The sequence below is a fragment of the Oreochromis aureus genome, linkage group 14, assembly GCF_013358895.1.
Source record: "Oreochromis aureus strain Israel breed Guangdong linkage group 14, ZZ_aureus, whole genome shotgun sequence".
In the NCBI taxonomy this organism is placed as follows: domain Eukaryota; kingdom Metazoa; phylum Chordata; class Actinopteri; order Cichliformes; family Cichlidae; genus Oreochromis; species Oreochromis aureus.
This window is the reverse complement of record NC_052955.1, coordinates 6853980-6922563: the sequence shown is the minus strand read 5'-3', so window position 1 is coordinate 6922563 and position 68584 is coordinate 6853980. Positions and strand designations below refer to the sequence as shown.

General features: G+C 40.3%; 8 protein-coding genes across 17 annotated transcripts in view; 4 read left to right on the top strand and 4 right to left on the bottom strand.

Moving 5' to 3' along the window:
- Nucleotides 1–2923, top strand: part of aplp2 (amyloid beta (A4) precursor-like protein 2) — a 51052-nt gene extending 48129 nt beyond the window's left edge. For all 3 annotated transcript variants that reach the window (XM_031760381.2, XM_031760380.2, XM_031760379.2), the window contains 2 exons: nt 329–484; nt 868–2923. In XM_031760381.2, the coding sequence (XP_031616241.2) occupies nt 329–484; nt 868–969 (258 nt within the window). In that variant the 3' untranslated portion in view covers nt 970–2923. The remainder of the gene's footprint in view (nt 1–328; nt 485–867) is intronic.
- A 704-nt stretch (nt 2924–3627) lies between these two features.
- st14a (ST14 transmembrane serine protease matriptase a) lies at nt 3628–15781 on the top strand. Its single transcript, XM_039598188.1, has 19 exons — nt 3628–4119; nt 6871–7027; nt 7659–7789; nt 7880–7950; nt 8077–8243; nt 8392–8427; nt 8910–9144; nt 10928–11067; nt 11172–11275; nt 11412–11521; nt 11604–11740; nt 11823–11927; nt 12059–12163; nt 12245–12370; nt 12502–12624; nt 12776–12956; nt 13868–14139; nt 14422–14558; nt 14948–15781. The coding sequence occupies exons 1-19, from the start codon at nt 4087–4089 to the stop codon at nt 15104–15106; spliced, it is 2529 nt and encodes an 842-aa protein (XP_039454122.1). The 5' UTR covers nt 3628–4086; the 3' UTR covers nt 15107–15781.
- A 1023-nt stretch (nt 15782–16804) lies between these two features.
- dhx34 (DEAH (Asp-Glu-Ala-His) box polypeptide 34) lies at nt 16805–29413 on the top strand. The gene is made up of 16 exons (XM_031760408.2): nt 16805–17805; nt 18940–19251; nt 19636–19890; nt 19972–20074; nt 20353–20570; nt 20675–20849; nt 21130–21323; nt 21420–21521; nt 21615–21878; nt 22119–22286; nt 22422–22527; nt 23281–23387; nt 23987–24256; nt 24475–24666; nt 25941–26085; nt 26232–29413. Exons 1-16 carry the CDS (start codon nt 17128–17130, stop codon nt 26372–26374), a joined length of 3432 nt encoding a protein of 1143 aa, XP_031616268.2. The 5' UTR covers nt 16805–17127; the 3' UTR covers nt 26375–29413.
- Nucleotides 29414–29587: 174 nt separating this feature from the next.
- On the bottom strand, nt 29588–34378 carry spred3 (sprouty related EVH1 domain containing 3). The gene is made up of 6 exons (XM_031760410.2): nt 34150–34378; nt 32095–32260; nt 31768–31936; nt 31626–31687; nt 31337–31495; nt 29588–30884 (listed from the first exon to the last, which is right to left on the bottom strand). Exons 1-6 carry the CDS (start codon nt 34158–34160, stop codon nt 29880–29882), a joined length of 1572 nt encoding a protein of 523 aa, XP_031616270.2. The 5' UTR covers nt 34161–34378; the 3' UTR covers nt 29588–29879.
- Nucleotides 34379–38644: 4266 nt separating this feature from the next.
- Nucleotides 38645–43623, bottom strand: psmd8 (proteasome 26S subunit, non-ATPase 8). The gene is made up of 8 exons (XM_031760394.2): nt 43511–43623; nt 43107–43218; nt 41694–41766; nt 41494–41596; nt 41231–41396; nt 40556–40656; nt 40000–40111; nt 38645–39453 (listed from the first exon to the last, which is right to left on the bottom strand). Exons 2-8 carry the CDS (start codon nt 43209–43211, stop codon nt 39316–39318), a joined length of 798 nt encoding a protein of 265 aa, XP_031616254.1. The 5' UTR covers nt 43212–43218; nt 43511–43623; the 3' UTR covers nt 38645–39315.
- nup88 (nucleoporin 88) lies at nt 43250–45924 on the top strand. The gene has a single exon (XM_031760393.2). It carries the CDS (start codon nt 43322–43324, stop codon nt 45479–45481), a length of 2160 nt encoding a protein of 719 aa, XP_031616253.2. The 5' UTR covers nt 43250–43321; the 3' UTR covers nt 45482–45924.
- Nucleotides 45925–47779: 1855 nt separating this feature from the next.
- On the bottom strand, nt 47780–54421 carry ehd2b (EH-domain containing 2b). Of its 3 annotated transcripts, XM_031760404.2 has the most exons (8): nt 54145–54421; nt 54011–54073; nt 52424–52893; nt 52118–52294; nt 50978–51093; nt 49498–49910; nt 49228–49392; nt 47780–49105 (listed from the first exon to the last, which is right to left on the bottom strand). In XM_031760404.2, the coding sequence occupies exons 3-8, from the start codon at nt 52642–52644 to the stop codon at nt 48557–48559; spliced, it is 1641 nt and encodes a 546-aa protein (XP_031616264.1). In that variant the 5' UTR covers nt 52645–52893; nt 54011–54073; nt 54145–54421; the 3' UTR covers nt 47780–48556. The 3 variants fall into 3 exon arrangements, with proteins under 3 accessions (XP_031616264.1, XP_031616263.1, XP_031616265.1); XM_031760403.2 differs by having other exon boundaries at nt 54011–54421; XM_031760405.2 differs by having other exon boundaries at nt 50996–51093; nt 54011–54421.
- A 549-nt stretch (nt 54422–54970) lies between these two features.
- Nucleotides 54971–68381, bottom strand: bicra (BRD4 interacting chromatin remodeling complex associated protein). Of its 6 annotated transcripts, none has more exons than XM_031760389.2 (15): nt 68306–68381; nt 65581–65626; nt 65432–65477; nt 64799–64864; nt 62467–64536; nt 62104–62283; nt 60199–60798; nt 59567–59753; nt 59374–59471; nt 59052–59186; nt 58898–58950; nt 58657–58805; nt 58474–58568; nt 58273–58378; nt 54971–58175 (listed from the first exon to the last, which is right to left on the bottom strand). In XM_031760389.2, exons 2-15 carry the CDS (start codon nt 65619–65621, stop codon nt 56350–56352), a joined length of 5652 nt encoding a protein of 1883 aa, XP_031616249.2. In that variant the 5' UTR covers nt 65622–65626; nt 68306–68381; the 3' UTR covers nt 54971–56349. The 6 variants fall into 6 exon arrangements, with proteins under 6 accessions (XP_031616249.2, XP_031616250.2, XP_039478766.1 ...); XM_031760390.2 differs by having other exon boundaries at nt 58273–58375; XM_039622832.1 differs by having other exon boundaries at nt 62113–62283.
- Nucleotides 68382–68584: the final 203 nt, after the last annotated feature.

Below are 68584 nucleotides of genomic sequence, written 5' to 3'. Positions count from 1 at the left end.
TGTGCAGCTTTGCACAGCATAGCAGATCTACTTTCAAATGACATGTTCATATTCATGTTTCCACTCATTATATGCATATCACAGAAGTAGCAGCTACCACAAGATTCCTCTGTACCCTAAACATAAAAAGGTCCAGGGGGAATCTTGTGTTCAGATGGCTAAATAGAACGAAGTAGGATGAGGTAGCTAGTACATACATGCAGTGTCTTCATTATTACAGAAAAACAACTTCACTGTTTCTTTTCATTGCTTCAGTGGTCTGCTGTGTTTGCATGTATTGTCTCCTGACTGCTCTCCCTGTCTTCCCCTGACTCATTCTCCCTGTTAGGAGTCCTACCGCCCTCTGGGAGAAGACTTCAGCTTCGGTAGCAGCGCACTGATTGGCTTGCTGGTGATCGCGGTGGCCATAGCAACTGTGATTGTGACCAGCCTGGTGCTTTTGAGGAAAAGGCAATATGGCACAATCAGTCACGGCATTGTGGAGGTAAGCCACCTGTTATTTGGAGGGCACATAACCACACAGCAGAGCTCTCTAATGAACTGTGGCTCTTATTATTTCAAGTATCAGCTAGCTATTAAATTATCAGGATGTATATGAATAAAGCTGGATATGGAAATGCAAATTAGATTATTGTCCCCCTGCAGCATTTATGTATGCCACAGCATGAAGAGTTATTATATGTTGTAGGCCCTTGTAGTGGTCTTATTTTTTTTAAAAGTGCATCTGTCTATCTATCTATCTATCTATCTATCTATCTATCTATCTATCTATCTATCTATCTATCTATCTATCTATCTATCTATCTATCTATCTATCTATCTATCTATCTATCTATCTATCTATCTATCTATCTATCTGTCTTGCAGGTTGACCCCATGCTGACGCCAGAGGAACGACACCTGAACAAGATGCAGAATCACGGCTATGAAAATCCCACCTACAAATACCTAGAGCAGATGCAAATCTAACCAGAGCCTACATGGGGCGCTGTAGAGTCTGATAAGAGGATGGCAACCGAGGGGGAACATACTACTGACCAACATGATGCTATTGTTAAAATCATTTGCATACATCCAAACTCCATTTACTGGTTTGTTCAAAACAATCCTTAAGTAATGCTACTACTTCTACTACTGCTACTATTGTACTATAGAGCTCTTTTTGATCATGTTTCTTTTCAAAAGGTGATGTATCTGCCAGTTTGCATAACGGAAATTGTGATTCTGCAGATTTATCTGTAATTATCATACAGCTATCTCAGATCAAGATGTATAACTTTTTTTTTTGGACATGTCTTTATTTTTTTTTGAAAGGCGAATCATATTAAATTTCATTATTTTTGAGCAGCCATCAATAAACCCGCTTACTAGACACTATGCTTTTTTTTCCCCATCATGCAAAGTGTCATTCATGCAGTTTCTGATGGTATTCTCAAAACTAATTGACGTTTTGTTCTTTTTCCTCTCGATAGATTGCTTGTATATGAAGGTTCTTTGTACCAATTAAAATGTTTAGTGAAACAACAACTGAGAAAAAAGTGAAATCATGAATTATTTACTTTCTGTTCTTTGTTATGATAACAAAATGCCGTATACATATACAACTGAAATATATATAAGAATAGATGTTTTTATTCCACCTTTTTTTCCCCAGGGGAGACGTTACGAGTTGGTTTAGGGTTCTTAGCTTTGTGGTCGTGAATGTTTGCAGGCACACAATAAGAAAGCTTCGGGGAAGGTGTGCACAGGCCCCCAGCTCAAATACATCTCACAAACCCTACTCCAAACCCCTTCACTAAGTGAATGTGATGATGTATTCCCTCCTACCCGCACAAATATTTTATCATTAGGGAAGTTCAGTAAATAAAAAGACTTGCTGACATGTGTTACATAGTTGAATGTATTATGGAAGCCATTTCCATGCTATGTATTTCACAGATGCCCTTTAGGTTTTAATTTCAGTGTAGTGTCACATAAACTGTGAGGTGTGCAGTGACATGCCACAAACAGACAATGTTTTGTTTTTAAAGGGGGTTTTTAAGTGTTGCACAGGTCATCTGAAGCAAAAACACAGTATAAGTGAGGCTACTCTGAATACAAATTTAGGAATGATGTGCATTAATGTTCTAGCTGGCTTTGCTGGTCTTAAAGTAAAGAACAGTATGAAAACTTATAGCAGTGCTAGTCCAGAGGCACAAATGAAACAATATGCTGTAGTATGGAACAAGAAATCTAGGAAATGACTCAGTCTACCTTTTTGTGAAAAAAAAAGTATGAATTTTGGCTGGTAATAAAATTTTTGATTGTTTTTATTGGGATGTGTAACAAATTTTGCAGTGTTGATTTTGGGATTTTGGCACTGGGACATGCTGGGCCGACCATGCATCAAAGCTACCTGAAAACAGTTTGGAGCTGGAGGGCTGTGCAGGCAGACAGAGACACACAGAAAGTTGAAGCTTGGAGAACTGGTTTCTGGAAGAAAGATTAAAGAAAAGCAACTTGTGTAATTTTACAGTTAGAGATCGACACAAACAAGTAAACTGAATCCTAGGATCCTCTTTTCTCTCTCTTTATCTTAGTATTGTCTTTGTATGCCTGTATAGTTGATGTTGCAATCATGGCTTTTTTCCAGAGGATTCCATGTGGTGTGCATTGTTCTTATATGAAAAATATATATATATATATTTGAGTTTTTTTCTTGTTTTCTATTTTTCTTTCTCTTCCTGTGACAGTATCTCTGTATGTGACTGTCTCACTATGCACCCAAACGGCTTCAATCTTGTAACTGCCTGCTTGATTGTGGAGGGGACTGGGAACTAATATATTATGCATATTAGTGATTTAAAACATTTTGATTGACACCAGTGGAAACAGATTTATGGTTACAAGGGGGATACACATCAATAAACTCACAACTTACATATGGGTGTGTTGTTTTTTGTTTCATAAATAGCTTCTTTTGTAGTGGGAGCAAAAGTTAATTGTTAAGAAGTGCTTTAATTAGACTTTCAAAGTAATCTACACATAAAAGCTCAAGGTAGAAATAATAATAACACTAATTTCTGTCTGATCGGCAGTCCAAAATGCAGTCATGCTTAGTTTAATGAAAACCAGAAAATATAAGCGTTTAAGAAAACGGAACGGCTTATTTATTTTTCATTGCACTAAAATAATCACTTCAACTAGTTCTCATTCATTTTCTGTATCAGACGGATTCATCAGCTTATATCAATCCGCCATGTTCTGCGGTTTGATACTCTGCTGGTTGAATGAAATACGTCTCGCGGACTTGTTTCTGTTTGGCGGCATAACAAAACCGTTTCACTATGAGAAAAAAAACGCAGGTGATTCAGAAGTGATTCATCACTGTTTCACGAATAAGCCCACGCAATCACATGACTGATACTAACTATAAGTCAAGCTTTAACATAATTATAAAACATCACAATTAAATCATTGTCCTATTTTAATTATGCTGAAATTTGTAGAAATCACAAATATAAGATCACAATAAAGCGCTTTTCCAAGAACTGGAAGCGCAGTTCACCTGAATGAATACCTGAACTCTAGCCCCACCTCCTAAACAGGTGTATCCTCTCCTTTACAGTGAAACCTAAAACAGCCACCATTAAAGAAAAGACAGTTCTCGCGCTATCTATATCTAATCTAATAGATTTCCCATTATTTTATTTCATATGTTTCGCCCGTGTCAAGTAAACAGGAAGTCGTTACAGGTGTGTGGGGTGGAGACAGAAACCTGAAACTGCCGGAAAAACTTTTTTTTTTTGTTTGGTCTGGTAGTCACCTGTTGTCACGCAGGTAGGCGACGCGTTCTCGTCAGGGCGACATTTGCGAACCCCTCGACTGAGAGGAGCCTTTTTTAAGGACAAAAACACATTTTTCTTTTGTTTTTTGTTTTTAGGGCGTTTTTATTTGTCGAATTAACACATTTAAAAACAAAGAAAAAGAAAAAAACAAGGCCTGCAGGTTCACCTCGGGAATCGGCTTTTAGAAGGAGTGGTAGGGCGAAGAGGAGGAGAAATTCAGACGTTTGAAGTCGTTTTCCATTTGATTAGTGACCCCAAGATGGAGAGTGGGACGCGATATACCCCAGCACCGGTAAGTCACTTGTTTCTTTTTGTTCAGTGATGGTGCCTTAGATTGCTTTCACTTATTTCCTGATACTCATGCATAGACGAAGTCAACCAAATTGCCGTAGAAACACAGTGAAAGACGTGTGGGTAGAAACATCTCCACTCAGCAAATTTTTCAGACTTAAAGTGTAAGGCTACTTGTGTTTGTATTATACACACACACACACACACACACACACACACACACACACACACACACACTTAATGTCAGTGTATTAAGCTATGCTATCTTGACTGACTCACTCAGCAAAAACTGGTTTGCCTACAGACAAACAAGTAGTGAGTGGAAAAGAACTTCAATACTCAGAAACAGTTTTCAGTTTCATGTACTGACGAGAGCAGTTGATTGAGCAACCCACACTCCCTTTTCAGCTTTTCACCTTTTTAAATCACCAAAATTAGTAATTAATAGCTAAAGAGTATTTAATGAGCATCTAGACATCGATTAATGGACACACTGAGACAATCAGTGCCACATAGCCACACAGTTATTTGTGCATCTGTTTATTGAGACTCAATAACAAGTTACTCAGTGTTTGTGTAAATTGTATTCTAATATAGTAACATGCATGTACTATACTTCTAAAATCTTACAAATGTAATCAGTATATCATAATATCGTATCATAATGACCAAAAACAAACCTTTACAAGGAAACTGATAAAAGCTGGTGGTGGTTAGCACCGCTCCCTAACAGCAATAAGATCCTGAGTTCGTCTGGTCAGAGCCTTTCTGTGTGAAGTTTGCATGTTCTCACTGGGTCTGTGTGGGTTTGTTCCAGGTACTCCGGCTTCCTCCCGCAATCCAAAGAATGGCACTTTGCGGGGTTAGGTTAATTAGTGATTCTAAATAGCCCATAGGGGTGAATCTGACAGTGTCTGTCTCTCAGGGCGTACCCCACCTCTCGCCTTATGGCAGCAGCTGGGATAGGGTCCAGCCCCCTGCAACCCATGAATTAAATAAGTGGAAGAGGATGGGTGGATGTATGGAAAACTCTAATAATTCTGCTTATGTGGCTGCATTCCCAAAGCTTATTAATTACACTCAACAAAATGAGCTATGGGATCTTCCAATCTGCAGAATGCCAGAAATTAATGTTTCAGAACCTGTCGACAAAAAGTAGTCAAAACTCTAGATAACCTTCTTTTCATCAAGTAACTTTGGAATATATTTTTGAGGGGTTTGGACATAAAAACATCCAGGAAGCTTCACAGTTCCCAGAGCAGCTGGCCCTCCCAAGGTTGCTGTCTGAATTCCTCCACCTTGTTTCAACTTGTTCACTCTAGTCAATCTCCTTTGTAGATTATTATCTATCCAAGAATACTCTACATCGTAACATTGTGTTGATAAATAAAACGTGTTATTGTGTGATTAGTCCCTTATAGTGTCAAGATTTTGCACACTGGAGCAGTTGTGAATGGTATTTGACTTCTACGTTGCTTTGCTGTACCGTGCATGTCATGGTTGTTGATAGAGGGGCTGGGAAATGACTAAGTGTATTGTTCTGATTGTATGTGTTAGTCTTCAAGTATATTTAGCAAATTTCTGTTAAAACCTGACATTTTAGATGTCGGGCCATTTAAAGAAATTTTCTTTAACAGTTTAACCTAACACTAAGACTTACATTTTGAGCTTCATGAAGAGTTTAAATACACTGTTTTTACATATATGAATGGATCTTAGTACTATATCTTTTGTTGCAACGGCAACCACAGTAGTAGTAGGCAGATGGGGCTCTATGAGATATATTCTTTCTTTTATTAACCTAGACCTTTTATGTTGCAACTTGATCAGTGAATCCACACATGAGAACAATGAAGTGGATATAGATTGCATAAACTCTTCAGTTAGAATTTAACATTATATTTAATTGTGACAAATATAAAGCTTGCTCTTTACAAATAACTATTCTGCCAAAGCAGCACATTTATATGCTTGAGTCATGACCTCATCAGTGGAGAATAATATATTATTTAATGATATAATGTATCCATTATATGTATCCATTATATAATTAATTAATCAGGTTTAAACAGGCAGAAAGAAAGCCTTTCCAGTGGTTTATAAAGCAAAAAAAACAAAACAAAAGCATGTCGTAGTCTTTTATTTCTTTTATTAATATTACGCTACCCAAAGCACTTACAGAAACATGTTGTTTCTGAGTAGTTGCCGCCAAGCAGGTTTGACAGGATTTTACATGCTGAAACCTTTGTACTCCCTCCCCCCCAGTCTCACCTCTGAAAGGTAACAGCAGAGCATGAGTCATGGCATGAAGTTCTCGTTTCATTCATTAACAGCACAAGACAGTGAATCTCTCTTTTCTGTTGCTCACGAGCCAATTTTTTGCTCACAGATTTTTTTTACTATGTTTCTTTCAGTTGGAAAAATATATTTTAAAAGAAAACTATTATAACATTTCAAACTTCAATGTGTCACACTTCTTGTATCTGAGAACAGAATTATGTAGGTCACCAATAGCAGGGACATTCCTTAAATATGCAAATGTTGGCTTGCTGTCTGCTGCTGTTGCTTATCTTTATGATTATCTTTTCATGAAGGCGTGAGATGCTTTGCTTTGCTTTCCTTTGCACCTTTATCTACACAAGTCTAAACCTTTGTAATTTTGATTAATATTTAGAGCTGGCTGATATTAATGCACCTGAGTTTTATATGTTGAGCTTTCTCTCATCTGTTTAACTGTCTGTCTTTCTTCAAGGACAAAGACTGGGATATCGATGTCCACTTGCCAGCATCGAACACTAAAAGGCTTGAGAAGAAAAAGCACCCAGGGAAAACTGGGGCTGTGATTGGCGTGGTGATCTTTGCTGCTGTTGTAGCTCTTATGGCTGGAATACTTGTCTGGCATTTCCACTGTAAGTACATCTCTGTTTAATAGGCAAATGTACTGCACGTACATTTTGTTCAAAACCTGCAGCGTTGAACAAATGGTACACACTCTGCTACAGATAAACAATGAATAAATGTCATAAAAACAAAATTAAATTTACAGTAAAAAATACAAGGTTGAAAGCTTATTGCTAAAGATTAAGTAACTAAATCATTCCTATATTTGTGGCATGCATGAGTCATCTCTGCCCATCTGTAATTCTCTAACAGTTGCAATCTGTTGCATCAAATTTCACCGAAATCTGACAAGCTTCAAGAAACAAATGCAGTCCCAAGTTTATTTCTATAAATGTGCAAAAATATATAAGCATACGTGGTTTTTAAAAGTTCAAAAATAACTTTTTATTCTGTTTGTATGTTTGCACATGGAAACCTACACAACTGTAGACAGTTTTAAAGCTCATGATTTAAAAGAACTAGAATCGAGGGTATACTGAAGGGATAGTTAAATCTCAATGAGAGAAAGAAACATTTTAAAGCCACAAGAAGTAACAGCAGTAACACTTGGCATAGGAGAAGAAGCAGTAGTGAATACTAAGCGTGTTTCTTGTGCCGTAAGAGTATGTGGCTCACATAAAGTCTTTTGTTATCCTAAAGTCCGTAAACACCAGCGGGTCAAGAGGATGTACAGCGGGTCCATGCGGATCACCAACCAGGCATTTATCAACGCCTATGAGAACTCCAGCACTCCAGAGTTTAAGGCTTTAGCAAAGCAGGTGATTTCACAGGTAAGAATGCCACCAACTTCTGTGTGTCAACACTATTTTCATTTTTCATTTCATTTCATTTTTTATGATTTTGCTTCAATCTCTTTTCAGCTTAAAGTCGTCTATTCCAAAAGTCCTCAATTGTCAAAATACTACCGTGAGTCTACAGTTCAGGCCTTCAGGTACGCTCAGGAAGTGTGAAGGAATAAATCCTTCAAACTTGTCATGTATGTATGTATGTATGTATGTATATGTGTGTGTAATGGTCATGTGTTTGTTGTTTCTAACCCTGCTGTCATTGCTCTTAGTGAGGGCAGCGTCATTGCCTACTACCTATCGGAGTTCAACGTCCCCGTGGGGCAAGAAAGAGCAGTCGACAACGAAATGACTTCAGTAGATATGCTAGTGAAAAAAATGCGCAATTCTATGCGCACGTCTATCAATGAATTGACTTTTGAAAATGTGGTCACTTCAGGTACAGTGAAAGCAACTGCTTCTCATTCAGTCTATATCAAACATACACTTTTGTTTGTTATATTGTCAGTTGTCACGTTCTATCTGGTTGTGGTTGTTTTTCAGTCAGTCCTAACCTTATGTCTGTGTTTTTTGTTTCAATTTTACAGCTCTGGATGATCGCATGTTTTCAAGATCCTTTCAGGGTAAGTGTTCAAGTTTTGTTTTTTGTTTTTAACATTTCACTAGAAGTACTAGTAACAAATCATCTACATAGACCGAAAATAGTAAACCACATATACCTTACACTATAGAACATGTTACCAGGGACGACACCTTTCTTCACTATTGTTAGTCTCTTTTTAGAGTAGAACACTTTTCTGCCATGGAGTTGAGTAGAAACCAAAAGGGTGCTTGTTTACTTCTTCTTTCCATACCAAATTTTTTTTTTTTTTTTTTTTTTGTTTGTTTTTTTTAATAAATAACCATTTTTTATTCAGTTTCACTTACATCAAAAAATGGAAAAAGCTTACTGCAGAATGGTCATGACCACTAACGAAACTACATTTCATTTGCATACTATTAGTAATAGTAATATTAATATATCTGTCTTAAAATGTGTGACAGTGATTCACAAGCTTAATTGTCACACAAGCTTAAATTCTAAATCTTAATGTTTCTCTTTCAGATAATCTGCAGTTTGAAGAGCATACCAAGGTTGATTATATAGGACTGATCCAGTCGCCGGGTTTTCCCGACAGTCCGTATCCTCCTAACACCTTCATCCAGTGGCAGCTGAGAGCTGACCCCGGCTATGTAGTCAAGCTGCAATTTGGAACATTTGAACTGGAAGAGAGCTGCGAGAATGATTTTATTAAAATCTACGATTCCCTGGTGCCCATCGAGAGTCTGCTTATGGAAGAGTGAGTTAGCCCTTTAAAACATCTGTTTCAAGTTCCCTTCAGAAAAAACGTTGCTACATCTGGTATTATTATTATTATTATTATTATTATGTTAATAATAATATTTATCATCGTGATCATCACACCAATTTTTTACGTTTTTTTTTTTTATTGCGCTTCATTGAGCTCCTTTTTTCTGTAAAACAATGAAATACTACTGAACCTGAAGGATTACAGTAAAATATGAACGCATGTCCCTACTGATGCTTTTGCATTGACATTTTTTTTGAGTGAAGTGTAAATTTGGTACTTTTTGACTGCTAACAACCTGCTAGTAAACTCTGGAGTGCAGCTTAAAGATTTTAGGAAATGATCTAATAAGCTTCAGCACAAAATTTAAAATGTACAGTAACATTTATAAAAATGATAGAAAAGGACATAATCATCTTTTTAAGTAAAACTAAAAAGTAATGGTAACACAATTAAACTTAATGAAATAAAGATGAAGCCAACAGAAACCTCTCATCTGCAAAAAGCAGTGATGAGATTCTGAGACCACCCGAGTGAAAGCCACTTGGCTACACCTAGAAATTCTGTCCATAAAATTCTGAACAGAATCAGTGACAAAGGGCGGCTCTGGCGGAGTCCATCACTCATCAGAAACCAGTCCAAAAGTAGTGTTTTATGGCATTAGTCATCTCCCAATGTCTTTTGCTGCTCTTGTCTAACGGAGTTAAACTGTCAAAACATGCAGTAATTGCAGACTGTTTGCTACAATGAGCCTGAGCACCACTTTCACTTGACTCTTCGCCAGACTTTTTTGTCATGCACTCCTCATGCAAAAGCCTATGGTGATTTTTCAAGTGCCGGTATAAGTTGGTTGCGTTTCTGCTAGATGTTACAACTTTAGTGCGACAGGTTTTTCAGTACCTGTTTCTGGTGCACGTCTCCAGTCTCAAACCCCAAATACTCAAAAATTACCGACGTGCTGTTTTTCTTAGCTATAAATCTCATAACTGCGCTTCCTGTTCTCCATATGTGCAGTGAACACAGTACAGGGTTCCTGTTCACTGTTGTGAGATCAAGCAACCCCTTATTCACAATCTGTAGCAGCAGACACTTTTCACTCAGTTCCCTGTTTGCTGAAAACATGTTTAGTTTCTATGGTACAATATTAAGTGGTGCACATTTTTGCTTTTAAGTCTGGAGGATTTACTTATTAAGAAACTCTCGTCGAACTGTACATAATGGTGTAGTTATGTTGGTTAAACCTCATTTTAGATTAATAGCACTTGCAAATAATTTGTTCAGAATTTGTTGAGCACTTTGACTGAAGCTGTAAATTTAACTGTTAGTTATAACCAAGACTACATGTAATCAAAAAACATAAAGCTTTCCACAGGAAAGACTTACGAGAGTGTGGGTAGTGGTTTTTCTGCCCTGATAAGATAAGTGCAATAGCGAAACACTTGTCTGTAAACATTTTTCTGTAGAGAAGCTAATATAACATCTGCTGTAAAATGAGTCAGTTTTCAGAGGTAATGCACTGTTACATTTTCTTATTATGTGAAAAAAATTCTGCCAAGAAGATGATTTTTAAGCGTTTTATATGTAACTTTGAACAATAGTGAAAAGTAATTTAACCACACGTGAAGGAAGACAGGGGATGAATCTGTCATTGGGTTCAAGCCATCTCACGAAAGAGTGAAATATGATGTGCTTTTTAAAGGACCAAATCTTCCTTGTGTATCAGTCTCTTAGCAGTGTGTTCAGAGCGTTATTGTTTTCTCTTTGCTCTCTACAGGTTGTGTGGCAAATATTTACCTAATAAACGTTTGAGCTTTCTGTCCTCTGGCAATGTAATGTTGGTGACAATGGCCACTCATGACCAGTCCTTCCCAGGTTTTATAGCAGAAGTCTCACAAGTTTTTACAGGAAATAGAGGTAGGAGTTAAAGTTTACCTGCAGTTTTTTAAGGAACAATTTAAGTGTTTGACATTTGTGCTGATGCATCTTTTTTTTTTTTTTTTTTTTTTTTTTTTGAACAGCTATAGCATGTGGTGAGAAGCTGATAGGTTCAACAGGCAGCTTCTCTTCTCCCAACCACCCAAATTACTACCCTCCTAAAACTACATGCGAGTGGTTAATTGAGGTGAGTGGTCAGTCCCTTAAATGGCGTACTACTCAACAATATGACATGTTTCGTCCATATTTCTGCTCTGTACCACCTCTGAAGATCACATCCCATTGTGGCATGTAGTTTTAAGCTTTTTTTTATTGTCATGAAGGTCCCTGCTGGGAAGGTAGTGAAGCTCGTATTCAAAAAGTTACTCTTGTCCCAGCTGGGGAAGAAAAACACAAACTGTGACAAGGACTATGTGGAGGTCAACGGAAAGAAGTGAGTCCTTGTTGTGCTTTAAAAAAATGGGAATGCCAGAACAAAGCAGGTGTGTCATTGCTTGTACATTTCATTTTTTCAGATGGTGTGGAGAAAAACCTGATGGGTCAGTGACAGAAACCAGCAGCACCAACAAAATGACTGTGGTGTTTTATTCTGATGAGTCTCGCGTGGACCACGGCTTTTTCGCACAATATGAGGCCATTGACGTCCAAAATCGTAAGCAATTTAGTTTCTTTCAAATAATGAGTATTCCTTGACATTAGGACAGCGTTTCTCATGTTAACCATGCCATTCACAGCTTGTCCAGACAAGTTCCAGTGCAGAAATAACAACTGCATTAAGCTGGCACTAAAATGTGATGGTTGGAATGATTGTGGAGACATGAGTGATGAGTTGGAATGCAGTGAGTACCATTTACTCGTGATGCTAAGACTACGCATTTTTTTTTAATTGCTCTCTTTATTCTTATGAGAGGATTTGTCACATTCTGAGAATCATTTTAATGTTTAATGTTCATTATCCCCCCCTTCCCAGGCTGTAGTTCGACTGATATCCGTTGTAGAAATGGATTCTGTAAGCCCATGTTCTGGAAATGTGATGGCGTCAATGACTGTGGAGACAACACAGATGAGATGGATTGTAAGGCCTTGTAACATTGATGGAGTATGTTTCATATCAGCACTGGAAATGCTTAAACATGCCTGTTACTTTTTGTATTAGGTGGGTGTGCATCTGGGCAAATAGCGTGTAAGAATGGCAACTGTGTTTCCGAGAAGCTGAAATGTGATGGAAAGGACGACTGTGGGGATGGAACAGATGAACAAGACTGTACAAAAGCCACAGGAGGTACAACAGATAAGCCCAACTTTGCTATACATATAGATGGATGGTGGGAGAGAGCGAGAGAGAAATGGCTAGAGATAGATCGACTTACTATTAGCTTTGGATTGATTTTTCTCCTTTTCTTCTCTCCGTAGGTTTAACTGTAAGCTGCACAGATTTTACATACAAATGTAAAGACAATAAATGCATCAGTAAAGTGAATCCAGAATGCGACGGGACGCCGGACTGTGGTGATGGATCTGATGAGGAGAACTGCGGTATGTCACAAAAAAATCACATTTAAATTAATCATTCATCCTTCACCTGTGCAGTTTAGGTTGTCTTATCCAAACAGGTGTGGAGCTCCACCCAGTTCACAATAAGCTGCAGCACACCAGCCCTTTGACTGATTTATTGTTTACTTTGCAGACTGTGGGACACGTGGGAAGAGCCAACGTATTGTAGGTGGTCAGAATGCAGAACAAGGGGAGTTTCCTTGGCAGATCAGCCTCCATGTCAAATCACATGGTCACGTCTGTGGCGCATCCCTCATCAGTCCGAAATGGCTGGTCACTGCTGCCCATTGTGTGCAAGATGAAGGCTCTTTAAAGTAACTTCTTACCCTATTCTTTGTCCCTCTTTGACAAGTACACTGATTTTTGAAATATGATCTTATATTCTCTCTGTGTAAAATGAGAGCTATTTGTCTTTGTTGGTTTATTTTTCATATTTTACATATTTAGAAGATCTTATAATCCAAATGAATGAAAATGAGTACCATTGGAGTATAACAGAGTTAATATTTGTCCTCAGTACATTATTTTTAAGTCTACTTTAGAAAAATCAAAGTTGTTTACAAATTCTGTGTGACTTCAGTTAATTTATACTTTTTTCAAGACTTTAAATAGCTTTACATATAGTAGAGTATGGTACTCAGTCAGTATAACAACAATTCTGTTATATACTTTAATAAAACTAAGAAAAGCCTCAGGTACTGCTTAAATTATTTAAATAATAAAGCTAAAATAAACACTTTCACTTGAAAGACATTGTAAATTGAACGTTTTTTAATAGCAACAAAATCCTTGAATGTGGTGAAAAATAATTCGGCCCTTGCCAGGCCATCAGTGCAAGTTTTAAATGCATTTTTTTTTTCTACGCTTTGCTCTAACCCAGTATAAACACAGTATTAAAACATAAGTTATCAAAAATAAGGTCCTGATATTTTTTTCTCTAAAATCACATTTTATTTATTTTGTTTGTTTGTTTTTCAGTCTGTCTAATATTTTGTCTTTAATTGCCATTTAATTAACACTAATTTTATTTTGCAAGTAGTTATCACAGCCACACTCAAATCTTATTATATTCAACAAGCGCTGAGAAATCAGACTTAAAGTATATTTTAAAAATGCCTTATAATGGGAATTATATATAGTGCCACATAATATACTAATTATTATAAGTTCATTAATAATTGAGACCGTGAATAAAATCCTTGATCTGTTTTGTGTGCTTCCTCAGACTCTCCCAGCCTGGCTCTTGGGAAGTTTACCTCGGCCTTCATGAACAGAGAAAGACACAAGATCCAGTTCAAAAGAGGAATCTGAAGCAGGTCATAGCTCACCCTAACTACAACAAATTCACCTTTGACAATGACATCGCCCTGATGGAGCTGGACAGTCCTGTCACCTACAGTGACTTCATAAAACCCATCTGCTTGCCAGCTCCGCAACATGAGTTTCCACCTGGCCAGAGTGTGTGGATCACTGGGTGGGGTGCCACACGAGAAGGAGGTGAGTAAAAGATTGATCACTTTAAGAAATATTTGTAGCCACCAAAACTAAAAATGTAAAAGCCTGAGCTTGAGCTCAACATTAAATCAGCATAAAATGAAATAATTTCTCTTTTTTAAGATTTAGTTTTAGTAATTATTCTTTGAGTTTGTACACACCTTGTAAATCAGCCAATGTAAACTACTATATGTCTTTATATTAACACCACTTGTAATACAAGCATTTTCAACTTTTTAAAGATGTCCAGTGATGTGACTTCCTCTTTGTGTGCGTTTGTTTCAGGATCTGCTGCAGTAGTGCTCCAAAAGGCTTCAGTCAGAATCATAAACCAAGCTGTGTGCAACGACTTGATGGGGGGCCAGATCACATCTCGGATGTTTTGTGCTGGTGTTCTAACCGGAGGAGTTGATGCTTGTCAGGTACTTTGATATTCTTCTTTTTTTTTCTTTTTTGTTTTTTTGGGAAAAACACAAAAAAACCTGCTTTTGCTGCAGACAGTGGCATGATGTAGATGGAGGAATTAATTGATTAACTAAATCTGTAAATGTCTGAGAGAACATGTACAGTTTTAGGTCGTCTTGGATATATTGATGAATAGTATATGAATAGAATGTGACATGCACTCATACAATGGGGTAAGCAGATGAATTTCACCTTAGAAAGTAGAATTAATGTTTTGATTTTCTTTTTTGGCCCGCTGCAGAAGTCAAGGGGATAATTGGATATTCATAATATCCCCACACCATCCCCATGTATTGCCTCTATGCTAACATGTCTACCTGTGTTCCTGTGCATTTTTCTGCTTTAGGGAGACTCTGGGGGTCCTTTGTCCAGTCTTTCTGGCAGTCGTATGTTCCTGGCTGGAGTGGTCAGTTGGGGTGATGGCTGTGCTCGCAGAAACAAACCAGGCATCTATACAACGGTTACCAAATACCGTGGCTGGATCAAAGAAAAGACAGGAGTTTAGTTTGTATTGTCAAATAAGGCCAAAGGCATGGACATAAATGAGGGCTGAGGAGGAGTGCCACAGTTAAAAAAAAAAACCCAAAACACTCTGATTATCCATGAAGTGGCTTTTACTCTCAGTTGTAGCTGCAGTGAGGAACATGCTTTAAGAGCAGTTACAACACAATTTAGATGCACTGTGATTTGGGGCTTGATGAAATATTTTTGAATGTAAATAAATGTTTTATTTTTGTGTATTTTTATCATGTTTTAATGGAGAATAATGTTATTTCCTGCATAGTAAATTCCAGTGTGATTGTTACCCTTTTCGTACATGTAGCTCTATATCTTAAGAAATTCCCAACACTGTTTGGATTTTTTTGTTTTTTGTATTTTTTCTCCCTGACTTCTGAATTAAAAGCTCTGAGGTAGCAAGCTCATTGCAGCTTACCTCCTATGGATCAGTATCACAAGTCCAGCTGAAATCTCTGGGGGAAAAAAAGCTTATTTCCATTCTCTAAACACAAAATGGTCAAACACAGGTTTAGTTCAAATTTTCTTTTCTGCTGTAACATGTGACCACGCTTCAATTCACCGCAATATTAGTACTAGCTGCAAAGTTAAATTGTTTCCAAATATTTGTAAATGTGTATTTTATTGAAGATATTTTTAAATAAAAAATATTTCTTATCTCCTGCACAGTCGTTCGCCTACTTTGTTTCAGGACGCTTATGTATTGCATCGAACTTGACTACTAAGCTTAAAAAAACAAAAAAATGGTATTTAAAAAAAAAAAAAGAACAAAAAAACCCTCAACATAGATGCCCACTTTTTTTTTCTTTGTTTTTTTCTTTGTTTTTTTTTTTTTACCTCTGGCACAGTTGGTGTGGAGCACTCATACTTTTATTGTACATGTACAATGACAATAAAGCTCTATTCTATTCTAATCTTCAAACGAGAGTTGATGAAAGTTTTCAGTACCATTGGTTAAAACAACTGTATGCAAGTACATGTTGTTTGGTTACATCACCATTTTACCAAAGTCTGAAGGAGGATCTGAACTGTCGCCCTCAGGAAAGAGAAAAATGTTTAAGATGTTCAGGAACCACCAAGACTAAAGCCTACCATGAACTGGAGATTTAAAGAACATCAGTGTCACTGTCCACAGTGGAGCGAGTTTTACTTTGCCATGGACTGAGAGGGTTCCAACCAAGAAAGAAGCTCCTGCTCCAAAATTGACACAAGCCAAATGCCTTCAGGAGAAAAGTTTTACAAAGACTGAATTATTAAGCCGCACTGACAAAAGGTGGAGTAAAGGTGAAGCTTTCAAACATAAGAACACCAAATTTTGTAGCATAAGGGTGCCGGAATGATACTAGAAGTTTGTTGATGGGTACCAAAATGATCTGGTTGAGGTGCAACTTGCAAAGGAACATGTTTACAACTAATAGTGGGGGTGTAAGTATATATTTGACCCTTTGTGGATTTGCCGAAATCTCAAATAATTGTCCACCCAATTCTTGTCCATTTTTTTTTTTTTTTTTTAGTAATTAAAGATATACTACACGATCATTCTACCGGGGACAAAGGCAAGTTCAAATAAATCATTAACAACATTTTACGCTGTCAAAATGAGGAGCAGGTTTAGGGCGTGACATCTCTACAAGTCACCACTTTCTTTTTAAACGCTAGCTTTCACCGGAAGATCGGAAGATTTTAAAGGATGGAACGGAAGTTGTCCACCCGTATTATTGTCCCCTATTTAGAGTTTCCAGTTTTCCCACCGGCTTTTATTTTTGTAATATACAGTTGTCTGTATTTAGCATTTTAAAGCAGTATTAAAGATTTGTGTCATTCAGGCAAATGTAAACCTTTAGCGTTTGAAATGCGCTCTCTAGTTTATCTAGTGTAGATGTAACATTAGGCTGCTACGAGCCTGGAAAGGTGAATACATGTGGAAGTTATGTATTATATGAGGGGATTAGCCCGACTCCCGCTTAATTCTGGTGGAGGTAAGTAACGCTATTTTTTGCTAGTAACGCTATGGCTTCAGAGAAAAGGAGTTGGGACTGGGGGAGCTCGCAGTGCCGAGCCCAGCTGGACGAAATCTTTTTCCGGGAGCATGACTACATCCAGGCTGGCAGCTCTGAACATAAAGAGTTCTGGGCTTTCTTTGAGCGTTTCCAGAGGTTTAAAACGAAGAGAGACATGTCAGGCGCTGAAATCAGAAAGGAGGACAAAGACAAAGGGAGGGACAGGGGCAAGGTGGATCTTGGCCTTCCCAAAGAGTACGATGCTCGCTACCGGATTAACGTATCTGTGTGCACCAGGGACATCGAGGAGCACATGGGAAAATCAGAGCATAGAAGCAGACAGAGGTCCTCTGGACCAGGGGCTCAAGAGGTCTCCGACTGCCGCCTGGCGCTCCTGCATTTCCTGGATTTCAGCCAGAAACAGAGTTTTGGCAAACTTGCCAAACTTCGCCGGGAACAGAAGAACCTGCCCATCTTCCAGTACCGCGATCGGATAGTGGAGTTGGTGCGACTTCACCCAGTGGTTGTAGTGGCAGGGGACACGGGCTGTGGAAAATCAACCCAAGTCCCTCAGTACCTTCTCTCTGCTGGCTTCGATAACATCGCCTGCACCCAGCCTCGGCGCATTGCCTGTATATCCCTCGCAAAGAGAGTCAGCTTTGAGAGCCTCAATCAGTATGGATCAAAGGTTTGTCAGGACAGGTTGTTACATTTGCTGAATTCAATCCCAACCTTTCATCCAAAACGCTTAAAAGTGTGTAAACTTCATTTTACTTTGTAAACTTTAGGGAATTCTAAAAACTTTATAATTCGGGTACATCCGTTGACTGAAAAAATATCAGCTAGAATTTCCCTCATCGGTTAACTAAAAGGAGGGGGGGAATAGAAAAAGAATATAACCAATATTTGAGCAGAATAAATACAATTTTAACATATGGTGGAGTAAAAAATTATTTGATCCCTTGCTGAGTTTGTAAGTTTGCCTACGTCCAAAGAAATGAATGGTCTCTCATTTTTATACTACCGCTAGTTTTATTTTAATGGAGATACACATAATATTAACCAAAAATCTTAAAAACAGACTAAAAAACCCCTCCACCATTTTAGATAAAAGTTATAAATTGATCTGCATGCCACTGAGTGAAATGAGTATTTGATCCCCAAGTAAAACATGACTTAGTACCCTGACCCTTGTGGGCACGCATGATGGTAAGACATTGTAGTTGGTCGCCAGGTTTGCACACATTTCAGGGGGGATTTTGGCCCACTCGTCTTTACATAAATCTCTAAATTCTTTAAGTTTCTTGGCTGCCGCTTGGCATCTCAAACTGATTCCCTGATATCCTTTGATAGAGGTTGAAATGAAAGAAACTGATTCTGTGGACAGGTGTTTGTTACGTGGATACACAGCCAGTCTGTGGAAGCCAGAATTCTGCCGGCTTTGTGGGGAATCAAATCGTTATTTCACTTGGTAACATGCAAATGAATTTCAAATTTTTATGGAATGTTTTTTGTTCTGGATTATTTGTTGATATTCTGTTTTGCTCTATTAAAATGAAACTACCATAAAAGTTAGAGACTGTTTGCTTCTTTGTAAGTGAGCAAACTGACAAATTCAGATGAGGATCAAACACTTATTCACCCAACTGTATTATTTTCCATCTAGATGAGGATGACTACAGCAAGTAGAATAAAATCCATATTTAATTTAGTGAAATATATTATAGAAATTTCATTAAAGCACTGACTTTATTATAACTGCATTAAATATATGCTATTTTTCAGTTTCTTGGAGCTCACAAATGTTATTGGTCTTTTTCAGGTGGGGTACCAGATCCGCTTTGAGACAAGTCGAACAGCAACAACCAAGCTGCTGTTCCTTACAGAGGGGCTGCTGCTTCGACAGATCCAGCAGGACAGTACGCTGGCTCGATACCAGGTTGTGATTGTTGACGAGGTCCATGAGAGACACCTCCATTGTGACTTTCTTCTCGGGGTCCTGCGTTCTCTGCTGGCTGACCGCCCAGACCTACGTCTCATCCTCATGTCAGCCACCATCAACATCAAACTGTTCTCCAACTATTTCAGTGGTGCTCCTGTACTGCAGGTCCCAGGCAGGCTGTTTCCTATTCAGGTAACCAGAGGCAAACCCTAAACATAGGTGTAAATATGCATTTTACTCAAGATGATGTGATTTTTAAAACTTTGCATCTTGCATTTAGTAGGCAAAAAACATGCACTGAAAAGATACTGGGCCAAAACATTTTCATTCTTGATTTGTTTTTTTAATTTAGGATAAAACGCAAACAACAAGTCAAATGATTGAAGTTTTAAAAAAGCCACTTTTTAAAAAATTATTGTACTTGCTGTATTTGTTTTAAGTGCGCAAATTTTGATAGTCTAGGTGTTGGTTTCTATTTACAAATTTAAATGGTAAAATTTTGTATCAAAGTAGCAGACATGTCTTAGAGTTGTTTTTGTTTAATGTCCTGTTTTTCCCCTGTGGCATGGTACTTAGGTTATTTACCAGCCCATTCCTCCTGAGGAGCAGTCCTCAAAGTCTGAGAAACTGGATCCTAGACCGTATCTGCGCATCCTGCAGGGCATCGATCAGCGTTACCCCCCAGAGGAGCGTGGTGACCTGCTGCTCTTTCTTAGCGGTGTGGCAGAGATCTCCACCATCCAGGAGGCCTGTCAGATTTATGCCACACACACACGTCGCTGGATAATCTTAACACTGCACAGCACCCTTTCAATTGCTCAGCAGGATAAGGTACAGTCAGCTTTGAAGCTATTATTTAGAGTTACGATTTTCTAATTCTAATTGTGCCTCTGTCACTGTGTTACTCTTCAGGTGTTTGATATTGCTCCTCCTGGGGTGAGAAAGTGCATCATCTCTACCAATATTGCGGAGACATCAGTCACAATAGATGGAGTGCGCTTTGTTGTTGATTCAGGTATGAGTGGTACATTTATTCTCACCCCCTAGAGTTTGATGGTCCATCCTTGAAATTTAAATTTTGCAGCAAAGCTTTGTTTTAAATGACAAAACGTAATTAAATCAGGACGTAAAAGGCTTCAGAGAAGTTGAATGTGCAAAGCTACATTTTCTTGTTTAGCTTTTAAAATAGAGAATGCTATAGTGTTAACAACAGCAAAATAATGCACTACTTAAAAGTAGAACAGCAACTATAAAAATTGTTGTTGTTTTCTTTTTATTTAACTTGCTTTATAGGAAAGGTGAAAGAAATGAGTTTTGACCCTAAAGCCAAGATGCAACGCCTACAAGAGTTCTGGATCAGCCGAGCCAGCTCTGAGCAGAGAAAAGGTCGAGCCGGTCGTACGGGTCCGGGCGTTTGCTACCGGCTCTACTCAGAGTCTGACTACAATGCTTTCGCACCTTATCCTGTGCCTGAAATCCACAGAGTTGCTCTGGACTCCCTCATTCTTCAGGTAATAAGATTCTGTGAGTAGCAGGTTAGTAGAATCGTAACTGATTTTTTTTTTAACTCTTCTGCGTAAATTTTAACTTCATTTATTCATTTCTGTTCTTGCAGATGAAGAGCATGTCTCTTGGAGATCCACTCTCTTTTGTTTTTATTGATCCACCCCCGGCTGCAAGTATCCAGAATGCAGTTTTTTATCTAAAGGAACAGGGGGCGCTAGACAGTCGCGGTGAACTGACCTCTATTGGTAGTTTGCTGGCACAGCTCCCCGTTGATGTGGTCATAGGTAAGATTTCATACAGCAGAACCATGTTGGAGTTTGTTTTTTTCTTTTGTTTTGTGTTTTTCCTGAGTCATTTTTAGGATGCTTGCAAGAGAGTGCAATAAAGTGCAATAAATAACAAGAAAGTCTTTAACATGTTAAAATATGTAATATACATAATTTAAGGCTTTTCTTTCATAAAAAGTAATTATGCAAAGTTTCACATGGATTGACAGTGACACAGTGGTGGTCTCATGATCATCCATCAGCTGGATTCAGGTTAAGCATGTTTGTGTCTGTTTAGGGAAGATGCTGGTGCTGGGCTGTTTGTTTAACTTGGTGGAGCCCGTGTTGACGGTGGCAGCAGCCCTCAGCGTTCAGTCACCTTTCCTGCGTAGTTCACAGCACAATCCAGATTGTGCCACAGCCCGGCAGCCCCTGCATAGCAACCAAGGAGACCCCTTTACCCTCCTCAACACTTTCAATGCCTGGGTGGAGGTCAGTAAGACAAGCATCATGTTGTGTTGGATGTTTAATATAATGAGAATCAACACTGGAGGTGTTCACTGGACACAAAACTGATTTTGAAAACAGGTAAAAAGGGAGAGAGGTGGTGGATCAAGAAAATGGTGCAGAAGGAGAGGCTTGGAGGAGCAGCGGCTATATGAGATGGTGAACCTACGCAGACAGTTCAAGGCAGGCTCCTCACAAAGCATTTCATACATTCATAAAACATTTTCAGGCTTTTTAGCGATTGAGTACACGTATTGAAATCCCTCTCATTATTAGGACTTGCTGAGGAGCCACAGCCTGCTGGAATCAGAAGATAGCACTCCCTCTGGTGGTGACCGTGTGCAACGCAGGGAGAGGCTAACTGAGAGGAGAAAGCTGCATCAGCTGAAGAGAGATCATGAACAGCAGGAGGGAAGCAAACGTAAAGTCCTGAAGCTGGAGGAGGGTCAGGAAGGAGACTTCTCTTCAGGATCAGACACAGAGGAAACAGGAAGGTCTAAGAGGAACAAGGAGGGGTCTGGACAGAACTTGGACATACAGGTATCTTAGAAGGTGTAAGAGAAAAAATGATCACTACAAACTTGTTCTTAATTTTATCGCATCCCATCCCAAGTTTCTTTTGCCTAGTTTTTATAAAAAATATGACTTATTCCTGTTTTTCAAACTAGTAAGTTCAACTTTCAAATAAAGCAGCAAGTATAGCAGGCTCTTGTGAAAAGCTGAAGTCAGTTTTGTTATTATTAATATTTTTTTCCCATGGTGCTGTTTGGTTTGCAATAGGAGGTGAAGTTCAAGTTACGGCATAATGTGTCAGAGCTGCAGGAGGCTGTCAGCCAGGACTTGTCCTCACACCAGCAGGCTTTGCTCAAGCTTCTGCTTTGCAGAGGCCTGTACCCTCAGCTGGCACTGCCCGATGAACACAACTCCACCCGCAAAGACTCTGACCAGGTCAGGCTTCCTTCTACACTGAATTTCCTTTTATAACGTATGAATATACAGTAATCTGATTATTTCTATGGTGACTGAAAAAAATTAAGTAAGGAGAAAAATTAAACTTCCACTTTGTGATCTTATGTTGTGTAGGTGTTTCACACAAGGAATAAGCAAGGAGTGGTGATTCACCCAACCAGTGTGTTTGCCAGTGACCCAGAAGTGTTACAGGTGCCTGAGGGTGACACTGGAGAAATGGGTACAACCTACCTTCACATTCTTATTTTTTATTTTATTTGTTGTACAGCAGATGTAAAATAAAAACCGTTACACAGTTGATCTGATGATACCTCTTTTGTGAAGATCCTCAGATAAACAGACTTTGTCTTATCCAAATAGTTACCATCTCTATGTGATGTCTAATTAGTAAAAATCTTAATCTGTCTCTCATAAAATGAGTCGCTGTATTTGTATTTGTTTGATTCTCTTTGACCATCAGCGCCTTAGATGCTTGGTTGATTCTGAATTTCACTTAGTTTGAATTTTTCTTTGATAGATTGGATTGTAAATAAAAGTATTTTTGATATTTGCACAAATTTGGCTTGTAATTAGATAACGCTTTTACATTGGTGGGTTAATCTGGTCAGAATTATATTTTGAGATATTTAAACACAGCATTTCACAGATTTTCCTAAACATTTTTACATTTCACAGCCTAAATTCTCAATCAGATACCAAGGAGGAGCATTTCTTTTTCAAAGTTACTTTAAAACTAGCGAAAACAACATCTTCAGTAATCTGATTTATTATATGAAACCACATTTCCTGTCATATAAATCCAACTTTATATGACAAAGAGAAACTGTAACCTGCTCAAGGCAATTAAGGGTCAGCAGTGCTTTCATTTGTTTCCAGTTAAACAAAATCTCTCTTTTTCTGCCCTCTGATCACTGAGTTTACCTTTGATCTTCTATTGAATGTCTCACATGTCGTCTGTGTTTCCTGCCTGCAGGGCCTGATAGGAGAGACAGCACCAAACACCAGCTGTTGGCCTTCGTCACTCTGTTGGAGACCAACAAACCCTATTTGTCAAACTGCGTGCGGGTTCCAGCACTGCAAGTTAGTACCTGATGTGGGATATCCCTATTTCCTCCACAAACCACTACATTTTTAAAAAACATGTTGGATAATAATGCTTTGTATTATCTTAAAGCAACCTGATATTGTGAATGTAAACAAAACTAATCCAGTTTGATGCTATTACGGATTCAGAGTAGGACAAATACTTAACAGTAATATTTTCTTGAAATCCATTAATGCACTCGCTCTAGTGTTGCACCAAGTTGCATGCTTTAAATTAAACTAAACTGGATTACATGGTTTTCTCTTTGTATCACAGTGTGCTATTTGGGTACGCACAACACATGTGACAGTAAATTAAACTGGATTGTGTATTCCTTTCTTCCAGTTTATTTTATTTATTTTTTTTCCACTTAGTAACATATTAAGTAGCAAGAACTGTGGCACAATGTTGTCAGTTTGCAGGTTTAATAAAGAAAGGAACATCAGAATATGGGGATGAATAATGGCTGTGGAAAAGAAAACTTTATGTGGGGATTCTGTGTCAGGTTATGGTTTTATTTCATCGTCTCTTCCATTACCCCCAGTTTTTGCCAGTTCATACATGATGCGTTAATCATTTCTAATTTGTTCACCAGGCTCTGCTGCTGGTAGCAAACACTGTGGACACTAACGCTGACTGTACGCGACTAGTGGTGGACGGCTGGCTGGAGTTGGAGCTGAAGGAGCCAGAGGAGGCTCTGAAGGTGCTGTCCACGGCGCTTACTCTCAGGGCTGAGTGGGAGCGTCTGCTGCAGGCCCAGCTGGGACAGAACTCAACAGGGGGAGCAGCAGTCGGGCAGGGGGTGTCCCGCAGAGTTGTGCAAAAGCTGAGTGAAAGCCTGGTCCGCTTTCTGCTCTACACTGAGGTACTGATGTGCCAGCTTGGTTGTTACTGTATAATGGACTCAACTGGATGATCCTAGAACACAGAGAAGCAGAACAATAAAGTTAGAAGAGTCACCTATTTGTTCCAGAAACAATTTAACACATCACTAAACAGCTGATAAAATGTAAACAATGTATATAAGACCAATATGTTAATAATCAGAATGTTTTTTTGTGTATTTTTTACTTTCCCCGACAGGTCAGTTATAGCCTCCGGCGACTCTCAGCTTTCCAGACCCAGAACCTGTACATTGGTCCTCAGTTGGAGTCTGTGTTGTCGAACACTAAAGCTGGAGATTTAAACCCGCTGTTTCCAGGAGCCGAGGCCAAGCCAGACCCCATTAAAGGAGGCCTACGTGTCACCAACTTTTTCACCTACAACTGTCTGGCTGTGAGTTTGTCTAAAAACAGCTGCAATTTAGAAATGCATTGTGTTAAAGTTTCAAAGAAATTATTGTTTCAGCTCTTAGGGCTGTATTTACATATTACATTCCCTATATAGCAATGGAAGTTAAAAGAAGGACAGTTCTAGAGTTTTACATATCAGAGCATAATTTAAAAAATCATTTGGTCTCTAAAACATCCTAAAATTAAGAAAATAAAACATTGTCATTGTTTATTTACCAAGAAACTAAGCCGAAATGTACGAGCAGGGTGTAAAATAAACAAATAAATACATATAATAAAAGTAATAATTACCCAAATTGCTTCCATGGGAATTAAGATGGAAAGTAGCAGCCATCTGTTAATCAAATGCACTTGATTAATTGATCATCTGCAAGTGTGACCATCTCTGTTAAAGCAGTTTTGGCTGTTTGCTGGTCTGGAGTCTTCCTGTGTATAATAAAGTATACTGGAGTCAGATGTGACGCCATCTATCTGATAGCTAAAGCTTGGCTAACTGATCATCTACAACAGACTGGCTGAATAAGAAAAGAATCAAGGTGCTGGAATAGCCCTGCCAAAGTCCAGACCTCAACCTATTTGAAATGCTGGCGGGACCTTAAGAGGGCTATGCTTAAACCTCTCATGAGAGAGAATATGGTTGGGACCAGGTGATTTTTTTTTTTTATTATGTCCTGATATTTGAAACAACAGAAATGAAAGACATTGGAAATTTCTTTTTCATGACTGTAGGTTTGTTTGGGGTTTTTAAAAAGTTATCTGTGAGTTCTTTATATATTGTTTCACTTATCAACCTCCAAAATCAAAAGCTATGCCAGAAATTTAATCTCTTCCAAAGTAATACAAGTGACAAAATGCATTTTTTTGGAATACTTTTACCTTGTATGTGGAATCCAGAACTTTTTAAAGACAATGACCCTCAAAATTACTTTTATATACTAGACTGTCCCTTTCAATGTTATTCATATAGATGCAGAGTGTACGTCAGAGCCCAGATTATAACCTAACTGCATCAACAGAGACATTAGACAAAAAATAATTAAAGACCTGCAGTTTGGCTGTATATGGATTATAACGTGCCATTTCCTCAATCAAGTTATAATTAAAAATACAATTAAAAATTAAAATGATAGATGGTCAGTTCTAGGTTTAATGTCTTTTTTGTTCATGCATGAAAACAGATCATTTTGGAATGAAACCGCGCAGCTGGTCTTATTAAATCTACGCATTATTTTAATATTTCTAAATTATGATTTGCAGGATTCAAAAGACCTCTACAGTGAGTGTTTACGTACTTTCTGGAGCTGTCCCAACTGTGACCTGTACATGCCTCTAACTCCACTGGAACGAATGCATCATGAAACTTCCTGCAGGCCGGCTGGAGAACAGCAGCAGCCCGAGGAAGGTCGGGAATTTCTTTTGTACCGTACTCTGATTGGTTTAACACGAGCGTTAGGCCACATACTTTATTTTAGAAGAGATAAAGAATTTCATACGAAGTGTGAGTGTGTTTACCAACTGTGTGTGTTTTTATTTTGTATTTTATTTCAGAGCCAGAAGGTGGAAAAGCAAGCTCTTCATCAGTGTCGAGCCTTACCAGAGTTTATCACTGTGATGTGTGCAATCAAGACCTGACCCTCACCTCCACTGAGATCCTCAAACATAAAAGGCAGCACATGTACTCTGCAAAGTAATGGACCCCAGCATCCAAAGGATAACAGCTAATCACAGTTTTGGTGGAGGGGAGGGTTACTTTGTTTTGTTTTTTTGTTTTTTAATGGAAAATTTGTGTCTTCTTCCTCCCTTTTTAATACTTGTGGATTTTTTTAAGGCAATGTTACTGCCCTCTAGTGGTCACTGGATATATTCTGTTGTAGCTTGCTGTAAAGTCCTGTTCCCATAGGAGAGATGGGGGAGAGATTTTGTTTTTTACAAAACATAATATAAATATTTGAGTAATAATCAAAGGCAACAAAATAAATGTGTGTTTAACAAAAGAATACATTTATAGGCTTTTTTTTTTTTTTAAAGATTCCTTCCATAGCTCTATGGAACAGTTATAAAGCAATTTGAACCAGTGTTTGGGAAACAGCACAGTGAGTTTTATACATGCACACATGAGAAAGAAGAAAACGCTTTTAAAATATAGAGTGAGGGTTTAATAATGATACAAACCCACGATATGTAACACCTCAAAGCAGCACATTGGCACAAAGTCAGAAGTAAGACAGCACAGAAGATAAAAACCTGTCTCAAAAAAATAAAGAATCAGAATAAATATCTCAATAAATAAATAAACAGGTAATATCTCATTAATTACTTTGAAACTAATAAATACGTACATTTGAAAATATGCACATTGGCAGAAATTAATAACCAAAAAAGGAAATAGTACTTAATACAGAGTTACTTAGAAATCATAAGTTATTGATTACTCAAATCAAAAGGCACATTTATTAAGATGTAAGAATGGGGCCTGCAATTGTGATTGCATGACTGTCAGTACTGTACTCTAACACCATTTCTGAACCAGAAGCAGCAAACTGTGTGCAATGGCTTTACTAGTTCTGCACCATCGAGTGAACACGTGTGTCTGTGTGTGAGGGTCTATCAGATTTGTGGAGAGTGTGTGTGTGTGTGTGTGAGAGAGAAAGACAAAGGTTTTGAATCAGGGGATGGCAGTCTTGTGACTGGGTTTGGATTTCCTGCCGTTGTGACAGGGCGTCTTTAAAAAAAAATTAAGAGGACCAACAATGTTGGTTGGCTGGCCTAGTAGTAAAGACAATGTCCCATAACCAAGAGATCGAGGCTTGTGTTCATCAGCAGTTGCATGTCCTGACTCTGAACCCTACTGTCTCTTCACTCACTTTAAGTCACTTTGGATAACAATTCTTGGCTAAACTTAAAATGTAAATAATATGGTGAAGCTTCTGAAAGGTTCATTCTGCCATAATTTAAAGTCCACCCAGGTGATGTTGCATTTGAGACAACGAAACTCGGTCAACACTGGTTTCCTTATACAAAACGAAGGTATATCCATCACTTACACTAGTATTACCTTTCTGGGATTCTCAGTACATTCCATGTGTTAAATTTGTTGACTTTTGTTTTTTTTTAAAGCTGCAAAATCAACATCTTTTTTACTTTGTGATGATTTTTTTAATGACTTAAAGCTTATTGCATTTAATACATATTATATAACCATTATGGCCCCTTATTTAAGTTTTTTCACTTAACAAAAAAAGCCCAAATTTTCTTGTTGTATTTAATTTTGGAAGTGAAGCACCTTTCTATAGTGGAACTGGTGTGCTTGTCTTTTATGCAATGTGTCAATTTGTAAGGTGAAACACAAAAAGACAGACTGTAAACAAATATCCCTGTACCTGTATTCTAAGGAATTCCTACAAAAACGAAAGGATTTTTTTTTGTCCCAGTAATCCATTTGTTGGTCTATTAATGCACCTTTAACTGGTTATTAACTGGAAGTAGAAATGTATCCTGCCAATCAGCAAAATAAAACATAGAAATGCAAGGTACATCACCAGCAACATTTTTAAAAATGTCTCGGGGGAAATTCATCTTTAATGCCAGCTTTAAATTCACAAAATCTTCCGCACCCTGGGTGGAACAGAAACTTGGAGCTTTGTTTCTAAATCACGCAACCGCTCCAGTTGTCAACAGGCAGTGGGAAAGTTTGAATAGAATAGCGTAAAAATAGCAGCTTTTTTGACCTTCCACTTAAAGCAATGTTAACAACCGCATCGCCTGTTTCATTCGGCTTTTTCAAGTTAATGTGTCTTTTTCTAATCACAGCGTCAACAGTCGGCAGCAGACGCGTTCAAATGTCGCACCTGCGAGCTACGTGCTGCTGCTCAAAGACAACTTTGTGTTCCTGTTTTTCTTTTATGCTTGATGTCGAGCACAGCAACACACTACAGTATTCCGTTTCAACACTTTTCCATTACTGCTTAGTGTATACTAACATGAGTAACCGGTACAAAAATAAATTTTGAAGCATTGTTCATTGCACTTACATTTTTGGTGGTGTCTCATACAGAGGCCAAGACACGTCAACAGATTGGTTACCATGGGGTCCTGTTTTCTTTTTCTTTGGGGACAGTGCAGTCACTGTGTACATTAGGTAGAATAGACTCGCTCAGAGGCCTCAGTTGTAAGCACCTTGACTGATTCAACAAGTACAGTGGTGGGATATGAGGATTTCTATGATTTATATTGAAAATACTTGGGAAGATGGGAAAAAAACATGTATGCGCAAATGTGAGGGTGCTGAATGCTAGACACACATTCTCTTTTCTTCTTTTTGGAAACAAAAAAGTAACCATGTGTTTGGTTACAAAGGATCATTATGAATCATGTTATGACTTTTAAGTCTTGGTGGTCGTCATTGCAACTTCCCTTAACAATAATTGTCTCTTTGCATTTGATAACCTTTCTCCCATTGTGGTATAATGCGGTATAATCAAAGGACAACACTAGTGGTCTCAGATGCTTGTACTCTCTTGAAGACTGCATGCACCATGTGCTCATTCACACCAAACATCTCTCCTTTTTTTTTCTTTCCTTAAGTTTTTAGTAACATCTGAGGTAAAATTAGAGGTAAAGGGTGACATCTGTTCATCTGACTGATAAACAGGCCAACATGGAACAAATAACTTCCCCAAGATCTCATGTTTGTGAGTACGTGAATGTGTGTGCCATTTGGGGATTCTGTCAATATGTTTTACATTTAATAAAATATACCAATTAAAATTATAACAATCATATATATAAACATCTTTTGTTTTTTGAGTTTTTTTTCCTTTCTAAATTAAAAAAAACGGACATTTGAAACAGTGTACACTTCACTGTTGCCTCTGCCACCTTCTTTCTGTGATAAAGTCACTGACAGCTAACTCTAGATGAGCCACTCCTCAGTAAATCCACTACGACGCCCACAGAGCCTGGTCTGAGTGCAATGCACCTACAGCAGGCATGGACCAGTGAGGAAGGCCCCAGGTTGAAAAGAGAAAGAGCCGAATGCAGCGGAAGGCTGTGGGGCTTTGGCGGGCCAGAGGTCTGGGTCTACTGAGAGCACTGTTCCTATTTAGGGCCAACCTTCTGCTTCCTAACAGATGCTCTCTTCTCTCAATACCCAAACCCCCTCGGTCCAGGAAACCCCTCCCTCCCAAAAGCCTGGCTTCATCGGACTGCTTTGTGCTTTCCCCCACAGCAGCCACACCTCTCCCCACATCGCAGGCAGGCGCGCAAAGGCAGGTAGCAGCACATGCAGGGCACAAAGAGTGACAGGGCCAGGAGGGCCAACCAGCGGGCACAGCAGAGGGGGTGCGGGTGGCCCCCCATTGAGTCATCACATGAACAAGGCTCCCAGAACTCTCCCTCAGAGTCCGACATGCAGTGGTAGAGCAGACTCTCTGCACACCACACACAGGTCCACTGGCGCAGGCAGTGCAGGGCCGGGTCTGGGGCATCTCTGCATCGGCCCCGCCCATTCTCTGAAGCACTGAAAACAGAGCGGCAGTACACACAGCGAGACGAGCATGACGATGAAGCCTGAGGGCACGGGCTGTCATCATCGGGAGAGATTACTCCCGGGTCACCACTACTACTAGCTCCTCCTCCTCTCTTACGAGTCCGCGACCGGGGAGTGGCCAGCGATGTGTGGATGCAGCAGGGCGACGGTGAGCCTTTACCCGTCTCCTGGGGTGAGCCGGCACCTGAGGACACGCCGGATACAGCATTGGGCATGGACATACAGATGGGTGACGATGAGGATAAACGCTGGGAGGCTTTACTGTCCAGGCTCACAGTCACATCACAGCCCGCCGAACCCACTCCCGCCAGCTCCTTCTCAAAGCGAACCACGCACAGCTCTGACTTGTCCTGCAGGCTTCCTCCACCACCAACAACCACACCGCCAGTTAGCCCCCCAACCATAGTCCTTGTGGCCCCTGCCCGTCTGTAATCCTCATAACCTCGAGAACCCCACAGGTCTTTGCAAGGGTCCACACTGTGCAGATCTCCCTCCTCCAGCAATGAAATAGTGGGTGAGAGGGGGGACAGGGGAGATGAGGCTGGGGGACCTACAGGAGGAGTAGGTGGAGCAGGAGGTGGGGGCGGGGGCGCTGGGGGATTCAACACAGCCGTCATTTGTGAGAGCTGGTGCTGGCCCGACCTGGTGTGGATCTGTGGAGAGGGTGTAGGATTACAGAGTGAGTCAGGAACATTGTGTACTATGGCAGTGATTATAGAAGGTTTTCATTTCTCAGATATCCCACATTCATACACAAGAAATAGAAAAGGCCAAACCTGTTAAAATTTCACTTTCTGCATTCTAGATGTAGAACAAATAAACTTGCATGGACTTAAGGGTGGGGACAGAGGGGGAAAAAATCAACCAAAACAGTCCGTGGGTTTTTTTTTGTTTTTTTGTGGATCTAAAACAGCTTACAAACCTCTTTCTAGGTCGTATTTGTCTGCAGAAATCATTACTCAGCTTTTAAAGTGTTTATTGACGAGAAGATGCACAAGTAACTGAAAAATCTGTTACAAATGATATCAAGATGTGCACGTTATTCTCAGTGCAGTGGTATGGTATAGTCAGTAAAGTACAGCTAGAGCAGGAGGTGGTGTGCTACCTGAGCAGGTGTCTGCGTGGTTACAGCATGGCTGGATCCAAAACTAAACTCTTCCGACCGCACGAAGCAAGTAGACGATGACTCGCTTGTCACTATGGTGATGGGTTTGGGAAGCATCTCCTTTCTGCTGTTGGATGACGACTCACTTCCTGTATGAGACTGATAGAGGTTGCATGGCACCCCGCAAATCAAAAATCAACAATGACTGCATTTGGGTCAGGTGACAGAATACACAAACCCATTTTAGTGAATATGTGGTGGTCAAACAATGACCTGTTCAGTTACTCACAGCTTGTCCGTCATCCTCAGTGTCGGCCTCTTCTGGCGTGGAGGATGAGGGCGAGTCAGAGCCTTGAAAACGTAAAAAGAAATGACTTAGGTTTTCCTACATATTTTCTATAAATCAACTTTTATACGCAGCTCATGTCTACCTCTGTCGAGCTTGTCTATGACAGTCTGAAGCCCTTTCTCAAAGGAGATGGCATCGGCAGGGCTCTGGAATGTAAGGCCAAACTTTCGATCCTCTACTCGCCAGTGATGGAAGATGGGGTTCACCTTGTTGTACACTAACCCTTTTTGCACTGCACACTCCAGCACCGGCTAGACAGAAACAGTATTCCAGACAATTTAAGAAGTTAGTTAACCAATTAAGATATAGTCCTTCCTTAAGTTTTAAGACAACATAGATCTACAGTCTTTGGATGGTGTTGACAAGCAACGTGTCACCAAAGACAGGCATAACACACGCACACACTCACTGCTCGATCTCGCAGCCGTTCTCCACGTATGATGTACTCCCTCCGTCCCCTGCCATCATGACTCCGCCCCCTACATATGACCACATGACTGAGGCCACCACCTCCAAGGGGCACCCAACCGCCACTGGAGTCATCACGTGTCATCACCACCGCACGAACACGCACACTGTCAGGGAAACCAAGAGTGAAAGCCAAGAGGCCATGGCTGATTAAACAATGTACCCTAATGTCTTGATGCATGCTCAATCATCCAGGTGAGGAAATCCCAAAATGTCTATTCTGTTCATCTGGCTGTAGCCTTTTCAGTGGGAGAAAGACTTTGTCACTCATCCAAGTGATTTCTTCTTTTCACTCTGAGACTAAAAAACTCTACGTCCAGATGAACAGAATTACTGTACTGTAATAATAAACATACACTGGCACACACATGAGCACAAATACCTGCAGCAACTGATATGCACAGTCATTCAAGTGATCAACTTTCAGAACACAAAAATTCAGTACAGAGTGAGGATTTCAGGGTCAGGATTGATGCCAGCACACGTTTCCACAAAGAAATTCACACAAAAACCACAAAACTGACAGCTTAGTTGGACTATGAGTCGTGGCTTTGCAATATGACCGCTCAAAGGTATATCATACAGTAACTCACAGCTAAGGCAATTACTCATGTGACCGGTAAATCTAATTTTAAGTATCAGTCTGGTTTGGTGTTATTTAAGCATTTCTGCTGCTAGGAGTGCTTGAAAATTAAAGCTAGAATGATAGGCTATAGTGTGAGCCATGTGGGTTCAAAATTAAGGGGCTATGGAGCAAATTGATAGAAAGAACGCCAAGGTTGAGGAGAGAAATGGCCAAATGGGAGGAGGGAGGAAGAATGAGTGTTTCCAAGATAGACGTATCAATGAACGCACCCATCGCCATCAGAGGCCCGGCATTCTTACAAAAAGAAGAAGAAGAAGAAGAAGCTGCTCTCGCCAAATCGGCTGAATAATTCAGCACTGCAGTTCGACATGTGTTTGTAATGCATGCACAGCCGCATCTTTTTGTCATTTTTCAAAGCACACTGAATTTGAATTGTTGCAATTATTTTCTTAAGACGCTCCTTGTCTCCATTCCGCCCCTGCTGCACGCACTCATTAACACACCCCGATATTATGTTATATTTTTTTATGAATGGGATGGAGCGAGACTGGATTTGACACCGCACTGCGCGTTATACATTTCGCCGCAAAAAATGTTTTAGGCCCAAATACAATGCAATCGCGTGTGGAAAAAGGGAAGAATGGAGAAGAAGAAGAAGAAGAAGAAGAAGAAGGAAAAAAACGAACGAGTGGGTGAGAGGATGGAGAGGAAACGAGAGATGGGGGGAGGGGGCCCGATTAGAAAAGGGAAGAAGGAGAGGAGGGGTGAGAATGAGGGAGAGCGAGGGAGAGAGAAAAATCACATTTCATTCATAAAGTTTGGCTTTAAAAAATCATAATGAAACCCCGAGACACGTTGATAAAAATCACAACGCCTCCATCCCTCCCTCGTTTTACTGTAGCCATGTCTTGAATGACGCGATGCTGGCCCCAAACTCGCCATATTTCGCCCCCCCCTCCCTCCATACATTTTACACACTGACTGATTTCGTGCTTGTTTTTACCAATCACTAACCACGCATTTCGTTTTTGAATTGCTGCATAGCACCCGATGTTTGCTCAGTACATTAATTGTTGTTATTTCGTTAATTTTTGTGCGTGCATGCCGTGTCCCAGTCATCCAAAAAGCACAGGTCCACATGTAGGTGGCTTGACATTTATCACAATTTGGCGTGGATATATCGGAAATGGGGTGTATGCTGTTGATTCAAAACTACGTAATGGTGTTTTTATTCTCGGCAGCCTGCTAAACTGTAGAGCACTGAATGTGATAACAGTGCATGATACTGGTGTAACACTGAGGGTGGTGGCGTTCTTTCCTATCCGTTTTTTTTTTTGTTGTTGTTGTTGTTTTTTGGCGGACGACTGAATATATATGTGCAATGTTAAAAATGAAAATGTAAGGACTTACTCGCCCTCCATGGCTCGGTGTTGCCCGCCGCTTGCAGCAGCCCACCCCAGGGTCTCCTCTCTCTCTCTCTCTCTCTTTTTATCCTCCTTTCAGGAAACACTCAGACTCGCTCACATTCTCTCTCCATCTGCTCTCATTTTCCTAATCTTTCTCTCTCTTGCTCTCGCTCTCTCTCTCCACCTTGATGTCGTTTCGGTGTATCAGGATAGGCTTGAGGTTGCAGCAGCCATTTTCCGCTGGCAGCATCCTCCCTCTCTCTCTTTCTCTCCCTCCCTCCCTCCCTCATTCTCTCTCTCTCTCTCTCGCTCCAAATCACTCCCTCTCTTATTCCTTTTCTCACTCTACCTGCCGTGTGCCAGCACATCCACACTAATCATTGACAGCATCGCGGCTTTAGCTAGCCTATAGGGTTTTTCACCATGTGATTTTAAATGGCTGATAATGATACCAAGTTGCTGATACATGCAGTGACTTGGGTGGTGAATGAAAAGCTCGGTAAAACCATCAATGACCTCTGGTTGATCCGTGATAACTGTGGAGAAAACTAAATTCTATGAAATTCTATGAAATGCAGGTAAAATAAAATTCTAATTCTTTATAAAGAATAAGCCCGGCACAGTAACAGTAATTAATTACATTTTAACAGTTTATATATACAGTTTATATGCAACCAAAAGCAGGGCAAAAATACCGTTTAGTCCCCTACAAGGTCCACAGTTTTGGCGAATCCACAAAGGTTTCAGCACCATGGACAGCAATTCACCATAGCGTAATGAAATGGTACATCCCCAATGTGAAGGCATTTAATTTGGGGTTAAACGCTGTGTTTCAATACACTCTGGTCACTTTTTACTTTATGATCATTTTTATTACTTTTTAAACAACAAATATACTGTATACTACCTCTGTGTGGCTATTCATATAGGCCGTATATTTACTGCTAGTATTTTTTAAGCAAAAAAAAAAAAAAAAAAAAAAAATGCAGGTAAAATTAGAATGCATACTATTTTAGTATAACCCCAGTACAGTAATGTTCCCTATACTTACAATCTTTACAGTTTATATTATGTAGCTGACAATGAAAAGTAAAAGATATATATATATATGCACTTAACACTGTATCAATGGCACTCTGACAACCTTTGATTTTGTGGTAATTTATTACTTTCTTCTGCCATAAATATACCAGCCTACTGTTTGAACTTGGAAAAACTATATAGCATTATGGATGTTCCTATAAGTTACATAATATGCATATTTTTCAATGTACAATTTACCCCATGTGGCCACTAATTATTTTAGTTTTCAACTCTTAAGGCCATAAATACACCAAATCACTGTTTGCACTTGTAAAAATTATGCTGCACTGTAGCTATTCATAAAGGTTGCTTTCTCACGACGTTTGAGAAAAGTAGCCCAGCTATGTTTTGTCTCTTTCGGTTAAAATTCCTGCAATTCTTCACGATGTCCTTGGACGGCTTTGAGTTAAAGCAGAAATACCACAATGAGAACTGTAATGTAAAGTGGCAATGATAGGCATTGCTGCCACGTGTTTTTAATGTCTCTTTAATGAAAATTATAGCGTGAGCCTATTCCATGTCCATCAAGTTCACTTATTATAAATTAACTTTCTGCTGTTCCTTCAGTCCCTCTAATTCGTTTAGGATTTTGATATTAAAAAAAAAAAAAAAGTAAGTGTGAATTAACAACAACATACCAGACAAGCGTCAGATCCAGGTCTTGGTGCTGCTCAGTGGCTTCCTGCAATGCAGATTCTTGGAAATCAAGGGTGAAAAGAAAATTTTTCTTAAGTCGAGAAAGAAATTACTTTTTCATTCATCCCTGAAGCTCAGTTATGTTACATCAGCAAAATAACCTGATTCAAACACACAGGTAGTTCTCACAACTTTAACATGTACAATTCTTTTAAATGCAAATAACACAATCTCACGGCACTTTACAAGATAAATGACTTACACTATTATACCCCATAGGCTAACCAAACTAATCCCTTTAAGCCAGCTCTCTTGGTGATAGTGGTCTGTCTCGCTCTTGTAGTTCTGTAGAAGATGTTGTGTTTAAATACCCAAGTTTAGTTTTCAGCACCACGGACAGTCCCTTCATAAACGGCTCAGACGCAATCACAAACTAATCTACATTTTATGTGTCTTCATCACTTTTAAGTTAGTTTAGAAAAAATATTCCATGATAATAGGCTAACTTAAAACATAATTTATGTTAAACCTTGACATAATTTACTAATTTTAGTAACAATAACCTACTACTAACAACAACAACAACATGAGCTTGTTATTTGGCTGCCAAAATGTGAGGTATTAACAGTGCAGAGACAGATATTTAAGATATTATAATTTTGGGGGGCTCATACACTGCATTTTTCCAAATGACGTCCAGCACCATGTCATGATCTCTGTGTGTATAGAGGCACCTTCAAGTGTATATTTCACTTCAATTCGTTCATGCAATAGCATTGAACAGTTTTATCAGCTGCAATATGCATCATGCATCCCTTTCCCACCACTTCTCAAAGATTCTCTGTTGGATTGAGGTCAGGTGACTGTGGAGTTCATTTGAACACAGTGAACCTGACATTGATATGGTCAAGAAACCAATGTGATATATTTTAAACTTTGTGATATCGATAAGCAATAGATGGGCACACTTTAGTAACAAAGAGGTGGACAGCAACAATATTCAGACCGCCTATGGTGTTTGAAAGATGTTCAGTTACTGAACATCTTTCAGTACTATAGGGCCCAAGGTGCGTCAAGAAGATATCGCCCATGCTATTAAACCACTAGCATCAGTCTAAGCTATTGATTCAATGCAGGATGGATCCACACTTTCATGTTTCATACTGACGCTCATTTTAAACTTCAGCAAGTCATCTTAACCATGCCTAAAGGATTGAAAGATTGATTGTTAATGCAAATGTCTAATCATTCTAACCGGTGTAACTTAAAAAGTGGCTGGTAAGTGTACAGTAAGGCAATGACGAAACATGGCAGCATCATTACACATCCATGTACTAATAAAACTAAACTTCCACCGTGAAACCACAGTTTTTTTTCTTTTTGTTTTTTGGTTAATCTGTAATTTTAAGGTTATTTGAATACATAAAATGTTACTAATGATTCAAAACTTACATATCTTATTCAAAATGCTCTTCCAAACCTCTACCTGGCCGCATAAAACCTTAATTTGCTTAAATGGCCTATGTTTCTAACGGTAACTAGCCAAATTAAGTAATTAGAAAATAAAATAAAATAAAGTTTGAAGGGTCAGCAAGAGGTTTGAACCAACTAGTGCAAGCTACCGCTATCAGTCAGACCCAGATTGGCTGGCTCAGCATTTAATAACAAAACAAAACAAAAAAAAACAGACCTAACTCCATATTACAAAATTTGTGTTTCTGTGGATACAGAAAATAACAAAGTCTGTTTCTTAGCTTAACACTAGCGCAGTATGTTAGCTTGCCAGTTACCCGGTTCTGTTGAAGCTGCTTTCTTTCTTTAAAATAACACATATTTTATTTATTCCAAAGGTTGGGGGTATTTCTTTGTGTCAGTAGTAAAACAAAACAAAACAAAAAAACCCCCAAAACTACATTGACTAAGTGCAATACCAATAAATACTTCAAAACTAATTTACAAATGAATACAATCAGGAAAAATAAGTATACATCAAATTGAACCCAGCAGTGGCAGTGAAGCAATACACAGATTGATGGACTCAATTCCTGTAGTTTGTGCCTCTGAAGCAATGAAAAGATTCACAAGGCTGTGGCCACAAAACGCTGACCCAGTAACACACATCCCACAAGCTGCATCAGCTCCAAGTGCAATTCACATCTTCTAAAAACAAGCAACCAAAACAACAACTGTGGACTAAAGGAGTCGTACAATGAAACAAAAACCACACACGAAAACTAGAAGAGAAATAGTAGTTTTATCTTTTTTTCATAATTGCTGAAAGGGATAATGAATAACTGAATGGATATTTTGATGAATTGCATCATCACCAGTTGCTGGGTGCGCTGAAGTCAGATATCCAACACCAGGCATGTCAGCATAACCAAAACATGCTTAGCACCCAAAGAAAAAGAAGTGCACAGAAGACATGTGGTATGGTATAGTATACATTCAACATAGGGAATCTGGCTATCATTAATAAAATCTGATTAACTATGTGATAGTGACTAGTACACAATCTTACCCTTAAGATAAAAGTTCAAGTGTTTTACTCTTCCTTCTATTTTTCTTGGTACTCTTGATTAATAATCAGTAATTCTATTTTTGATTCCACTTCCAAATGCACCAGCTGCATCCAGCTTACTCAACATCGAAAGAGACTAGGAAAGACAATGGCCAATGAAAGAAGGCATAACTATTAAGCTGCTATCAGTGGCTTAATTCTGAGAAAAGTTAGACATGTATAAAGAACACAACACTAAAATGCCAAGTCATGCAAAAAGTTTGTTTTATGAATCATTTATTGTAGATCAATGTGTTTACAAAATGTCTAGTGAGGAAGAGTCGAACACAAACTTCAGTGGCAATTTTAGATACAAGGCAAGGGCAATACATTTATTTTAGTTCTACCCAGGAGAAAACTTTGTATACAAAAAGAATTTGAAGTTCAGGAAAAAAAAATGGTGAGATTGTTGACAATTGTTTGACACTGAATACCAAAATTAGGGTGATGACTTTAAACTTTCTTACAGTTGAAAAAGAAGAGACCCAGTGTTTTAAAAAATATCTGGGAATGACTAAAGAAAACTAAAGTTTAATGGTGGACAGATGGTATTTTGAATAAAAGAACCAGCTTTAAACACTCAGACCCTCACATGTCTGCAATATAGATATTTATATAGCAACTGCTAATTAGACCAAAGGTGATATTTTCAGTAGGTTTTTTGTATTAAAATAAAAACCAATCTGTCAGACTTCCAGGTAGATTTGGGAAAACAGGAATAATGGATGCCAGTTGATTTGTGAGGCATAGGAAACAAATAAACCATTCTGGCAATAAAGGAAGTCATATCCCTTAGTGAAACTGTGTTTGAGCTGACTGGATGTATACTGGACCAGTGGCGTGTTTGTCTGAGTGCATCTGTACATGGTTGAGTGTGTTCCTGGGGGCGGATTACACAATCATTTCCAGCTGTCGTGCGTATTCGATGACCTGTTGTGCCAGCTCAGTAGAAGGGATGTTCACCTCTTCTGTCCGCTGTTGCTGATTGGTGAAAGAGTAATAGCCATCTGCACTCAAATTCCATCCTCTCTGAAATGGGGAAAAATGTATTCATTTAAACAAATAAAAATAAAACGAAAATCAACAGTTACAGATTGCTCATGTAGTTATTTGACTTATTATAATTTAATTATAGACAACTTGTTAAGGAACATCTGAAAACAAACAGTAAAATTTATCTTTTCCATCTGATGTTAATCGTTATGGATATTACTTATTTTTCAGGTTCTGCCTATGCACAAGTTTTATCTAACATCTGGAGGGACATTTTCTGTATCTTAACAAGCCAGTTTCTGACAACCCCCCTCCCCATATCCAATCATAATGACATCTACAACATAACACGTTAAATAAAAACTAACTTAGACTTTACATAAATATTTCAGGCACCAAGGCCACCTGACAGCCAGTGTTTACCTAATAAATCTTAATAAGCATTTGCATAAGCAGAAGCAACAGAGTTAAGCAGAAACTTAATTTCTTTAAATCATGTTATCACAGCAGGAATCTAATGTCTCCTCCTCATAATCTCTGGATTCGACTACAGGTTTGACTCCCAAATAAAAACAGACTTACCTTCTTGGCATACTCTGTCATCTTTTTAGGGGAACTGAAGAAAAGCACACGGGTAGCTTCACTGAACTGGATCTGCTCATACGCCTTCTCTATGCAACCTGCAATCTCATCGCTGCAATTGAAAAGGTCAGCTTTAGTTAAAGTCATCTTCAAAGGACAGAGTTGTATTTTTAATGACGTTTTATACATTTCTAGATTATTATGGCACAACACCGTGAAATAAAGTTGTTTTTTTTCCAGAGTTCACAGTACAAATTAAGAAACATTAAAAATTAGACAAAGACAGGAAAGATGTTGTTTAAGAAGTTGTTTAAACTGCCATCTATTTCACATTTGCTCAGGTTAAAGTATTGGTACAACTATGAGAGTAAAATAAATCATTGTGTTTGTTGTGTTGAGTTGTCTTTACACTATTCGCTGTAACTATGTAAAATAGGTGTGCAAAAACTATTTTAATCTAACTGTTGTTATGTGGTTGTAGGCTACTGATAAATATTTTAAAATTTACAGCGAATGCAGAATGTGTTAAAGACATTGTAATCATTACGGTCCTTACCGAATTGTGTCCAGAAGAATATCTATAAAAAAGGTGTAGCTCTCAGCAGGGATGTTGCCTTTGGCTAGGAACACTTTGTTGTAGCTTCCCTCCATCAAGTACTGAAATTAGTAGAGAGAGAATAAAATATTAAGATTGCATTTACATTAAAGTTACTATAACAGGACTTAAATTATTGTGTATAAGTAAAACTCCAATAAGCCAAGCATTTGTCCAAATAAATATTTAGTTTGTGTAAATTAATATATATACACCTTCAAATACACAATGGGTATAAAATATCAGAGCACACATTGATCTATCTCAGGCCAAAAGCAATCTATTAAATCTTAGTGAAGCATATAAAGGAATTACTGCAAATAGCAGTCAAACATAACCCTCTGGTGCAACATCTACTGTAGGATCAAAACTATTTTACAAATGTAGCTTCAATAATTTCAAGTCAACACTAATGCTAGCCTGACACTAATGATATTAGTGCTTCATCCCAGCTGACTGGTAAAAAAAAAAAAAAAAAAGTCATCTGGAACCTTACATCACTAATTTTGAGCAATTTAAGGGTACAAATTTCCAATTGGACACACAAATTGTTTTTTTTTTCTTTAACACCTGATATTGCACAATAAAAATCATCCAAATCAAAATCAGGCATTGTCCATGAGTAAGCTATAGCACCTGCTCTAGAGACACTGGGTGTCTGATGTACACGTTGGTCTGAATATCTCTAGCACTCAATCTTTCGAGTTCTGTGTGAAACTCAGAGACGCGATTCTGCGAAAGCAGGAAGAGCAGGTTCAGTCCAAGTAACTGATGCATGTAGGCAGCTTCAGGCAGCTCTTCTCTAGAAAAGAAAAAAGAAAAAGATGTAAATAATTACTTCAGTTACAAAAAGACCTCAATCTTGGGCAACAAATTCTTTAAGAGAAAGTGGCATTTACTTGTAATCAAAGTAGTAACATTTTAGCTGGGCCATGTATCGCTCAAAGGATGGGATGTCCTTCTTGAGGATGCTCCATAAGGCTCCTATTTCAAGGACATCACCTAAAATACAAGCATAAATTGTACTTAGAAATTATTTTGCAAGTAACTTAAAAAGCTGTTGTGTTAACTTGTGGCAGCTTGATATGCAGGTACTCACGAGCTAAAATGAGCTGCTGCTTGGTGAGCGAGGATCCACTGGTAGGTAAAAAGTTCAGATCCAGTAATGAAATCTGTTTAAAAAAAAAAAAAGATAAATGTATCAATGTAAATCTAAATTACATTACATATTATTTGTAACAGAAGCAAACCCCAAAGTTGGTTTTCACTGAGTTCTAACAACCTACATAACCTTATAAAACGTTTATTTTGATGTCAGACTCCTGTTGAAACTTTTTTCCTTTGTTTCTCAATCAAACTCTGTTTTTAAAAATTAACATTTACATATACAAAGCATCTCAAAGCCAGGGTTATCTCACAAGAAATAAGGAAGAAACAAGGAAGAACACAAGATAAATATACAGAGGAAAAAGCAGAGTTACTTGTACACATTAACAATCTAATTTATCAAAGTTATATTTTATTGTAACCGTTTTTTTTCCTTTTCAAGATCCTTAACGCTAGTGCTGTGTTGTAATAGTTCCTAATTAAAAAAATGAATAAATCAAAGCTTGACTTGGAGATGGTCCATCTTGTTTTGTTTTGTGAATGTGAAATTTCCCCAACATCATCATTAATACCCACCAGAAGGCAGTTGTCCAGTAGGATGTCCTTAGTAAACGAGGACAGCAAACTGGTGACATAATGAACCAAACCAAAGATATCAAGAACCTTTTTTGTTTTTAAGCATTGAAGAGAATGCTAGTTGTGTATAGTTAGGGGTAGCATTTCAGATTCCCCTTGGAATGCACTTGGTTATTACATTTGTATTTTTTGTCATTTAACAAGAAGCTGCAATGAGCTCTTTATCTCCAAGTGGCTGTACCATACGTGGAATTGATTGAATTGAATAGGTGTATTTTATATATGGGCTAATATAACTTTCATAACAGTTGCTTCTTAATAGAAATATAATAGATTTGACTGACTTTGCCTTGCAAAACTGTTTGTATATACGAACAATTTTTGAATACGAAAAACATCTGTGCTGATGTCCTTATCACGGGTCACTTTTTTTTTTTTAAAGGTTCTAATCAATTTATTGGGGCACCTCTTTTTAGTGATACCTGCTTCAACTCGGCTTAAACTTACCAAACAGAAAGCTGAGCTAACGAAAGGTACAGTGACGTTAGCTTTCATTGACTAAGTTAATCATTTGTTTCATCATTATCCTAAAATGATGATATTGTTCGATCCCTCTCCAAACATTTGTTTGTAGTTAGCAAGTGAAAACTCTACACTATTCTACCAAAATTAATTTAATTATCGATGTTTATCCAGTTACTCACGTTAACGTACAGCGTTAGCTGGGCTAGCGTAAGTTAGCAATCTGTTTGCTAACAGTGCTAACGTTTACAAATAGAAAGACTTCCTTCCTACAATCAACCCTGGACAAGCAAATGTGCGACTTTACCTTAAGCTTACTCAGAAGGTCTCCACATTTGTTTAGGTTTGGATTTTTCTTGTTCCATTCCGTTTTAAGTGTCTCATACAGCCCAGCGGTCTCTTTCAGCGCCATGGTGATTCTGCAAAATATACGACACCGGCCACCGTAACACGTTAAATGACTGTCGTGAAAAAAACTAAAACACGTTACTGCTTCCTTCAGAAATCAGACAGTTGATCAAGATGGCGGCACTCAATTCAGAACAGTGGCTGAATGACTTACCGAACCACACGATATTCAAAATAATACGCGAGAAGTTGGATTTGGAGCGCACCTCGAGTGAAAGAGGGATCGCTAAGAACCTCACGTTTTGTTTGGGAGCGGATTTTTTCGTGTGGGACGATTCAGACCGCGTGTTTTACACAACCAACCTGCGGCAGTTAAACACAGAGGAGAGCTCCAGTAGCGGGAAGTATCAGACCTTGCTGTGCATCAACCCGCCGCTCTTTGAAGTGTGCCAGGTGCTGGTGAGCCCGACACAGCACCATGTCGCGCTGGTCGGTCAACGAGGCGTCTCGGTCCTGGAGCTTCCTCTGCGGTGGGGCAAGAGGTCCGAGTTTGAAGGCGGACGCAGCAAAATCAACTGCAAGACAATCCCTGTGGCGGAGCGCTTCTTCACCAGCTCACCGTCGGTCAGTCTGCGACAGGCGGCTTGGTACCCTAGCGAGACTGACGAGCCACATATGGTGCTGCTCACTTCAGACAACACGATCAGATTTTACGGCTTGAAGTCTCCGCAGACATCGGCCAAAATCCTGCCAGTGTCGCAGTCAGAAGATGAGAGCAGCCTCCACCCTCCGGTGCGTTCGTACGCAGCTTCTCTGGGAGAGATAGCAGTGGCGTTTGACTTTGGGCCGATTTCATCCCCTCCTCGGCAGCTGCCAGGACAGGTCTCCAAAGACCAGCTGGTCTACCCTCTCTATATTCTTTACGAAAATGGGGAGACCTATGTGAGCTACACGAGCCAGGTAAACGGTATAAGTCTAAGTAAACCCGTTGGACCTCTCCCCATGTATCCAGCAGCAGAGGATAACTATGGCTATGATGCTTGTGCCATTCTGTGCCTGCCATGTGTTCCGAGTATCTTGGTCATCGCCACAGAAACGGGCACACTGTATCACTGTGTCGTGCTGGAGTCTGAAGAAGAGGACGACACGGGGGCAGTGGAAAAGTGGATCCGAGGCACAGAGACAGTGCCAGCTCTTTATGTGTTTGAGTGTGTTGAGCTAGAGCTCATACTTAAAGTGGCAACGGGAGAGGACGAGGAGCCGCAAGAGTTTGATTTCACCTGTCCAATCAAACTGCACAGAGACCCCCTCTGTCAGCACCGGTATCATTGCACCCATGAAGCAGGAGTGCACAGCGTGGGGCTAATCTGGGTCAACAAGCTGCAGAGGTTCCTTAAATCAGATGAGGAGGATAAGGACAGTCTCCAGGAGCTGGCTGCTGAGAAGCGCTGCATCGTAGAGCACATTCTTTGCACCAGACCGCTCCTGACCAGTCAGTCGGCTCCAATTCGTGGTTTTTTGATTGTGTCTGACCTCGCCTTGGGCGCCACCATGATCTGCATCACCAGCAATTACGAGTGCATTCTGTTACCCCTTCTGAGCTCCATTCGCCCTCCCTCCCCTCCCCTGCTTTGCTCCCACCCAGGTCTGGGCTCTGCCAGCTCCCCTCTGCGTGGGCTGGCCGAAGACTCCTTTGAGCAGCACATTCGCAACATCCTGGCACGGAGCTCCACCAATCCTCTTGTACTTAAAGCTGGAGACAAGGACACATCACCACCACCTCCAGAGTGTCTGGAGCTCCTCAGCAGAGCCACACAGGTGTTCCGTGAGGAGTACATTCTCAAGCAGGACATGGCTCGTGAAGAGATGCAGAGGAGGGTGAAACTCCTGACAGGCCAGAAGAACAAGCAGCTGGAGGAGTTGTCTCTCTGCAGGGAGGAGAGGAAGAGTTTGAGAGAAGCAGCAGAAAGGTTGGCTGATAAATACGAAGATGCAAAGTATCGCCAAGAAACCATTATGAACAGGGTTAAGAAAGTGTTGTGTAGCCTGCAAAGCCAGCTACCCATACTGTCAAACAGTGAAAAAGAAATGAAGAAGGAGCTGCAGACCATCAATGATCAACTGAAACACCTGGACAACTGCATCAGACAGGTGAACATGAAGATGGAGTACCAGAAGACACAAGTGGACAAGGATATGCCCGGAACTAGGGCAAGAGTCTCTCTCAACGCTCCCCAGAAAAAGGTTGTTCAGGATGTCCTCAAAGAACAAGGACAGCAAATTGGTGACATGATGAAGCAGATCAAAGACATCAAAAATCATTTTAGTTTCTAAACACTGCAGAAAAATGCTAGTTTTTTTCTGTATAGTTGGGAAAATATTTCAAATTTCAAATACACTCAGTTATTACATTTGCATTTTTTTCTGACATTTGTTAAGAAACTGTAATGAGTTCTTGAGCTCAAAGTGGTTGTGCTATGTTCTTATATACTATATCTTATATGCGCTAGTGTAACTTTACCTTTCATACCAAATGTTGTTCCTTAATACAGAATACAGAAATACAAAAGGTTGGATTTTCTCTTACAAAAAATTGTATATTTTTACATCAATATTTTTTACATGTTAATGATTGAGTCACTAACATACTCAGTTTAATGTCCCATGTATAGGCAGGAAAAATTAAAAATAATTTGTGCTAAACTAACCTTATACAGCTGTTTTCAATTTTGTTTGCTCACTTTTTTGCATAAAAAAATAAACTTGAAATTATTCAACTTGTTTGTGTCTCAATGTAGGATAGCTACAAAAAGCAGAAATATTAAGAGACAAATCCAAGTTAACAGTTTTATATTGAGGTGTATTAACTGACATGTTCACAGCTGCTGGTTGCTGTATTTGCCAGAGTACTTGGAGAAACCCCGTGTAAACAGGGGGAAGATGCAAACACCACTCAGAATATCCCAGTTAATAATTTAACTGCGAAAAAAACAAACAAATGTGAACCGAGCTAAATATTCCACGTCCTGGATGTTTGAACTTTTAGAGGAGGCTAAAATTATGTGAGTGTTTTGTTTGATATGGATGTTTAGCATAGATGCAATACAGAGCATGTCCCCAGTATGTGAAGGAAAGGGGTGTATGCTAAGAGACACAGCAAGAGCATAACTCCTAAACAGAAGGCAGGAAATTATTTGTTTTTTCTTGGTTATTGTCTTAATAAACATTGTAATCCAAAATTGTAAACAATGTTAAAATTCAAGTAGGACTTTGTACACACTTGGGATTCACTTTTTCTCCCATGTCTGAACATGTCCTTTAATGTGCACAGCTGCATGCCTCCAGTCTGCCATCTACAGCTGGGAACTCCAGTGAACAATTTCAGCACAAGATTGCCAGGAATCCTGTATCCACCAGGTGTCACCCCATCTCCAGAGCTGACGGCCTCAGTTTTTCTTCCACTACAGGTTTCCTAGTGAGGAATTCCCCACATAAACAGTCAGTGACGTATAAGGAGACCCCAGTTTTGTTGAGTAAGCTTCATTGTTGGGGATCTTTGACGTTGCTGGGGTCATCTACTGTAATTTAGGCTGCTTGCAGGGTTGCTTTGGTAGCTTGATTTGAATACCAAATATTTGAGATGGCTTATGACCCAGAATAACTATTTACGTAACAGACAAGCACTGTTTAAACTGCTATTGGGATGGGGTTTTTTTTACTCTCTAAGGTGATGGTAGCTATGACTTAATAATATACAAGGAGAGCATTTTTAGTCAAGAAAGTGCATGTCTTTATGACCATTAAGCTGGAGTTTTTTCCACACACATTACCTCCCACCTTTTCTTTCAGATACATAGAAGAGGGTGTGGTAAACAGCAGGGCTCACTCAGGAACAGTCCAAAGGGGGAATTTTAAGTTCTTTCATAAAGGTACAATGTTTGGATCCTGAGGAAACTTAGCAGACCCTAGGAAAGGAGATATTAATAACTCCCAGTCCAGCCCACCACATTCTTCACATGTGAGTCACTGTAAGCTGGAGAGCTGCGAGGAAAGGGCTGCATTGCCTCTGTTTCTCATTTGTGTTTCTTTCCATGGAGGAGTGGAAAAAGAAGGCGGGGAGGCCACTCCTTCTTTAGGAAAGCCTGAAACTCTTATGTGAAATACGCAGCTCTACGCAGGACACGTTCACGCTCATACCACATAGTTTACACCAAAACCAAACACCGTGTGCTGGGAGGCTAATGTGAATGTGAACATAGAACTAAACTGGGATGAAGGGGTACAAATAGACTGCATGTGTGTGTGTGATAGTTGTGCGAGAGAGCGAGAGGCAGAAAAAAAGCTTCAGATGGTGGGAACAACAAGGGAAAGCGCCTCGGAAAATGGTGGTATGGGGACTTGGCAGAGGAGACTGTGAGTCACTGTTTATGTGGTCTGTCACTGAGAGACCAAGTGAGCTTGATAAAACACAAAATTTTGGTAAAAAAGAGTCAAAGCAAATCCCCATAGCTATTACTTCTATTTAAGGTCATTTATTTTCAGATTGTAGGCATCTTGATAACTAAGTTTAAAAACCTTTTCAAGTTGTATAAAAGTTTTTGCTTGTATGAAAGAATAACCAAAGAGACTAGACACAGTCAGGTAGTTTTATTTGGTTACAATGGTTGTTAACATAAGAACAGTTGGCAGAGCTGTGTACAGTAGTCAGTAACATGGCATTCATTCAGTCTAGTTGAGAATGTAATGTTCTTTTATGCAACGCAGATCCTAATCCTGCACATACAACATAAACAGCGACAATTTCAAAAATAATGTATAAATTCAGCACAAAAATGTGGCATATAAAGCATCAGAGTGAAATGCATTCAGATTATTAGATTTGTACATGATTGTTCTGTTACATGGAGAAGAAAATGCTGAAAACAAAACTTTAGAAAATAAGTTGAAAATAAATTTCTAAATGATGCTTCACTGGACTGATCACATATGAAAAAAGGCATATTCCTACAAATAATCTCTAATATCTAGACACTGAAGGAATGTTAAAATGTTAAAAAAGGTTTGTTTTTTTTAAGAATAAAGTTGCTCTGGAGTTTTTAAAAGTACATGCAGAGTTTTGCTCACTTAGTCTCAGCCTTTTATTTCTGCTCAGCAAATATATATTCATCATAAAAAAGGCAACTTTGAGGAGTCAAAGGGAAGAAGCAAACATCCTTTGACTTATACACAATCCTTTTCTGAAAGCCCTTGTTTGTCGACTTATATTTAAATACAGCATGTTCATTGTGCAAGATTATAATCATTCTCAGAGGAAACGTTGCATACCTAACATGCAACATTTAGATTTGGGTCTGCAGGAAAATAAGAGCAAATAGAACAGTAGCGTAGGTGTGACAGCCAGTAGATGGTCTATGCATCAGAGCCTTTCTGCCTGCGTTTGGAGGGTGGGATCAGACGGGTGGGAAGCTCAGGGGGAAGACCATGACCCTCCAGCTTGACCTCAATTAGGTGGCTGGCCAGGGCAAATTCTTCATCATCCAACATGCCATCACGATCGACATCTGAGAGCTTCCAGATGCGACCCAGAACAGAGTTGGGCAGGCGGGAGCTCACCATCCAGTCCTTTGCCTTGGTGCCGCTTAGTTTCCCCTCATTGGGAGCAAGGTTGTAGAAGATTTCATCATATTTGGGCTTGTCTTTGGTCACCACCCAATCTTCCTCCTCCTCACAACCCTCTCCATTTTCCTCAGCAAAGGGGTCACCTTCTGAGAAAGGTCCAGCACGGGTCCCCAAGAAGGCACCACCCTGCACACCTGGTTGATCACCTGCTTCCAGCTCCTCTTGCCTCAGGAGGGGCATCAGTTTGGCAATGTCACTGGAGAGCAACTCATCCAAGGATGCCATCAGATTGGGCTTCAAGGATTTGAACTTGGTAAAATCATGAACCATCAGTTGTTCCTTTAAAAACGAGAATAATGTGTTAGTCCTTAGATTTAATAGTTAAATTAGAATAAACTTTCCTGTTGTAACCACAAGTTAACAGAAGTTGCTTGTAAAGAAAGCCAGTGTTTCAAACAAACCTGCATCTTAGCACAGTCTGGAAAGTCTCCAGCAGAAATGTTGTGCTGAAGCTGGATCTTGGAGAAAATAACTGGTAGCTGATAGATCAGATTCTTCTTTTTATTATCCTTCCTGAAGACAGAACGCATCTCCTGCTTCAGGTGGCTGATGATGTGGGCGTGGACCTGGGATTAAGAGAAATAAAACACACAGAGTGAAACAATATGACTTTCTGAATAATCATTTAATGAAAACATGCTGAGGCGTGAACAAATATGCAACTCACTCACCCTAACCAGACGGGCTCTCTTGACCAGATCATTGAGCTTGCGTATGGCTGCATTTCGAGGAAGGTTTTGAATGTCAGCAAAGAGATCCTCCTCCTCCAGCTCAAACAACTTACGGTTGTCTGTTACCAGCAATGGCTCTGCCCAGAAGGAGCCGATATAGACACGCAGAACCTCTGGAGTGCCAAATACTTTCCCCAGGGACCACATTAGGGCACCGTACACTCGCATCAGCTGCTGAGTGCCCACCATGTCTGCTTTGTTTAGCACCACACGCAGTTTGTCTTCATTGCCTTTCAGGGCACCGATGGCCTCGGAGAACTCATCAGATATCTCTAGCTTGTGAGCATCAAACAGCAGGATGATGCGGTCCACACGTTCTGCAAACCAGCGCAGTACAGCTGGGAAGTCATACCCTGTTTAAACAAAAAAGATGCAATCACTGATTCATCCGTAGACCTAGATGTGGAGTATGCATTGAACAAACAAGGGTCAGGAGAGGGAAGAAGGTCAACACAGACACAAACCCTAAAGATTATAATCTGTAAAATCCCAAAGGCTGAATTTTCAGTCACAGAGGCTTCATTTTTGTGCAAGACATAATTAAAAAAAAACAATTATTTGACTTAATGTTTGAAAGTGAAAGTCTAATAAATTGTTTATTATTTTTTTCAGGTATTGGTTGATCTGTATCAACATGATTCTACTAAATCATAAGTTTTTTTTAAAATCCCCCCCCTCCAACAAAAAAAACATACTCCACACACTTTCTGTGGGATGGCCACATAGATAGTTTTGGTTTTTATCTTTTTTTGGTTTTAAGATAGCATCAAAATGTTTGATAACTGAACTGTGGTACACACAGCACAAGAAAATGCTAAAAAAAAAAAAAGTAGTAGCCTACTTTTAAAAGAGCATCAGTATCTCTGAATAATCCAATCAATTTCTTTGTTAACTGAGAAACTGAGACTTCTCTTTTAACATCTTATTTACTTCCATCTTCTTAGGATATAGAAGCAAATCTTGCAGATGAATATTTTAAAAATTCTAGTGATCAAACCAAAACTGTTTACATGGCTAGATACCACCAGCGGTAAGCAAGGAAATATGTTTTCATAATTTGGGTATGCTGACCCTTTAAACTTGTTAGTTGGTCATGCAGACTGATTGGAATAATGGTTTGCTTGGAGCATGAGTGAATATTAAATTGGAAAAAAACAAAATGGTGTGAGGTGATGGTGATAGTTAATGCTCAACAGTACCAGTACCAGATGTGCTTGCAGAGTTGACTGCACTGTTTCTGTTCCTTATTATGATTTTATGGCTGCTGTGCACTGCAGAGATGTTTTTTGCTCTGCTGCCAAATGTCATTGCAACAGAGCATACTGGTCCCATGAGTTAGCCAGGCGTGCCAAGGAGATGAGTTTGTGAACTGATGTTCAAGGACGTGTGTCTCTGCAGGCCCCCTATGCCCTCTCCTCACCTTTGCCACTTCCCTCACCTCGGCTCACTCTCTGTTTGGCACCAGACAGGATCCCTGGTGTGTCAATAATGCTGATGCTCTCCAGAACCTGGTTAGGCATTTGGGCACACTGGAATCTAGCATATGCATCAGCAAACAAAGAATGACATAACATTGTTTAAAAATAGGGTCATTAAGGTCACTTTAGTTTAAAAAAAATCTGCCAGTGTCAATGGAAATAGTCTAAATTATGTGGAAATAGTCAACTCTTATCAAAAAAGCCAGTGCGATCTCAGGAGCAGATTGAAAGCCACTCTGTCCACACACCCTGTCCCTCCCACTGAAGGCCATTGTGTGCAAGCAGGCCTCTTTTGCTCTGGGCTTCCTGAAGGAAAATGACCATTACTGCCAGAATCAAACAATAAGGCTTGCTAACGACGTGTGGCTTAGAACAACACCACCACTTCCTGCAGCTTATGGGCTTAACGAGCCCACTGGTTCCTAGAACAGGAAGTCAACGCAAAAGGTGCGACGCAAATACATTCTCAAACTTACCCTGCTGAGGGAGACAGGAACGCATGCTTGGAAAACTTGCACCAGAATGTCATGAAGGAGCCCATTAACAGAAGCACTCTAAGTTCCTGTCACTTCTGGCCTGCATGGCTATGCCTCTAGTACCTCACTTCACTGTAAGACATGTAACTTCTTCCTTGGCTGACAACAGTGGAAAAACATCAGCTCGGGCAGTAAACATGGCAGGAATAAACGTCACGTTTGTCCTACAGTTTCCTCAGTCCCTCCACAGACTGTGACTTCATTTGGTTCTCTTTACCCTGAGAGGCTGTAGACCCCCCTAACCTCACTTTTGAACTTTAATACATTGAAGTTCCTGCCTGAGTACATGAACTTTCATCACCCTCTTGGGTGATATCGCTCTGTTTCACCATTTTTCCACAAATAAGGCAAGTGCCTCCTCCTCTGAAATTTGGCACAAGCACTTGAAATTCCAGAGCTAAAACACTCTCTGTAATCTTAATATCTCCTTCCCTGTTTCCCTCCATGAGTTCTCTCACATGTTCTGCCTATTTCATGCTAAAATGTAACTGTTTCGCTTAGTGAAAAAAATTCACAACACACTGTGAATAAAAGCCAGATTCTCACCTGTTGAGAAAGGTGTTTCCAAATGGATTGAGTTTGCGGAAAGGCTTGTTAGGGTCTACAATAAGGGCATTCCCTGGGATGACTGACTCCACGTCTCCATGCATGATGGCAGTGAAGCAGTCGGTGGTGGGTTCAGGACCTATCCTGCTCCCAGGAATATCCTGCTCCAGCAGATACCTGTAAATCAGACAAAAAGCTTGTAGTTTGTTTTGTTTGTTTTTTTATTTGCTGTCACTTAAATAAAGTAGAAATACTCAGGAAATATAAGAATGGGAAAATGTATACCGTAGAGTGGTAGTGTCTTACTTGATGAATGTTGTTTTTCCAGTGGAGTACTGTCCAACAACTAGCACCATAGGCTTATTGTCAAAATCTGCATCCTCCAAACTAGGAGAATGGAAGTCATGGAATCCATAGTACTGCTCCAGAGGCAGCAGTTTCTCACGGTACAGGGACTTCAGTCCCTCTGTCACAGTGTGGATCACCTCAGGCGCCTTCTTCACATTTTTTCTCCCCCAGCGTGACATACTGATTGATTAACAAGAGGATAGAGAGCTTCTTGCAAAAATCAGTGTCAGAGTTATATCAGTTGCTTGGAGTTATATTTCCTGTGGCCAAGCCTTGGAAAAACCTTCAGGTGTTTCCTGTATTTATATGAATGCTGCTCACTTGTCCTTGAGCCCTTTTCTGCACACACTTAGAGAAACGATAGGGCTGATGTTTAGTTTAAAGTTGGGAGTTTCTCCTTTGAGTCAACACACTGAAACCTTTAGATCCTGAAATGCAGAGAGAAAATGAGGCAGGTACAGGTTAAATCAAACAGAAAAAAGAGATAACGCCACATCCCAAAAGAGACCCGTGTGTTCTAGATCAAAGTCTGCCACATTCTAGAGTAACAATGTGGAATCTAAAGCAAACTTCAGCCCACCCTCAGTCTGCCAAGCATTTTCAGTGGATGCCTGGAAAAAGTTGGTGTTCATGTTGGAAAACTTGCAAACCCAGCCCTGCATCAGGATTTGCTCAGGCACAGCTCATTCCTTTACAGTGAAATGAGTAAGACATTCTTTTATCCGCTGCAGTTCCCCTCAGTGGAACATGTAATTCGTGCACAGACTGCTCATACAAGGAGACATCTCAGGAGATAGTGTTCTCATGGAAAAACAAATGTAACCCTTGAGTAATTATCTTTTTACAGCAGTCTTTATAAACAGAAACCCTGGATTAAGAGTCAAAGGCATAACTCATTATAGAAAGAGACTGACATTAAGGGAGATAGGCAAGACACATGTCAACAGATGTTAGCTCATCTGTGAAGAGCTTCTCTTGCAAATCCAATTTAAACTAGGATATTAAAAAAATCTCCCCCGAGGAAAACAGTAATCACAGTCCTGACATGTCATAAGACCAGTGTGGAAAGCCCTCTTGTCAAAATGGCGAACCCTGGAGATCTAATGGAGAGGCATTAAATGTTGCCATTATATACAAAAGTATTGCCGCGGCCAAGCTGTACGAGTAAAAGTGGATTTATGGTCTCACTGTGAAAATCAAAAAGCTAGTTTAGGCTTTGGGATCAGTTTATAATGTTTAAGGATGAAGGAAAATGCCTCGTGGGTTTGCACACTGGAATTGCAACAAAGTTTTGGACTTGGAACATGGAAAGTAACATTGAAATGTGCAAGAGCAGCAAGTACCAGGGGAGTGAAAAATATCAGAAGCCTATACAGAAAGTTTCCCAGTGCATTAATTATTTAGCTTCTTTATAAATTGTTGCACTCATTATATACCAAATCAAAGCTTAGTTTTCTCTCTGCTTTACAATCACAGCTACAGATTTTCAGTTAAAATGCAAGCCAATCATTACTGCCACATTTAAAGTTTAAAAGGAGTATTTACCAAGTTATTATGCAGGCTTCTTCAGGGAGTTCCCTCTAGCTCTCCAATCTTGCCCTCTGGAGCCTGGAAAATATTTTGGCTTAAGGAGATGAAAACAGTCTCTTGGGGAGCTGCAGCTACATGTATGGGTGTACCTCTGACAGCAAATAGGAACCCTCAGTGGAGCGTCAACGCAGCTGAATTACAGAGGATCGTTCTTCTCCTGGGTTTAATGTATTTCAGATGAGCTTCAGATCATCTGGAAAGGGTTCCCAATCTGCTTGCTGAAAAAACCCAAGGCAAACACTCAGACACACAGGCGCACCACACCGAGGATAATTTTTTTCTCTCTCTCCTTGCTTGCTTCTCTAAGTTTAATACACCTCCTCTTCCAGGGATGCCTGGCAATACTGTGGGCAGCACTAACACTCTACTGAGGGCAGGGATGAGCTAAGTCGTGGCTAGAGGGCGTGGACTGGAGGAGGGGGGTGCAAATAAATAATTTGGGTGGAGTTGCTTTTTTTTTTATTTTTTAAAGAGGGACAAACCTCCCACAGTCCTTATACACATTTTAAATATACACAACTTCATGCTGCAGTCTTTCGACTATAGCTTTGAAACTCCTTGTTTTACAATTTTATTTCAGTATAATCACGTCTTAGATTTAGAAATGCCAGTCCCCCCCCCACACACACACACCCACTTCCCCACCCCCCATATAAAAATGAGTTATTCTTTCCAAATTCTGTGGATGCTCCAGGCAATGACGCATACAAACCAGCTCTATGATTTCACTTCTGTGCACCACCTGCTGACTGTCTGATAGAGAACACACCCCAGTGCTGAAACCATTACCACCATCTCCTCCTCCTGACTATCATACAGTCCTCCTCGGTCAGTGCTAGTAAACGAAAGGAATGCAGCCTCAAGTGGTTGAACAGAGTTGAGGAATAAAAGAGTAGAGGACAGGACGCTGCAATATTTCATAAAAGAAGCAAGGTTTAATTTACAGTTTTACTAAATGTACATTTTCTTTTTAAAAAGTGTCATTATACACAATAAATACAATACAAAATTAATCTGTAATACTATACTTCAAATTCTCTTACGGTCTTTTTGTACATTATTATTGTTCCTTTTTTTCAATTTCAATGCTTGTGCTGTGTTTGTGTTTGAATTGTCCACCAGGCTTATACAAAAAAAGGGGGAAAAATAAAACAAACAAACAAACAAAAAAAACAAAAACGCAAGTGAGGCAGGCATACAGTGACAGGAAGAGCCAAAAGACAGAAAACACAGAAACCTTGCCTGACCCCTGCTGACTGAAATGCATAAAGTCCTAACCTTGCATCACAGGCAACAGGGGGTCACTGTGTAAGTGGAGGTGCAGTCTAAAAACAAGAAACTGGAAAATCATCTAACAATAGAAGCAGAAAATAATGCATTTCCTTACAAGTTCATTTACATCCTGACAGTACAACAGCATCTGAGAGCAGTCAAGGAGAAACCAATTTTATAAACGTTCAAATTTTTCCTAAACATTTTACTTTAAAAAAAAAGAAAAAGAAAGAAAAAAGACATGGTATCTGTTTAAAATGGAGACATGCAGAGGTTGATGGTACTCAGTTTTTCCAATTCAAGAGGAGTTTGCCTTAAGACCAAAGCAACCGATCTTTAGGGTTAATATACTACATAAAGAAATTTATTTTCGATAAAGAGTTGGACTGCATCATTTTAGCAAATGTGGTTTGCATCTCTGGAGCAGCACTATCTTAGGAGATAAGAGAATCAAATATGGTAGGTACGTGAGCACACTGGATGTATTATGACTGTTTACAGTACTACACTGCTGTAACCTCTTTGGCCTTTCTTCTGCAGCTCTCTTAGTGAAAGGCTGTTAACTTCTAAACTGTTTGAATAAGCTGCCCGATGCTCATTAGGACACTGATTAAACCAGAAGATGAACCACTGTGGACAGAGACTGGTGCTCAGACCACATGAAAGGAATGTATGAACAAGTGAATGAGGAAAAAAACGACCAAAAGTGAAAAAGGAAGAATTAGAGAACAATAGTCACTGACAATTTCATCTTGTTACTCAAGTTTGGCTGAGGGAGCACATATGTCGAGCATGTTCAAGTCTGCAATTCACCATTTTTGGCTATACTTGTACTTCCATCATGGGGCTACTTCAGACTGTAAATGACAAAGAAATGTTTGGACAATTCAAATAAACAAACAAAGCCAACACAGCCTGGCAGAGTACTACAGTGATACTGTTTTCACAGTGCCCCTTTCCCCTGCCTCGTTAAACTGTTTCATAGTTCCCCCTTGTGAGTCCGGCCTGAGGCTGAGGGGCTGTTATCTACTTTGAGTCTGGGGCACCAGGCTGCCATTGTGGCCGCGGCCACCAACCTGAGGGTGCTGGGCCAAGGAAGAGGACGAAGAAGCAGAGGAAGAGGATGGGACTGAAGGTCTGTGTGATGAGGGCGCTGAGCCCCCTGGGCGCTGACTTTGGTGTTGGTGGGGTCTGCTGTTGCCCCCTTTAATATGGTGTCCGCGGGTGGAGGGTTCCTGCTGCAGATTTAGGATGCTGTCAATGGCGCACTGCAGGTGCTCATTCAGTGAGTCATCTGGAGGGCTGCCGCTGGAGAAGCTGGCGTTATCCATGTCAGGAGAGTCTGACTTGCAGCGTTTGGCAGGAAGCAAAGAGTCTCGTGTGAAGGAAGACTCTGGCGACGGAGGCCCAGGGGCATGCTGGTCCATTCTGAATGTTCCTCCTGCCTTATGTCGATTTTTTCCACTCAACCGCTTGTATTTACTTACATCTGTCTCTTGGTCTGTGTGCTCTTCCCCTCTCTCCTTTGCCCCTTCTCTGTCTAGGAGCTGTGGGAGATGATGGTGTTGCGTGGTTTTGATACCACGACTAAACACATCCATTTCGTCCAGCCCCTGCACTGCACTCCCCAAACGGCCAGTTTCGTGGCTTGAATCTGTGTGAGTGAGTAAGGCCTCCCTGTCTCTCTTCTCTACTTTCACACTTGCTATCACTGTCCGCTCTGAGGGGGGAGTTGAGGCCTCATGTCTGGGGGGTGATGGTGTGGTTCTGGGGTAGGACAAATTTTCATCTCCTCCACCTGGGACACCAGGTCTGACCCGAGGACTAATGTTTTCCCGGTAAGTTTTTCGAAGGGGAAGACGGCAAGTTGTCTGTGAGGAAGTGGCAGTAGAGGCAGGGTTGTGTTTGACCCCACCTGTGTCGTGGTGATCCATAGTCCCATTCATTTGAATGGAAGCTGAGGAGGTGGACGAAGACCAAGTATGGGTTGAAGGGGTGGAGGAAGATGAAGCTGAAATGGGGGGAACACTTCCTCTCAGTGATGGGTTACACTGTGAGGTTGATATTGTGACTGACAAGCCAGACGAAGTAGTGCATACAGGGGACTGAGTTCTGATAACTGTGGCCGAAGGGGTTGATAAAGGGTGAGCCTTCGCTTGTGATACAGCAGCTTCAGACTGCGGCTGAGTCTGGGACATAGACTGGCTGCTCAGCTGAGGTTGAGGTGTGTGCACTGGGTCTAAGGCAGTGTTGTGGACCACCTTACTGAACCCCGTTTGATCCTGCTTGATCTTTAGCTTCAAACCAATTCTCCTGCGAGCCTCATAGGTCTTGATAGGCGGTTTGCTCGTTCGCTGTGGGAGAGCATCATCGTCATCAGCCGCTTGAGAGTTTGATGACGAGGTTGAAAATGAGGATGACGATGCTGGAGTACGAACTGTAGAGATCTGGCTAGTGGGTTCAGCCACTGGCTTGACTGGTGGAGCTGGAGGAGGAGGACAGCTACTGGACCAGGACACAGATGCACTGCCTCCACCCTGCTTTATCACAAGCTTGGTAGGAGGGAAAGGGGAATGAGAAGGGGCCGCAGAAGGAACTGAGACAGGAGAAGGAGCAGGAGCAGGAGCAGAAACTGGTGTGGGTGCAGGCGGAGGGTTTGGGGCAATGATTGGAACAGCGGATGGGGTGGCAGCAGGAGCAGGAGCAGGAGCAGCAGCAGCAGCAACAGCAGGTGCTGGAGCAGGGACAGCAGCAGATACCCCTCCGCTCACTGGAGTTGGTTCAGCAGATGATAATTTCTGCTGGGATGAAACACTCTCCAACATTCGCACATTTGCCACAAACTCTTCTGCAAGTAAATAAACAGAAATGTATAATTAAAATACATCTTGTTTATTTTTAAATACCTACAAAATTTTGAATAACCACAGACAGTGGTAAAATACCTGGCCTCTCCTTTGCCAAAATCCTGTCCTGGTTTAATGCAACCTTCTCCTCTTGAATGAACATCCGGTCGATCATCACCATCTCTGCCGAGGGGCCCAGTCTCTGCTCATGTTCATATGCCAAACAGCATCACTTTTAAAATCAATTCAGGACAAAAACGCAAGAATGTTTGCAGTGAACATGCTGATTTATAAACTTACTTTTGACTCTGCAAAGAGCAGGTAACGATATTTATCCAGCATGGCCTGAGTTCTTTTCAGCAGCTGGCTGGAGACCTTCTCAAATTCATCATCCACTGTGCAAAAGAGAACCAAATTGTTGAAAATTCTCAACTATAAATCAAGCAATACATTGGTAGCTTTACAAACGAGGCAATTTGTTACCTTTTTGATAATCTTGAGAAGAGTTGGCAGTTCCCTGGTAGAGATGGTAAGGCAGGAGTCTGTGCAGTGTGTCCTCAAATGAGCAGAAAGGGGCACTGTAGTTTGGGTGAAGCACTGAACCCTGATGTTTCCTTAGCTGTTCTAGCATCCTGCAGTGAAGTGTGTAAAATTAATACTGTTCACAAATATGGCTTTTAAGAATCAATTAAAAGAAGCCCTGGAAAATTAACATAGAACATACCTGGCTTCTTTACTGGGCTCTGCGCTGAAAGGCATTTTCATTATTGTTGTTGTCTGTAACAGGAACAAACAAATATAAAGTGTAAGGGTTAAAACCCTTCATACTAAAACTTAAATACCAGAGGCAGTACAAACATGTAGCAACACTCATTTACCTGAGCTTGTATTGAAGCTGGGGGCTGTGGAGCAGGCATTTGAGTCAGACTAGCTCCTAACACCTGTATCTGCATGCCACCTTTCCCCAGAGTCACCCCTCCAACAGAGCTTATCACTCCTGGCTTTGGCTGAACCTGTGAAAGGAAAACAAGAGGGAAATTTAAAAGAAGAAAGTGACAAAACATACAAAAGGAATGTATTGGGAAAATACTATCCCTGTTAAATTTTATATTCACTGACAAAGGTGTTAGAGTAGCACAAAATAATGGCAGGCAAATACCACACATATGTTCTTACTGGGAATTGGGTTATATTACATACCTGTGCAGGCTGGGTAAGGCTGGCAGGAGTGACAGTCTGATTCACCATTGCTCCAGCTTGCCCTTGGGCTCCTGAGAATACCTGTAAGTCACTTGATGCTAGCAATAAAGAATAAAGATAATTACAAAAGGAAACACTTCAACATGCGTTGGATCCTACTGTTTTGCATCACTGACAGTAATTAATGTCTAACCTGTAGGAGTTTTGACAAGCACTGATGTCGGCTGCAGCATTGAGGGTAGCTGAGCAGGTGTACCAGTGCTGGCTGATGATGATGCAATCACCACTTTATCAAGAGGCACATCTTGCTGGGAACTAAACTGAGTGGTGATTTGAGGCTGAGTAGGCTGCTTAGCTTGTAGCATGATGTTCTGCTGGACCTGGAAATACCATCAGGACAGATATGTTTGTACCTACATTCAACATATTTTGGAGCCTGCTTAGGCTCCTAATTTAGTTATGCTGATATTGTACTGGTAGGTTAATCAGCAATGTTCAAGATGTATTTAACCCAATTGATAACAGAAAAAAAAAAATCATAAACCCTAACCAATGTAATGATCGTTTGCAATTTTATTCAATGTGTGGAACGAAATTGAATAAAGGGAAAATAACAACTAAGTATATATACAGAAATCACATATATTATTTTTCCACGACAATACAAACTGTACTAGTGAAAGCAATTTAAGTCACATGTTGCTGAACCTCAGAAAAAAGACAAAGTCAAAATACACAGTGATTTTACAGTCAAGACCCATAATTGTATGTTAACTACGTTACAAGTTTTCAGTAAGAAGGAAATGTGTAACATTGTAATGATACCTGGTGAAGCCTTTCCAGCAGCTGTTTCTGCTTAGGTGAGGGTTGAGAGATGGCTGAAAGAGTCTGAATTTGTGCTCCTACTAACTGCAGATTATGTTGCTGATCTGATGTCAGGCCCTGGATGGGAACATGGGTTTTAACCACAGTGGTGGCACATGCGCTGACAGGAGCTGCAGTAAACTGATGTTGTGCAGGTGGAGGCTTCGGTGACTGTGACATAGGAGGCATGTCTTGTTGGTAAGAGGCAGACTGAGAGGCCAACTGAGGCTGAAGTTGAACTTGAATGTGTGTCTGTTGGGGTGGCGTTTGCTGTGGCTGGCCTTGTGGAGCTGGTTTGGGGGACTCTGCAATTTGGTTATGGACAATAAAGAGTGGAGGATGAGATGAGGGTGTGCATGAGCGAGAAGGAGTTTGCGATGAAGGCTGAGGCTGAGAGGGAGGGCGTGACTGCTGTTGGTGGTGTGGTGACTGAATCTGCTGGCTCAGAGTAAGAGGAGACTGGGAAGGCTGGGGACTTTCTGCCACTGGTGGTGCTGTGGCAGGTGGACAAGGAGACATTCTATGAATCTTCAGAGGCTGCTGATGTCCACTGGAGGGTACCTGAAGAAGTGGAATCAAAATACAGTATGCTTATCTGATTCAAGGGCGCAAACATTTTAAGCAAGAATGAAATCAGGATATTAAGCACATAAAAAAAAAGAAAAATCACATACAAGAAGACTATAGCGAATAAGTTTCCAGCACACAATCTGCGATTTGACACAAAGTAGGGTTGGGCGATATGGCTTTTCACGTTTTTGATATCAATATTTATTATGATGTACTATATGTATGCATCATAATACTGAGTTTAATACTTACACCTAGGTTAAAACTCCTAATTGCAAATATCACAATACACTCACACACTTTAAAATGAAAAAAGAAACATTCAAATAAACTAATAGATAATAATACTGATTTATCACCCAATCCCGACATACACAAACACAAGTAAATAACGACCAAACAAACACAAAAGCAAAGTGTTAGAATTAAAAACTCTAATAGATTTTAAAGTAAAAGTAGTAGAAGTGCACAGATTTTATTTCTAGCATTTGAAGAGGTTTACACATAAGAAGAGGGCAATAATTATTTAGCGAGCCAAAAAGAAAAACTGTAGACAAAAGCAAGAAGTCAAGATCTGTGGGTCTGTGGTGGTAAATTAGGAGGTGATCTGCAGACTTGAGGGACGAGGGATAGGTGAACATGTCATTTTGGTTTTGGGGGGCTTCATTACCCTGGTCACACTAGGAGTCAGAGGGGGTGAGAGGTGGAAGATAGTGTGGAGTGAATCAATTCATCAGTCCTTAATCAGTAATGCAGCAGATGAAGATGAGTTCATTTACTGTGACTAAGCAGTGTTAGTGAAGAGGTTATTCTAGCCTTGCTGCTGTAGGCAGAAATCTAGAAAAGGCCAAAAAAAGATTAGATCTCGTATATTTCAGCATGCTAAAATATATAGTCCAATTATGCCATAACTTTTGCCCATTTCAGCTTTGAGTCAAGGATGTTAGAACTGATTAAAAATATCAAATGAATTAAAAAAAAGAAAAAGATATTCCTTTGAATATTGTTTGCCAGTCCTAAATTCAGAGTAGTTAGCACGCAATAGGTATGGACAACTGGAATGACCATGCCTTTGCATGTAATTAAGCAACGTAAGAAACACACAGAAGCCGCAAGCCAACGATCATATTTGTTCTTTGGAAATGCAGAGCAAGGGTAGGTGCCATAGAAGCAATGACTAATGCAGAAGAGAGGTACAGAATAGTAAGGAGAAAAGATAAGATATCCTAACATTGTTGTGGAGGCAGCAGCAGCAGCAACAAGGGGGTGGGGCTCAACATAAAGGGGCATTTCTACCTGCTTTACCATGTGGGAAGGGCCAGGGGAAGGGCTGTGGCTCTGGCCCACCCAAGAGTCAGTTAATTGGCTGTCATGGACAGCAGGGGCCGGAGTAGTGATGCTGTTGCTGCTGACGATTACAGATGCAGGTACGCCCATAGAGGGGGTTGACTCATTCTCTGTTTGGTGGTGCTGCTCCTGATTGGAGTACATTTACCATTTCAGGATGAGGGAGGGAAGGAAGGGGATTGGAGGGAAGGGGGAGTAAAATAGTACACCAAAGAGGTCAAACCAAGATATCACTCCATGCATGTTATTCATCTTTTTAGACAATGTTAACTGAACACAAGGTAAGCAAAAGTTTTAAGTTTGAACACTGACCTGTTGAAGAAACATTTGCAGAGACTCTTGGCTCAGGATCATGCTGGGGCCCTGGTTGGTGAACAGTAATCTCCCTGGACTTTGCTGAGCCTGAGGGGGGACCAGCCCCACTGCTGTGACAGAGGAAGAGGTGGAAACTGACATGGACGGAGAGGAGGAAGATGCGGTGGTAACCGTGGACACAGTAGAAGCCGGCTGCATGGCAAGGATAGATGGCTGTGGTACAAGCTGCTGAGTGGGATGAGTAGCCTGGTCTGTGGAGCTTCCCAGCACAGTTACACACTCTCCAGGCTGTCCTTGAGCCATAGTTGCTGCTACTGTGCTGCTAGGGACTCCACCTGGCTGGGGCTGCAGGGCTGGCTGAAGGCTGACAGCGGGGCTCAGTCCTTCCACCTGGCTCAGCATAGTCAGGGGGTTCTGAATTGGCATGCCCTGTATGACTGTCTGGGCATGACCTGAGACAGTCTGGGTCTGTGTCTGATTTTGGCTCTGAGCCAATGTGACAGGCATTTGAAAGAGGGTAGGCGTGCCCATCTGGCCAGGCTGGAGCTGAATGGGTGCAGAGAGGATGTGGGCTGCCCCAGGATGGCTCTGCGACGTCAACACCTGACCCAAGTTGATATTCTGGTTTGCAGTTAAAATCTGGTTTGCAATGATTTGTCCGCCAGGACCCTGGCTTGTGATGATGTGGCCCCCGGGGTGCTGGGTCAGGATCTGCCCACCTGCTTGTAGCTGTGGCAACAGAAACTGGTGGTTCTGACCTTGCAGAACTGTCTGAGAAGGAATAACAATGCTGCTAGGTTGGTTTAACAAGTGTACACTCAGGGGCTTGCCAGATGGTTGTGCTGCTTGTGGCTTGAAGAGGGTTTGCTGAAACTGAGTGCCTGGAGTTGTGGCTTGAGTACTCAGGACAACATTGGAGCCTGGCTTTCCTGTCAGGAAGGCTACATTCTGAGCAGCAGAAACTGGAAGTTGCTGCAGCCCTAGGGCCTTGTGGGCATCATTTTGCAAGACTTGGGGTGCTGGCTGTGGCTGCTGCTGTTGTTGTTTGAAGAGTTTCGGTTGGATGGCTCCCCCCTGAGGGGGTTTAGGCTGAATAGGTGGTGGTGTGCGCTGGATGATCACGTTCTGCATGATTTGGCCTTGAGGTTGTGTCTGGGATCCTATTCCTGAACTTAGAAGGGTGTTGCCAAAACCCACAAGCCCAGCAGGAGCAGTCATTGTACCACCGCTGCTGCTGTTTGTGCTGCTGACACAAACAGCCGGTCCATTTAAAGCTGGAGATCCAAGAGTGGCTTTATTACTTTGGATCAGAAGTCCACCTCCTGAGCCTCCAAGCCCTGGCTGAGGACCAGCACCTGATACCTCTGGCCCAGACTGGTGCAACTGGTAACCACTCATGGCTTTAGCCAGGATTGGCTGGCCAGACTGATTGATAGTCATGACGGTAGGCTGACCCACAACCTGAATCTGTCCAATACCCAAATGTCCAGATTGACTCCCATTAGAAAGAGCTTGAAGACTTGAAATGGGTTGAAGCGTCACATTTCCTAGGCCCACTTGCTGCATAAATGGCTGAACACTAATTGCCTTGTTCATGACCTGGGGTTGGAGTTGAAGGCCCTGTTGAGCAAGGACTGACCCTAGCATGTCAGTTGTGGCGTTGGGGGGAGTAGCAGTGGTGCTCGTGGCTGACCCAGGAAAAATCGTTGCTGCTCCCCCACCACCAATGCCTACACCAACAGCATTGTTTCCAGCCCCAGCAAGGCTGGCATCAGGCAGTGTCTGAACCACCTGTGTAAGGCCTGGAATTCCAAAGGAGCCCAGGTCCAGCTCAGCTTCTGCCTCCTGTAAGCTTTGCTCTGTGATGTTGGCTTCAGCCAAACTTTGTTGCAAGATGTCACATGGCTCATGATTTGTCCCAATGCCATTGCTCCCACCTTCTCCACCTGGGGACCCTCCCAAGATGTCATCATCCTCCAAGAAGTCCAAGTCAACACTGACTCTAGGAAGGCCTGTTGACTCATTGGCCGACAGCTGGGCTGTAGGCTGGACCTCTGGAACGTGGCCCTTCAAGGAAAGGAGGAAAACGAAGAGGAAATAAGTGAAATCAGGTAACACGTATATTTTCATCACTAGATATGATGGTAAGGAGTGGAAATGAACAAAGTAATGCAAATATAAAAACCCCACAAAAATATCTTGTCAGAATGCAGCAAAACAAAGCTTGTCAAGTGTAGGTTTGTTAGTAGATGGGAAAGGAGTAATAGGTGAAGCATGCGACATATATATATAGAAAACAGAAGGAAGAGCATTGGGGGATTTTACTCACCCCAGTGGCAGAGAAGAACGAGCTGGAGGGGTCACTTGAACCATCCAAAAGGTCGTCAGTGTCCAACTACAGACACACCCACAAAGGATAGGAAAGATGGAAACCAAAGGCGCCCAAACCAGCAGGCAAAAGTCACCAGGACAGATAAATATACAAACCATCAGCCAGGGGAAGGGCAAGGAAAGGACAGAATACAGTCCAGGAAACCCAGATTGTAAAAGAACCAATAAAAGGATAAGTGACAAAGGGGCAAAATGATAGGAGTAATACAGAGTTGGGAAGCGTTAGTATTATAATTTCTCATTTTGTGAATAAGCCACATAAAAATGGAAGGGAGGCTGGAACTACAAATAGTGCAAATCAAAAGCAAAGAAAACCATTAAGCAGATACAGCAATAAGAAAAGTACATGAAAGCAGTGAGGGAAGCAGGTTTCAGAGTGCATTAACGTGTAATCTAAAGTGACTTAAGTACAGAGTCACGCTTCACTAACTGATGCCAGCACTAAAATATGCATAATTATGACTCCTCATCACATCAATTACAAACTCACTTTTTGTAAATAGAAATCATAAGCTTAAAAAAAGGAGACGTCTTTCTTCTTTTTAAAAAACCCTCCCCCACTCATACTCACATGGGTCTCAGATCCATGAAGAAAGTCATTGAGAGCTTCTGGGTCACTGCAAGAGAAAACAAAGTGAATCTTCACAGTACAAAGGAAGAAATGGCTGACCAGTTTGTGATGAGATTTAGCCGATTTTCATCGAGTCATCATTAACTTACCAAATTACATCTAGAAGGCACCTGCCGTCTTCATCATCCATGACAACTGTTAAAGATGAGAAATTGTTTTTATGACTACTTTTGATTTATTTCATTGTCAGTGCACTCTTTAATTATTATTATTATTTTGATAGGACAGTAGGGAGCAATGTAAAAGAACAGTGAGAGTGAGGGGAATGATACACAGGAAATGTCCAGAGTGGACTCGAACCCAGCCATTTTTGTCTCCATGCTTACATAGAAGCTGATTTATGGCTTGCCACACTTGATAGTGAACTACAGAACAGTGATGTTTTTCAGGTTCTATGCTTCTTCAGCATGACAGCAATTAATTTCATATGACTATTTAATATTACTAATCCTTAGAAGTAACAAAAAAAAAATCCATTTGTTGAATTTTTTTGTGTAAAGCACTGCAATGTAGCAATAAAACATATTTTCAGCACAGCTTGGCATCATGAGAAAACTTCAAAATTATTCTATTGCTGCAAATATCATAATTACTATTATTTTGTTCCTAATTAACCTAAAAAAAAATATGAAATAATATATTTGTTGCTCCCCGTTGGATTCCTGGTTATCAGTCTGTTTCCAAACAGATTAATTTGTTTTGTTTGTTAACCAAATTTAAACTGTCACAGCATCTGGGGGCGTGACTTGGGGTTTTTAGTGAGAGGCAAATAAACAACACTGCAAAGAAAATAAGTACACTGGATTAAAAAACTAAAGGCAAAATAAGCGCACTGCTGCAAAAAGAAACTAAAGAGAAAGAAAGCAAAAATATTTCTGTTACCTCATTTATCTTGTTTTCATAATTGTTGGAAGTCATAATTGTAACTGAACATAGATTTGAGTTAGCTGCTCACTCCTTAGAAGAACTACAAAAAGAAACCACAGATCTTAATATTATGTTCTCAGATTGTTAGTTTAGACAAGGAAGGGGTTCAAGCTATATTCAGTTAATGGGCCACATACAACTGAATTTGATCTCTAGTGAGCCACACCAGTAAAACAGTTTCACAATAAGATACGTTCCTGTTAATTTATTCAAGTACAACTAAACATTTAACATTTAATTACCTATTGATGTGCAACACTGATGAAGAACAGCCTATACTAGCTTACAGTATCTCTTTAAAAGCACAAAACCTTCTTATTCTGAGTGTTTTTAAACTGAACTAATGTATTATTTTACTCTTTATGACTCAAAATTTGTCAAGATACAGAAATACTTTCAATTCAAATACAGTTTAGTGTAGGGATTAAGCTGTAATGTAAAAATGGCATCACTTTACCAGGTCTAGAAATGCATTTTATTGAAAAATCACAAACATTAAAAATCTAAACATTTTTCTTGCTTCCAAAGCTATCCAGTAAGCTGGACTAACCATCATGGTCATTTGGTATCTTAGGTAGTATGGGCTATATAGTTAGTTAATAACCATATTAATAAACATTTATGAAGTCCATCACATATGATATACAGAAAAGGTCAGTCGATAGTTTTTAATTTCAAAGTCCTCAATTTTCCCCTGTGTGTTTTTAACATTCAAATTATGAGTAATGACTCAAATCATTACATCACCTATCACTGTCAGATATTTCGGTGTCTTGTTAGGATAAAGCAGGCATGACGTGATAAATAACATATGAGGTCCTGAAATTATAAAATAATAATAAAGTTTACAGTTAAATACAGAAACTGATTTTCAAAAAATTAAACGTCTTTTAACACCTACACTTATCAACAACAGAAATCCCCATGTGGTAACGAACCCATAGAGAGACCAAGCAGAACTCATATTTGTTAAAATCCGAGAAAATAGCGGATGGCAATAGACAACAAACTGAAAACGCGCGGTTTTCGCTCCGCCTGCAAAGATTTCGAGAACGGGCTCTCGCCTCCCGCTGAATTTACCACAACTCAAAACACCAGCTGTGCCTTTCGTTTCCAACAACACGAAAATAACATCTCAAATCAGCTTCCACAAGTTTACCGAGACCAATAAAGCGACCGTACACCCAGTTGCCGCTCTGAAGCAGCAGCAGATCGTAGCCATTGCTCGGTTAGAGCGCAGCTAGTACGCAGGATATGAATGGAGTCACTGCAAGCGGCTTGCTACATGCTAGCTAGTGTTTTCAAAAAGCTTTGCATGTATATTTCGCTTATTACTCACAACACGGAGTATTTTGTAGCCACACTGCGGACTTAAGACTCTAATTTAACAAAACGTTTAATTTTAAACCACTGTTTTGCCTCTATTTTCAGTCATTTTAACGCATCTGGGTTGACTTTCGTTAGCCTAGCTAGCTAACCAGCTAAGCCAACAAGCTATCAACAATATTGAGACGTACAGCTAGCTTGAGGCTTTGACATTCAAAACAAACCAGCGAGTGACACAATTTTAACACTCCTACTGCACAACGATGCCTCGATTTGACAAAGACAAGGCAGTATTGTCTGCTTTGAAGCGTAAATGCAATTGCGTAGCTAGCTATCTCTCCTTGTAAGCAAAATATGAGTTAATGTTGGAATACTCTTGGATGAGGGGGGTATGCTTGGGAATTCGGTGGAAAATGAGCATGTTCGCCGGTTCGTGCGGCAGCGTGGCGCTTCGATTGCGGTAGCCGTGCAGTTCGCGGCTCGCGTGCAGTTCGCGAATATTGCAGCTTTGTAACAGTTTTTTGGATTAATAGAGAAATTGCTACATTGTAACAAACTCACCCGAGACGATAGAGGTGCAGGCAGCGCGGGGTCTCCAGGACAGCCTCGCACGGGCTGCTGTACAGGACCCAACTACAAGGCAGGAAACAGGAGACTTCCGGTTTGCCTGATTGAAATCTATTCCTCCTGCGTGTACCGTGGCAGAACTTTTCTTTCGACGTGCTTAGCAAAGTTTTTCGTACATTTAAACACCTTTCTCAGTAAATTTGTGGGGCTGTTTTTGTTCGTAAACCTGAAGTCTGAAGTCTTTTTTTAGGAAAAAGGACTGGAGATTTGCAG

Bases quoted from the DNA above. Each gene is read 5' to 3' on its own strand.
- st14a (XM_039598188.1), top strand. From the start codon at position 4,087: ATGGAGAGTGGGACGCGATATACCCCAGCACCG. The intron at 11,928-12,058 runs GTGAGTACCATT...CCCCCTTCCCAG, and splicing joins GAGTGATGAGTTGGAATGCA to GCTGTAGTTCGACTGATATC. The intron at 12,164-12,244 runs GTAAGGCCTTGT...TTTTTGTATTAG, and splicing joins CAACACAGATGAGATGGATT to GTGGGTGTGCATCTGGGCAA.
- dhx34 (XM_031760408.2), top strand. From the start codon at position 17,128: ATGGCTTCAGAGAAAAGGAGTTGGGACTGGGGGAGCTCGCAGTGCCGA. The intron at 21,879-22,118 runs GTATCTTAGAAG...GGTTTGCAATAG, and splicing joins GACAGAACTTGGACATACAG to GAGGTGAAGTTCAAGTTACG. The intron at 24,257-24,474 runs GTACTGATGTGC...TTTCCCCGACAG, and splicing joins GCTTTCTGCTCTACACTGAG to GTCAGTTATAGCCTCCGGCG.
- spred3 (XM_031760410.2), bottom strand. The intron at 31,937-32,094 runs GTGAGTGTGTGC...GTTTCTGTCTAG, and splicing joins AACGGCTGCGAGATCGAGCA to CCGGTGCTGGAGTGTGCAGT. The intron at 31,496-31,625 runs GTGAGTAACTGA...AACCTCTATCAG, and splicing joins CTGAGGATGACGGACAAGCT to TCTCATACAGGAAGTGAGTC.
- psmd8 (XM_031760394.2), bottom strand. From the start codon at position 43,211: ATGGCGCTGAAAGAGACCGCTGGGCTGTATGAGACACTTAAAACGGAA. The intron at 41,767-43,106 runs GTAAAGTCGCAC...TTTTTTAAACAG, and splicing joins ACCTTCTGAGTAAGCTTAAG to ATTTCATTACTGGATCTGAA. The intron at 40,657-41,230 runs GTGCTATAGCTT...TACTAATTTCAG, and splicing joins ACCCAGTGTCTCTAGAGCAG to TACTTGATGGAGGGAAGCTA.
- nup88 (XM_031760393.2), top strand. From the start codon at position 43,322: ATGGCGGCACTCAATTCAGAACAGTGGCTGAATGACTTACCGAACCAC.
- ehd2b (XM_031760403.2), bottom strand. From the start codon at position 52,644: ATGTCACGCTGGGGGAGAAAAAATGTGAAGAAGGCGCCTGAGGTGATC. The intron at 52,295-52,423 runs GTAAGACACTAC...TCTGATTTACAG, and splicing joins GGAAAAACAACATTCATCAA to GTATCTGCTGGAGCAGGATA. The intron at 49,911-50,977 runs GTGAGGAGAGGG...TTGTTTAAACAG, and splicing joins AGGTGAGGGAAGTGGCAAAG to GGTATGACTTCCCAGCTGTA.
- bicra (XM_031760389.2), bottom strand. From the start codon at position 65,621: ATGGATGATGAAGACGGCAGGTGCCTTCTAGATGTAATTTG. The intron at 59,187-59,373 runs GTATGTAATATA...TTCCTTTCACAG, and splicing joins GCCTTACCCAGCCTGCACAG to GTTCAGCCAAAGCCAGGAGT. The intron at 58,806-58,897 runs GTATGTTCTATG...ACTTCACTGCAG, and splicing joins GAGCCCAGTAAAGAAGCCAG to GATGCTAGAACAGCTAAGGA.